The sequence below is a fragment of the Lolium perenne genome, chromosome 5 (genome assembly GCF_019359855.2).
Source record: "Lolium perenne isolate Kyuss_39 chromosome 5, Kyuss_2.0, whole genome shotgun sequence".
Lineage (NCBI taxonomy): Eukaryota > Viridiplantae > Streptophyta > Magnoliopsida > Poales > Poaceae > Lolium > Lolium perenne.
This window is the reverse complement of record NC_067248.2, coordinates 235570233-235640390: the sequence shown is the minus strand read 5'-3', so window position 1 is coordinate 235640390 and position 70158 is coordinate 235570233. Positions and strand designations below refer to the sequence as shown.

The window sequence follows — 70158 nt, the reverse complement described above, 5'->3', positions numbered from 1 at the left end:
GACACTTGGTTAAAACATATGCATTGCAATGATAAACCAGGTAATCCGAGCTAATTAGGACAAGGTGCGGGCACTATTAGTATACTATGCATGAGGCTTGCAACTTGTAAGATATAATTTACATAACACATATGCTTTATTACTACCGTTGACAAAATTGTTTCTTGTTTTCAAAATCAAAGCTCTAGCACAAATATAGCAATCGATGCTTTCCTCTGCGAAGGGCCTTTCTTTTACTTTTATTGTTGAGTCAGTTCACCTATCTCTCTCCACCTCAAGAAGCAAACACTTGTGTGAACTGTGCATTGATTCCTACATACTTGCATATTGCACTTGTTATATTACTCTATGTTGACAATATCCATGAGATATACATGTTATAAGTTGAAAGCAACCGCTAAAACTTAATCTTTCTTTGTGTTGTTTCAATGCCTCTACTATGAATTATTGCTTTATGAGTTAACTCCTATGCAAGACTTATTGATGCTTGTCTTGAAGTACTATTCATGAAAAGTCTTTGCTATATGATTCAGTTGTTTAATCATGTCATTTACATTGTTTTGATCGCTGCATTCATTACATATGCTTACAATAGTATGATCAAGGTTATGATGGCATGTCACTCCAGAAATTATCTTTGTTATCGTTTACCTGCTCGGGACGAGCAGAAACTAAGCTTGGGGATGCTGATACGTCTCCGACGTATCGATAATTTCTTATGTTCCATGCCACATTATTGATGATATCTACATGTTTTATGCATACTTTATGTCATATTTATGCGTTTTCCGGAACTAACCTATTGACGAGATGCCGAAGGGCCAGTTCCTGTTTTCTGCTATTTTTGGTTTGAGAAATCCTAGTAAGGAAATATTCTCGGAATCGGACGAAATCAACGCCCAGCATCTTAGAATCCCCGGAAGCATCCAGAACACCCGAGAGAGGCCAGAGGGGGGCCACAGGCCCACCAGATGGTAGGCCGGCGCGGCCAAGGGGGGGGGGGGGGGGCGCGCCCCCTAGTGTGTCGTCGCCTCGTTGACCTTCTGACGCCGCCTCTTCGCCTATAAGAAGCCCCTCGACCTAAAACTTCGATACGGAAGAGCCACGGTACGAGAAACCTTCCAGAGCCACCGCCATCGCGAAGCCAAGATCTGGGGGACAGGAGTCTCTGTTCCGGTACGCCGCCGGGACGGGGAAGTGCCCCCGGAAGGCTTCTCCATCGACACCACCGCCATCTTCATCAACGCTGCTGTCTCCCATGAGGAGGGAGTAGTTCTCGATCGAGGCTCGGGGCTGTACCGATAGCTATGTGGTTAATCTCTCTCCTATGTACCTCAATACAATGATCTCATGAGCTGCCTTACATGATTGAGATTCATATGAGTTTTGTATCACTATTCGTCTATGTGCTACTCTAGTGATGTTATTAAAGTACTCTATTCCTCCTGCATGATGTAATGTGGACAGTGTGTGCATCATGTAGTACTTGGCGTAGTTTATGATTGTGATCTCTTGTAGATTATGAAGTTAACTATTACTATGATGGTATTGATGTGATCTATTTGGTTATGTTGATCTATCTTGCACTCTAAGGTTATTTAAATATGAACATCGAATATTGTGGAGCTTGTTAACTCCGGCATTGAGGGTTCGTGTAATCCTACACAGTGGTGTTCATCATCCAACAAGAGGGTGTTGAGTCTAGCATATATTTATTTATTCTGTTATGTGATCAATGTTGAGAGTGTCCACTAGTGAAAGTATAATCCCTAGGCCTTGTTCCTAAATACTGCTATCGCTGCTTGTTTACTGTTCTACTGCATCTGTACTGTCCGCAATATTACCACCATCAACCACACGCCAGTCCTGGATAGCAAAGTACTTTTCTGGCGCTGTTGCTACTGCTCATATATATTCATACCACCTGTATTTCACTATCTCTTCGCCGAACTAGTGCACCTATTAGGTGTGTTGGGGACACAAGAGACTTCTTGCTTTGTGGTTACAGGGTTGCATGAGAGGGATATCTTTGACCTCTTCCTCCCTGAGATCGATAAACCTTGGGTGATCCACTTAAGGGAAACTTGCTGCTGTTCTACAAACCTCTGCTCTTGTAGGCCCAACACTGTCTACAAGAATAGAAGCTCCCGTAGACATCAGAGCCCCGGTGTACCGGCCCCTGGTTTGAATTGAACTCGTGGAGGATGGAGGCTGCAGCAGTAGCCAATGTCTGTGTGGACTGACCGGACTCCTCGTCGGAAGAGGAGTCAACGACCTCCGCGTGGAACTTGTCCAGCATCTGCCACATGTCCATCTGCGTGGGTACAAACTGCGGATCAATGACCGCGCACAATAGCGCCGAAAAACATGAGTAATAAACCTACCGGCGCAATCGTCCGAACATGTCATGGGCGGCGAGGCCGAGCGGCACAACCGGCAACGTTTGGCCCCAAAACAGGTGACAGGTGCGCGCTAGAGCCTACCCCGACTACAATCCTGCTCTCCCGCGCGGCGAGAACCGAGCCGACGGCGAGTACTGTGGCGCTGCGGCGGGACGATGACGAGTGGGGTTGGGGTGGTAGCATCGCACTATGACAGCAAAGAAGGGGAAAAAGAAGCAAATCGAAGCGCTCGATTTCGCTGTCCCTGACATGCGGGACCGGGTAAGAAGAAGAGGACGCTCCGCGTGACCGCGGAGCGTCCACGGAGACGCAAACCTGACGCATATTTGGGCCAGGTTTGTGTCGCCGCGGACGGCCCGGTCACTTCGCTTCGCTCCGCTGGAGCAGGGCCCAGACGCATTTTCGGTCACGCAGAAGCAAACGGCCGCTCAAAGTCCGTTTGGGTCGCCCGTTGGGGAGATGCCCTTAGAGAGAGCTCAAACCTTTGCATCCTTGGCATCATCTTTCTCGGTTGTAATTTGGTTCTTATCATTTTGATATTTTAGGGCTTGTGGTTAATTTCATGACAAGCATTAGTTCATCCAAAATAGATTTCTTATGAAAAACTCCTTGTATTTTTTTATATTCGACGTTTATTGATTCGTCTTTTAAAGAGAAGTTAAAAATTTCATCTTTTGGTTTTATCCTCCTTATTTGTACTATGATGGTTTATTGCATGATCTTGTAGGGCTCGAAGTTTACCGTTGTGCAAGTTTTCCAAAAGAAAAACCAGCTTAGATGTGACACACATAAATTTTGAAAAATATTTAAGTAATGTCGGTACATATATTTAAAAATGGAACACATTTTAATTTTCAATATTAAGCATACAAAATGGTAGCATGTCGTTGAGATGAGCTACAAATAAACAAAGCATATAAGTCCTTTATTAAACACTATGTCTAGGGTAGAAATAGGGGAATCTACCGAACAATCACGAGCTGCTCTAATCTGAGTGAGAGAAAGATCATCGGAACAACTATAAGATATAAAATGCCACACGTCACAATGTTTGGATCTCTATACACTTTAATCATGAGTGTTGCACATTTTAAATATGGAAGATAGTATACGTAAGTCTAAATAACATGCAAATTCGGGGATTTGGCAACGGGAAGAGTAACCGCTGGTTATTACTGAACCAAAACCGTCCCCACGAAGAAAAATTCTTCCTGTCCTCATCATATGTGTCACGGGGGCACTCCTTCTACCATCACCATACCCGGCGGGTAAGCAAATACCCAATGGATTTACCGTACCCAGTAAACCAGCAACATTGAGTAGAAAAAAAGAGCATCACTTCCCCGACGGGGTGGTCAGTTACTGATCCTAAATTGATGATGAGCCAGGCAGCACTTGACACCACGACGAGGTGGAGAGGATGTTGCCTCCATCGATGGAGAACGTGACTGGGAAGGAGGTGCTCGTTGTACACTATGCATGTCACTCTCGGGATGCAATAGTTGGAGAGATCCTGGGGCCTGTGGGGGAGGCAGCACACATCGAGGGGATGATGCAGCAGGGGCTGGGAGGATGTGGAGGCATGCGGTGGAAGGGAAGATGCAACAATGTGGGACGGCGTGCGACTAGGGAGTGGGGGTGGTGGTTGATTGCGGGACGGATGGAGCGGCCGAGCGGGGAGATCGAAAGGGAGGAGAGAAGGCCTGCGGAAGAGGGGATCATAGGATGCGGCGGTAGCGGCTAAAGAGTGGATGGGAAGGATTTTAGGGTTTCAAGTAGTATATATACCATCTCCTTTGCCTTGGCCCCACATGTCACTGGTCTTAGCAGTGATTCACCTTTACCGGGTATGGAGAGTGGACAACTGCACCCGTCAGTGCCTTACCTGACGGTGAGGGATTCAGCCCCGATAGCAGCCCCATGGTGATTAAACATCTACCATCACCGTCCCCTAATAGGTGAGTTAACCAATAGGGATCGGGGAATGGGGCCCCATTGCCACATTGATTCGTCTTTGGGAAGGGGCGTGGGGCTTGTAATGGAGGACCCACAATGAACATTAAATCTCTCATACTACATTCTAAGTTCTTCGTGGAGTTTTGATTGTTTGATCTTACCCCTTTTTAATAGAAAATGATATTTTGATACAATGAGTTTTTTTTTTTGAAACCGTACGCTCGAAGGCATACGCAGCTAGTATTCATACGTTAAGGAAACCAAGTACAAACCAGTACGAATACGTACAATACAAGAAGGATACAGGCTAAACAACTGGCACCACCGAACTGCCTGGAAGACTCTAGAAAACGAAAGAAAACGACTCGGAGTTCCGTCTTCTCCGATTCCAAAGCTGCCGCCTCGCACAGAACTGCCCGCCGTCGCCGGAGGACAGAAAACACACGAGGAAGCAGACCATCTGGAACTGAAGAAGCCCCTTGCACAAAGGCGTTGAAGAGCCGCAACAGACACCAGCTCTAATGAGCTGGATCTAGATCCGAATAAAACATCGGCCGGAGGCAAGCTCCCATCTTGGAAGTGCTCCCCGAGCACCTTCAGCTCCGGATCTGGGGTCGTCGCCACACCGCCACGAAGATGGCGGCCAGATCCGTCCACCATCTGCCCGAACCCACGCCAGCCGCCGCCTGCAGACTTCCCGAGCGGAGCGCCGCCGTTGAGCAGCAGCACGAGCAAGCACCGCTCCAAAAGAGCCCTCACGCTCCTCGCAAGGCGGAGAAGAGGAGGGAGGGACCTTATTGCCTTGACAGCCGTCGTCCCCGCATCGACGACCATCTCCAGCAAACCTAACCCTATCCTAGCTAAAGAAGGGACTGAAATCCCGCCCGCCAGCGAAAGAGCACGGTCTGCCACATCTCCAGGGCCATAAAGGCCACCGGATCTGAGGCAGACCGGCGAAATCACCGACGGGAGGGATGGGGCTCGAAAACGCCTGTCTTTCGCCTCGATTTACTGTAGCAAGGGGAAAGAGGGTTCGAGACGGTTTGGCGGCGGCGTTTGATACAATGAGTTTTTGAGGTATTTGATACAGTGTTGTACCGTAATGGTAATAGAAACATGAGAAATGGTGTAAAAATCTTTGGAATGTCGCGAGTATATCAATATGTCTTATTTGAAGACTTTTGTCATGCCTTTCTTGAAAGTTTGGCAGTCAATTCTATTCTTAATCATCCGCCGCATTAGCAATTATTAGAAAAAAGAGTTATTTTTTTGGTTGCCATCAAAATTAGAAACTTTCCGTGAATAACTTTAGTCATATACTGACGTGCATACATATCTTATGTAACTATAGAAAGTGTCGGCTCAACACACAAAAATCGCTTTTCCCGATCGATGTTTTTTTTTTTGCAGGACGCTTATATTCTTTGGTGTTCGGAAATTAATTTTATGCTGGCAAAGTAAGTTATTTATTTTGAAACAGACGAAGTAGCAACGAGCAGGTGTTGAAAGGGACTTGATTTAAGAAATGGAAGAGCAAGGACACGGCGAGCGACAAGTATGGCCAAAGCAACGCCTCCCACTTCCCCCCAGGATCTACGTGATCTTTTTCCCGAGCTTAGACGCTAATTAATGGAGACACGTTGAAGTATCTGCGCTTTTAAAGTCTATGAACGAGGTACACGCGAGGGAATCGCTGGATGAAAGCGACCAGAAGGTTGCCTTCACTTCACGTTCTAAATTCTTGCATAAGTAGTCAACAGCTGGTTAAGGCCTTTGAACGAGTGTACCTAGTCTAAGTAAACTAGGGAGTGTACGTGGTAAAGATGAAACTGGAAGAGAAAGGGATAAACACGACAGCAAGATCACCCGGCCGGCCGGGTAAAATTATCCAGGGAAGAAGGAAGAAGGGCCGAGCTGACAGCAGCCGGCCGGGTGATCGGAGCCCGTCTGCGCTGCGCTGCTCCGTGTCGCTTTGCTTGTACTAGATGACCCGGTGCGCCCCGGCGCACAGGCAAATGCAAGATATTACTATAACAATATGTTACACAATGCTTATGTTTGTTTAGTTGTCTAAGAATTCAGTAGGTCTTTGAAAGCCCTTAAGTCTATATAGGCAATATTTTTTAAAGAACATAAAAACATAAGTTTGTCACTGATGTCTGTTTAGTTTTCCAAGAATTGCCCCGGCGCAAATGAAAACGCAAGACATTTATAACCTTAAATTTATCAATGTTGTCATATATGACTGAGATTACTGGCTTTAAATGGCGAGACACATGCGAAGTCCTCCGTTAGCTACGCATACATTGGTACTAAGGAAAGCAGTTAGACTGATAGTCTACTCCGTCCCGTGCATATGCTATAGAACCAGCAAAGCATATGCTGATGGCATGTGTGTGAAAAAAACATCAGATATACACGAAAAAATTGCGATTAAGGAGCTTTTCATTCCATAGCAATAGAGTTGCAATCAACAGAAAGGCAATTACAGATAAAATCAGGTGTATATTCAGTCCAAATGTACCTTCTCCTTTCCGTAATAGTGAGCACAGACATGTGCGGCAACATTGCATGCTCTTCAAATAAAAACAATAGGGAACCAAGAAAAACCGTTGCTAAGCTCCATTACATCATAGAGAATAGGTGCAATTTCTGAACGCTTAAAGTTACCATTGTTCAGCAGCTTTGACAGCATCAGAGAATCAGTTTCAATAATCACTTTCTGAAACTTCTTATCCCTGGCCAGAATCGCACCTCGAATAGCATGAGCCTCCATAGAGAGGGCATTAGCTGCGTTTGGGTAGAATCGGCCCTGGTGATCACAAGCAATGGATCCATAGGCCGCTTCCCCGGGCCCAGAACTGAAAGCCCCATCACCATTTGTTTTTGTCCAGCCAACATTAGGAGGGTGCCAAAAGGTTGTGATTTTAAGCCATGCTTGAGACCTGCATTCTATAGATTATATGCAATGTCAAGATCATATGCAATGTCAATTATAGACATTATAGAGGACTCAGAATAGCATATGAGAATACGCCATAGATTTGGTACTGAAATTATAATTAGTACAAATCAATTAAGCTAAAGAACTCACCAAAAAATATTGATTCTATTTTTCTTAACCTGTTATTAACTCTTAAGAAAGATAAATCATACAAAGCTCCTAAAGCTATGAAGCTCACTACATGCCATAACCGCATTGCCTTATAGAGGGATTCATTCAAAGTTAAAAAAATCACAAAATGTACAAATCAAAAAATCATGAAGGGACGCATGTCCCAGGTAAATTTAACCACATCAACACGACCTGAAAACCATCAGTGCTCATGGAATCCCTCCTAAATCCATCAAGTCAGGAGGCGATAGTGTGCAGATAGAAGACAAGTTCAAATGGATTGTCCAGAAAAGTAATGGGCCTCACATGAACATGATCCACGTGGTAAGATCTCAAGACCTAACCAGAAGATCTGATGAACGTATATGCCATCAAACATCGTACTTCCTGTAGGAAGAATATGGCGAGAGACAAAGAAAAACAAACATTTTAATATTTCTAATGCAAGTAGTAGAAATTAGTTCTTTAAAAATTATACATATGGCCAGAGACAAAGAAAAACAAGTGTTTTATATTTCACTCAATCAATCATAGATGTACAAGGAAGTAAACAATCCTTATTAATTTCGAATTATGTCATTTCTGCAAGTTAAGGAGGCTATCAACACCATGAGCCAGTTTAACAAATGAAAGAGGAGGATCTAGGATATAACACATTGATGACCCATCATTGCTGTGCTCACCCCAGAATGCCTCGCGTGGCCCTGGGTAGCGGTGGCATTCTGCTGCATGTAGAATAATGATTACAACCAAGGAAAATATACAGCTTCTTGTCATTCCTTTATGTTTAAACACAATTATACATCCAAATTTTGACAAAGTTGAGACATTTTTGGTAGGACAGAGGGAGTAGTTCAAAAACCATAAGCATTAGAGAGACAATAAAAAAAAGTCGATCTAACATTGATGAAGTGTAGCTGTATACTAAAACTGCAAGTATGTTACATTCGGTATAATATCAACACATCAAAGGCAGCATAGACAAAAGGAATAAGAAGTAGTAACATTCTACAAGATCGAAAAAGGCTCTAGTACTATGAAAAATAGCAGCCTGGAAAATCCTTGCTATCCTTGCAAGCAATTTGACAAGCACTTTGTATCCATAATTTCAGTAAGCTACAGACTTGAACAAATAAAAGGGGTAAAGAAACTCCACAAGAACATTTGCGGCATTCAAAACTATACATTACCACCTAAGATATGTTATATGCATTTTATGTTCTGATCCATTTGATAAACCATCATAATAAAATCAAAGACAACAGTCCAAAACAAATAATTGTTTGTAGGAAAGTTATTCAAGAACTTGAGCAGTGAAAAAAAGATGCTCAACAACTCTATGATTCATTCCTCTTCTGATCAAAACTTCAGTAAGCTAGACATGAACTAATAAAAGGGGCATAGAACAACCAGAGACACAAACTTGCAACATTCAATATAATATATGACCTCCACAAAGGATATGCTATATGATGTTCTGATTCATTTGGCACACCATCATAATAAAATCAAGGAATACAGTCAAAAAAAGAAATATTTGTTTCTAGGAAAGTTATTCACAAGAAATTGAGAAGTGAAAAGAAAAATAGATGCTTCGCTAGTGCTGCTCCAGGTAAACTAAGAACAAAAACACAATGAACGTCCATCAGTGTAAACACTTCCATGTTCACATAGTAGTAACATGAATAAGAGGAAGCCAATATTGCAATAGAATTTAATACGCTTTCACATGCTACTGCTAGTTTGGGAGGAACTCGGAGTAGAGGTGGTAATCTCGCCTGTACCCATTGATGGACCAGCTACTCAGTAGAATTTAATAACCGGTGATGATTAACAATAAAATTTTCGCACAGAGATTACACATATGGTAATCTCGCATGTACACATTGATGGACCAGCCACTCAAGGAGCCTAGGCAAGGTCTAGCCACTGGCACGCTGGCCAGCATTTGCCCCGGCTAGGTTAGTAGTAACCACTGTGAGAATCTTATACTCCCTCAGTCCATAAAAGAATGTCGGGAACTTCATCTAAATTTAGATGTATTTATGTACTAAAGAGTGTCAAGTACATTCGAATTTAGACAAACTGTCAGACATCATTTTATGGACACAGGAGTATGTTCTATCTTCTGTAACAACAATACTAACATAGAGGTCGTGGTTCCCATCCAACAAACTGTAGCAACGCGCATAAGCTTCTATCACTTTACAAATCTATAGTACCTGGGGTGATTTCTGAAGGTGTTATCTTCTATCCGAAGTGAAAACACGGATACACAGCTTAATCCATTACACAAGTTTAATTCACTTGTTTGTTTTGGTTAGAATTCTTTGTGCATATTTTTCTTCTGCCCTCTGGACCCCCACTAAGCAGCAGCGGAGCTACACAAGAAAGTTTAGGCGGGCCTGAACAAAGCGATTTAGAATGCATGACAGGGAGCACGAGGGCAGGAGAAAGCCCTCGTGTGATCATGCTCTGCATTTATTCCAATGTGGAAGTCTAAACCATCTACAAAGCCACACAACACCTTTCGGTCTGGTACCTACTACATATTCCAGTCAGCTAAACTAAAGGCATTGTCTATTTTCAGAAGGGAAAAACACAACCATCTAATATATGGAGAAACATCAACCAGAACCTAAAGAAGTAGATAGTGTATGCTCACCAGATATAGGACCTTATGTAAAGGGAAGGCCTAAGAAGCCTAAGTATTTGAATTGTAGCAACCAGTCCACAAGTGTAGCCATATGCCTGTGCTCAAGCTGCATGTACCAACAGAACAAAGCAAAATTAAATGCCATGTATTCTTATTTTGGAAAACATGCCTGAAACACATCAAATGACGGTTGCCCAATATAATAGTTACCATTAAGTAGTCATAGAAAAAAGTTGCAAGAAACACAATAAAAATCTTTTATCAAATACTCAGTGGAAAGGTTCCAATAACAAAAAAAAGTTTGTATTTAACTGAAAGGTGTCACCAATATTTTCATTGGCTTCATCAACAAAAAGAATTTTGCTACAAAAATCGCAGCTAGATTACCGCAATCTAAATACCAACATCAATTTGTGCACCTTTATCGCAGAGCAGCAGTGAAGCTCTGGTTGCACATGCCATCTCCTCTCGCCCCTCTTCTAACTCTTCTTTGATAAATATTCTAGACCGAGCTTGAGAGGCTGAACCCAAGAGAACCAAATTAAAATATACTCTTTCGAAAAATTAAGAACATTTCAAGATATGATGAAAGCAACTTGCCTAATTGCATTTATATCTTAGCTCAGAACACACCAACAACAGAAACAAGAAAATTAAGAACACGAATGATTCTTTTCCAATTAGGCTACCATCCTATGTGAAACACACGCACATAGAAACATTCATACCTACCGTGAAGCTGGAGCCATGTACTTCTACGGTCTAAGGGTTGTTTTTTCTTGTCGGCTGCACTGGTCGATTGTTTCACAGGTTATGTCCCACACCTGCAATTATATTTTCTGTTAAGACATGTTCAATAGATAAAAAGAATGTAGATTGTTCAAAAGATCACCCATTTTTTATCTTTTGGCAGAGGCAGAGGTTCGACGGTTGATTTTGGATCAACAACTGCATCCTTGCCAAACACGTTGTCTGGCAGCTGACCTCCCTGTCCTTTATCTTCACTGTCTTGAACCAAAGGTACCACACCACATAAAACATGCTATATTGAGAACGAAAGATCAGTACAAGCACATTCCAAGAGGAATGGAAGTGAAGTACTATGAAGCGTTGGTAACCGAACCTTTAAACTTAGAACGGTATGAATCAATGATCATCCTGCAAGAATGGAGGAAATTTTCTTAGTCTCAAGTCCAGGTTCTCCGCTACTTTGGACAAATATAAATGGAAGATGCAATAAAAGAAATCTAATGACACGTGATAAGAAAAGCAAGGTGGCCCAAGATACAATTCAGCGAGAACATGTCCAGATTAATACATATCAATGGTCTTCACAAAAGAACCCTAACTCAGCAAAAACATGTCTCCAACAGTGAGCTTAGCTGCAAGCTAGTATTTTCTTAAATTAACAGACATGATGGTATATAATTAAACTCCTATCATGTGAATTATAAATTTATTATATCAAGAAATATTACAGAATAATGAGAAGGACCATATATTTATATGCTATTGTTGCAGTGCTAAATAAACATGCTATTAGTTTTACACTCCACAAAAGGAGCTTATCAGTACCCTCAACATTCATTGTAAAGAGAAAGTGATAGTTCTAACGCCATATACCCCAAGCAAAACAAGGTCAAATGATCATTTCCAGACCAATGTCCTGATTAGTCGAGCAAACAAAAAATGCTAATAAAAACACTTGTAAACAAGCATTGGACAGAAAATGGACTGAAACACAGATGAAAATGGACTGAAACACAGATTGTCCTGATTAGTCCATGTCTCCGTGTGTGGCAGACACTGTGTGGTCCCTTCCCCTCATCTTGTCAGTGAGCCAGTCCACCTTGCGGCGGGTGTTCACAAAGATGACACTCTGGGTAATGGCCAAGGTCTCGTAGAGGTCACAGAGAGTATCCAGCTTCCACTCTTCCTTCTCAACATTGACATAGAACTGCTTGATACCCTCAAGGGTAAGCTCATCTCTCTTAACAAGAATCCTCACAGGCTTGTTCATGAACTTGCGGGTGATCTCAAGGGCCTCAGGAGGCATGGTAGCAGAGAACACCCCAACCTGAATCTTTCCTGGAAGAAGCTGGAAGATATCATAGATCTGCAGAAGATGAAACCACAAGTTAAAGCTATGCAAAAAATAATATGAACAGTTAGGGATAAGTGTATGAACGTTAATAGATCATCAACGAAGATGCATGTCAACAACACTCTAACTGATACAGATAGTATTAACTTCAAACAGTCTTGTGCAAGTTGCAACAATTGTATAGCACATAAATAGTCTAACCTCTTACACGAATACAAGACATTATGGTATAGACGTTTTGGTAGGCTACCAAAACATATTACATTTAGGACTGAGGTAGTAGGTTGCCATGAACGTAGTATCATGTAAAAAAGAACATGTGCAACCAAAAACATAATATACAAAAGTTTACACATTAGGATCGTGTTTCAATGAATAGATTGAACATTATAAAAGTATTATTTGAAACTTCAGTTAATTAAAAAATCTACCTTTATGCATGCAGATGAGGAGGAGTAAGAAGCAAACCTGATCCTTGAAACCACGTGAAAGCATCTCATCAGCTTCATCCAGCACAAACATCTTGATGTGATCTGGGCGGAGAGACTGCCTGCGCAGCATGTCGAAGACACGACCAGGTGTGCCAACAACAACGTGCACACCACTGGCAAGAATCCTCTGGTCTTCACGAACAGATGTTCCACCAACACAGGCGTGCACCTTGACACCTAGGTAGTCACCAAGAGCACGCATGACCTTCTCGATCTGCTGGGCCAGCTCACGGGTGGGAGCAAGGACCAGAGCCTGGCAGTCGACCAAGCCATAGTCAAGCTGCTGCAGGATTCCAGAGCAGAAGGTGGCAGTCTTTCCTGTTCCAGACTGAGCTTGCTGGATCACATCGAGTCCCTTGCAGAAGGGGATAATTCCCCTCTGCTGAATGGCTGATGGCTTCTCAAAACCTGCAAACAGAAGTATTTATACTTGTAAGATGGCCAAACTTTAAGCTGTTATTAAATAGGGTATAAGGATCAGGAATTAGGTATATACCATAAGCATAGATGCCTCTGAGCAGGTTCTCTTGGAGGCCCATGTCATCAAAGCTCTCGTGCACTTCATCGTAGGAAGTGAAAAACTCCTCAGTGTCGCCTTGGCTCCTGCATGTTGCCACGAGCATAAGGCATGAGCTTCATATAGCATGGGATGGCTGTTGCAAGATAGATATTGGTAGAGAGGTGACTTACAGCAGCTCTGTCATCTTGGTGTCATAGTGCTTAGCGTCAAACTGGGAACCCTCTGGTGCCATTCCTGCCATGACTGTATTGAACAAAGAAAGAAGCTTGTTAACAGCCAGGACATGTGGTCAGCAACAAACTAAGTCATCATCAAGACGCAAGCTAATATAGCAACTAAGTTGGACAAAAAAAGGCACTTCCCGAGGAGATTCCATCTATTATCAGATACAAAAAATAAGGTACGCTTCACATCTGCAACAACTAACTATAGTAGCAGTGTACCAACTACCCAATCTAGCGCAGCAGCACGTGCACAGTCCGCCGCTTCACAGCACGAGTGAACACTATTAGATCTATTACCAGCCAGGAACATTAAGAGTGTAAACGAAAGCATCATCAAAACATCGAAAGCCTAGCGTGCATCCAATCCCGGTAAAAAAAATAGCTTTGCAAGCTCCCTAATCAAACCACCACACAAATCTAGCTCACCGGTTCCCACAGTAACCAAAAAAAATCACTCTTTTTAGCTACAAAATCTCGAAACGGAAGCTACAAACCGACGAATCTCGAGATCGAACCACTCTCTGGAAGGGCCAGCTAAAAAGACGCAAAATTTCCTACCCAACTCGCCGCTCCTCATAAAAAAAAACCTCTTTTTCCTGCCGGCCCCGGCCAGATTCAGTGACTAAACCACCCCAGATCGATCGAGAACGAAACTAACTATCACAAACCCAGATCGACCGACTCTGCACACAATAGATCTTCTCTGCGGAGGAGCTGGTCCGTTACCTGAAGCGGTGGGTTGGAGAGCGGATCCGGAGGCTTGGTTGCTGTGGATTGAGCGAGCGAATCCGAGATCGCCGTCCCGGATTCGATCGAGTGAGTTTTGGGTGGGGTGGAGGCGATAGACGAAGAACAAGGGTTTGGTGGAGGTGGGGAGAGAGAAAGGCGGCTTATATTGGTCCCCGACGGAAGCGGCGGGCGGCTCGACTCCTTCTCCGGCTCCTCCTCCCTGCTCCACCTCCCTGCTCCGGCTCCTCCTCTGCGTCGGCGGCACCCCGCCTCCTCCGAGCCTCGCCCTCTTCCTCTGCTCTCAAGAAGTCGGCCGCACAGCAGCCGCCATGAGCTTCCACCGCGCTTCTTCGTCCTCCGCCTCGATCTGGAGCACCGGCGGCCGGGTGAGACCACCACCTCACCCCATCTCACGGTCTGGAGCCCGGCGTCGTGCTGCTCCACCTGCCTACTCTGTACGCCGTGGATCGGGGAGGATGAGAGGAGGCGGCGATTGGGGGAGAAGAGGAGGCACGGGATGGGGAGGAGAGGAGGCTCTCGGTAAGCTAGGGTTTTCACTGCTTTCATTTTTTCAGCGACGCGAGAACGTATGCTCACCGTCTCAGACAAGTGGCCCCACGAACGCACGGGCCCGGATGTCATGCAACCTGAATGACCAGCGGTGGGTAAGAAAAGAAACTACAGATCCAACGGCCTAGGTGCAAAGCGGGTTGCAAAATTTACTGTGGGGGTGAAACGGACGAACCAGATCGATTTGCCCCTCTCAGACCCCCTGGATGGCTGGGTAGTCTTTCAACATTTATAGAAGTAATGGGTTGATGGTGAGACGAGACGTGGAGTTTTGCTCTATCGTACTCGTCTCGTGTGTCAGATGACGGCAATGTGCGCGAGATCGCGTGGCGGTAGCTCCTGAGTTTCGGGTGCGACGCACGTTGCTTCCCGCGGTTCCGGTACAGCCTGTGAATAACGTGGGTGCATGCGGGACTCTAACAGAGCCCGTATTTAAACTAAATAAACTAAGTTCAGTCTCCCGAAAAACGAATTGAGAGCGTATTTGGGCACGGCACAGGACAGAAACCGTAAACCTAAACCGAACTCGATCGCGAAAATCAAACGTCGCGGGAAATCGATTTTCGCGATTGCAGTTGATTTCAGCCGATCAAGCTTAATTCGTTCATAATTCACAACGATAATGGCAAAATACACCCGCATTGGACCTACATTACATACCACGGACCTATAATTAGACTAGAAATTAAGCTTCCCGGAGACTATACTGTCACCGGCCGTCGGCGGAGGGTTTATGACCGCCGACGGTTGCTAGGCAAGGACGAGCGCCGCCACCTCGATGACCGCCGCGCCGGAGGCGCTCCCGCAGAGCGGAGGCGGTCCGTCTGCGTCATCGTCATCGTCGCCGCTCGGGGGCAACGACGGCAGCGGCGGGCTACACGCGCTGCCGGCGGCGGGGCGCCTCCGCTTCCCCAGCCGCCGCCGCGCGCTTCAAGGCGGCGTGCCATTAGGTCCGGCCACTTGCGGTCGGCCCGCTTCCATGCGGCGTCGGAGCGCGACCGCCTGGCGCGCTCCGTCTCCGCCCGGCGGACGGCGACTTGCCCTTCCGGCGCCGGATCGGCCGCTGCCCCTACCCATGCGTCTTGCACGCGTCATTTCGAACGGCGGGATGGTGGCTGTGGCGGCGGAGCGGCGTCCGAGCGCCCGGGATTGCTCGTCGGAGTGGCGGCGGGCTGCGGCGGCGGGAGAGGAGCGACGGGAGGGGAGTAGGGTTTCCGAACCGAACTCCCCTCCGCAAAACCTTTTAATAGGGGCCGTGCGGTAAGTTTTTCGGGCCCCTGAACTTCAGTTCGGACCGACCAATGTTTACAGGCTCTGATCTGCGCGTATTTCAGTCTGAACCCGTAAATCCGTCGGAAAAGTTCGATTGCTGTGTTAGAGATGCTCTTAGAGTTGTCCACCTTGCCACGAGCCTGCATAGAGAGCTTCCGCTCCCGTAACGCCAGTCGGCCCCTCCATTCCGACACAGAGATTCTACAATGGTGTGGGCGTCTCTGTCTTATCCAATGGCTAGAAACGTGCTAAGATTCGTGCAAAAACATTTTGCACAAACAACCTGTACGTGGTACACCTTCTCACCTCTATGGGAAACAAAGTGGACATGTACACTTCGTCCCGACCCAGCTCGCCAGCTCTCTCTCTGTATCCTCTCCCAAATCCCACCCTTTCCCCGACCTCTCTCTCCTAGTTTCCTCCGTCCTCTCCCCCTCTAACGGATCTAGTCTCATCGAGCACCATGAACCGCAGTGAGGAGAAATACTCGAAGACTAGTGCCACCTCCGGCTCCTGATGGTCGAGCTGCAGTGAGCCATCTCTGCCATCCCGGATTTGGAAAGCGGCCATCGCTGGCAGAAGCCCCGGCCATTTGGAACTCCTCAAGGAAGTGCCAGGCCAAAGGAGAACCTGATCTATTCCATGGAGATTGGATCAAGGCATGGAAATTGTGTTGATATTTCATAGCTTAGATCCGTAGCATTTGTTTCCTTTTTTCTTCTTCTTATTTATAGAAATGGATATGAGAGATACCCGTGCTTGTTCCGTGATTGTTCCTTCTTCCTAATCTTAATTGCCAATCTGATTCTCCCTCTTTGTTTCCTTACATAAATATTGTTGATCCAGAAAAATTCGTCATCGTTTCTTCATAGTCTCTCTCTGATTCTTGATGCGTGGTGCGCTTCAAGTTGGATTTGATGCATGTTTTCTTTCTTAAGCAATTCAGATCAGCCAAAGGAGATCTGTACATGATCCAAAACTTTTGGACCAAAACACGTACAGTGATAAATGGGAGGTCTGTTATGGAAAAGGGAGGGCCTTTCTGTCACGAATTTGATATTGGTCAGGGTGTGTTTTGCAAAGTGCAGAAGTCCTTTGCACGAATCTTAAAGCATTAGTGAATGTTCAAGATAGGCCCGGGACTCCCACGTATATGTAGAGGATGATTTCCGCCTCCATTCCCGCTTCTCTTCTCTAAAGTCTAAACCCTCGAGAAACCCTCGCCCCCCATGGCCGCATCGGCGTCGGCGCCGGGCGCCGAGCCCCAGAAGCAGCTCCTGTCCATCATCCGCGACTTCGCCGCCGACAAGTCCCACGGCGGTAAGCGCGCCCCACCCCCTCGCCGCGACGCCGTAAGTACGTAGGGTTTCGCGCGCGTCCTCGCCTTACCCAGATCGCGCCTCCGCTCGGATTTCAGAGCGCACGGTGTCGGGCCTGAAGCGGCGCCTCGACGACGTGCTCGCGGCGGCCGACGCGGCCACGGCGGAGCTCGAGGCCGCCAAGCGCGCGCGGGAGGCCGCGGAGACGGACCTGCGCGGGAGCCAGGTGCAGGCCTCCATCGCCGCCGCGACCATCCAGGCGCTCGAGGTACCGTACCTCCCTCCTCGTCTCCCTCACTCGCCCCGAATCGGCCGGCGAATCATGTCTCCGTTTATCATCGCCCAGTTTGCCTGATTCGGTTTCAATTTCGGCGCGTGCAGGCCACCATCTCGCATCTCCAGGAGGAGATCGCCAAGGTGGGCTCCCAGCTGGAGGAGCTTAAGGTCAGAAACCTCGCAAATCACAGCCAATCAGGGTCCTACTAGTAGTCTCTGTTGCTTTACCACGCATGACACGCTTGTATGCTTTTGATGCTGTGTGTATGATTCGCGTCGGCGGGGTTGCGCTTTTGGTGCTTGATGTAATGTCTCTACAGAGCAAGGAAGACAGTGAGAGGTGAGCAGGATGAACTCTCTGTATTGGCTGTTTCTCTTGTGCTCCACTAGTAGGAATTAATGTAGGATACTGTTTCTGGACGCGGCTAAAATTCTCATGCTTGTTTCAGAGACGAGTTCATCAGCCAGATGGTTGAAATGAATGCAAGGATAAGGTATGCGTTTTTTTTGTTTTTTTGTTTTTTTTTGTTGCCTGTGACAACTCCATTTCGTTTCCTGCATATGCAACCACCTGTAGTTGGTGCTGCATCTGTTGTTTGCTGGTATTGTACAAGACCATGGTCATCAGCTAGCCGAGTACTGCACACATGCCTGTTCAAACTAACAATGAGGCTTACTCACGTCGTCATGGCTGGCCGCCAGTTGTAGGGGGGCTGATAGACTGATATTTGAGAATCACACTTAGATGGTGATCCTAAAAAAGTTGTTTCTGTCGTTGGACTGTGGTTTGGTGATGTAATAAGTAGCTGTGTTGCGCTGAACTTTGTTCCGGCACCTAATTTTTCCTATAGTTTGTTTTATGCTAAACTTTGTAAAACTGAGCGGGGACAGTGGAGCTTGTTGCTTCCTTATGTGTGGATCTCAAAATTACTGTGATATATGAAGTCTGGTGCATTGTTTCTCCATATTTCAGTAATTGTTTTAACATGGGGAGCTTCATTTAATTATACAACCTTGTAAAGATAGCAAACAACTCTTATTGAGGAACACTGACAAGTTATTTTTAATTCTTCAAAAAAGTCTAACAGAATCACCTCTCTGCTTTTCCTTGTTTATGTCCATTTGGTACTATTTACTTTACCTGCTAGCTGAAACTTATGTTGGAAATTTATTGTATGCAAAATATCTTGTGGTAAACTATATTTCTCCTTTGCAGGCAATTTCAACAGATGGCTTCTGTTGAATTAGCAAGGAAATGCTCTGAAGTGTCAGCAGATGTTGAGCAAGGCAATGCAGCAGACTGTAATCAAGGCAATGGAACAGATGGTAAGCAGTGTAACTTCGTTTTGTTGAATCCCTTAAGAAGGAGTTCCTGTTAATTTGCAGTATCCGTTTTATTTCTGCTTCATTGCTTATGCATAGTTGTTAATTTCCTTTTATAGAAAATGAACTATGGATATTGTACTTTTATGTTATGCATTAATATTGTCTGTACCCAAAAGCTTGCTCTTTTTAGTCAGGTCAATCTGGTGTGTGCGTTGTCTGTTGTGCTGTAGAGGACTAAGATTACACATAATAAGGCGATGGATGATAAGAGCTCCCATTTGATTTTATTAACTGTGTTTTCTTCTGTGACTATTTTGTTAACTGTGTTTTCTGCAAAATGTGTAAAGGATATGAATTGCATGATAGAGCTCCCATTTGATTTTATGATTTGTCATCAGTGTATTTTGCTGTATAGACATGTTATCTTGTTTCCGCTTAGAGTGAAATGTTCACCTTGGTAGGTCATAATGTGAGCGACAAGAATGAAACTGCTGAATCAGAAGATATGGTGACAGATCTGGCTGATAAGTTGAGCAATATTGAGGCTGAGCTGCATGCCTTGGAGGAAGAGTATCAAAAGGATCTGCTTGATCATAAACAGGTGTTTCTCCATTCCTCCACCCAAAATTGTGGTATTGCAGAAGCTTTTAATGTATGGGATGCTGTTACACTTGTTTAGTTCATGAGAGCATCGATGATAAACAGCTGATGTGGAAGACCACACCATGTTTGTGTGACAGCTAATACCCTCTTTATATCACCAAACTAAAATTTACATGCTGTGAACCTGTGTGCCTAGGCGTGTGAGTATTATGTGCATTTATCTTCATAGATAAAGAAAATAATATGATGTTGTTCATCAAAGGTGCAAAATATATAATAGCCTGGGTAGGCACGTATTCTGATTAAAAAAAAGTACCTCTGTCCTAAAATATAAGATGTTATTGTAGACCGTTTTAGCCTACCAAAATGTCTTATATTTCCAAGAAACTTGTGCATGATAAAAACATTAGAACTAAAGGAATTCCAAAGGTTTGGTCGGCCTGTAGGTATTGAGGCAAATGTTGATGCTACTGCTGTATAGGGCAGAGAGAACTAGTTCCAAGTTATAGTGCTTCTCATAATGTTTTCTAAAATAAAACACTTGTTTTTTACAAGTGTTGAATTCACTATTTTTTTTGCAGGAATGTGTATTGTTTTTTTTAAGGAGGAATGTGTATTGTTTGATATTAAGAACTCTTTACGTAATGATTTTTGTTGCCTTGTTTTTCAGGTCTGTCAGGAACTGGCTGATGTCCAAGCAAACAGAGCTCTAATAGAGGCTGTGATGGATGAGACGAAGCAGTTGCAGGAGGTCGGGGGATATCCTTTTTACCGGCTGTCTCAGTAGTTATTTCACTATGTTTGTATACACGCTTCTGCTCGTCTTCCTCAGTGAGTGTTCCCAGAAGCTTTCCTTGACTGGGCACAAGCGCATGGCGGAAATGGAGAAATTGCTCAATTCAGTCGCTGAGGAGCTGCAGAGGCGGTACATGTGCCCTGGCTGCGGTACCAACAACATGGGTGGGATGGAGGAGGAGGCGGCGCGGACGTCTTCCAACTAACTAGACAGCTCAGAGCTTGATGTACATTGGCAGCATCAGTAGGTTGGTATGGGCTCCAGTAAAAGTTGTTGGTTGATCATCCGGCTATACCCTTTGGCAGAGATCGTTGCATACGATTACAGTGAAGCCACTAGAACATTGTTTTAACGCCTTCTGTGATCAGTACAAATACATGGCTTGTATCTGTTTCTTGGATGTACATCGAATGGGTCAATAGCAAGAAACCCTCTTTTTTCCTCTTATGGGCTCCATGAGACGGTAAACCCTACTATGAGTGAAATCGACCTGGCTTACTATCAAAACATGGAAGGGGTGACAACAATGGAAAACTTATGCTGCTGATCATATGTTGGTACAGCCCTAAAAAAAAGATGCTGGTACACAATGCTGTTTCCTTCTACGGCTCACCGCTGCCAGGTAAACAATATATTGCTCTCGATTTCCCCACTCTACAAAAAACGAACCTCATATTGGGGGATCTAAAAGGTATAATGTCATAAGTGTGCCTACAAGTTACAACAACATTATAAACTACTATGCAACAAAAAAAGGACATATTAAACTAAACCGAGTTGCTACGTAGTTTCTCCAAACTATGTAATAATTTGACAGAATTCTCCATGTTCCTCGACAAAAGTCCAAATTCGTCCTTAGCTTCTTGTTTGGAAAGATAGCCCTCAGCTGCTTTGACATACTGGAACCTAGGCCCAAACAGGTGAGAAGCGCAGGCTGCCTTGCAAGCAAGGAGCTTGCAGTCACCTGTAAGAACACAGAAAAAACTCAGTATCTGGGGTTGCAACACAGGAGTGAAACTGATATCATGCCAAGGCCATGCAACTGTCTACACCACGAGCAAAATTTGAGTTGCAAGAAACTGTGAATTTTGCACCATCATTCCATATTACTTCCTCCGTACAACAAAGTAAAATGTTCTACGTAGCTAATTTTTAGGTTCACTCACTTTTGTCTGTATCTAGTCTACTTTTAGTATTTAGGTTCACTCCTTTTAGTATGTATCTAGTCTCTAGAATTTCTCTTAGATTCGAACCCATAGCTGATGATAGAACTAGAATAGATATCTTTTGTTTTTTACTCACGCGAGCCCATATCCTTTCTTTTTTATCAATTGCTAATTCCGATCTTCCTCTCCAATCTGATATTATAGTCCCGGTGTAGATAGAAATTCCCTTGTCTACTTCAAAAACATCTTATATTAGTGAACGGAGGGAGTATTTACTAATGAAAGTTGCCCAGACGATAATAGTACAGTGTACTACCTCCGTTCCGAAATATACAGCTTTTCCGAGTGAGACAGTGATAGACTTATCTCGCTGGAATAAAGGGTATTAGTAGACTACAGACTGTACCATTCAAATCTAAAAGTGAGCCCAGGATTCATTTTAAACACAGATTTATTGCTTTCATTAGATGTAGACTAGACATGTAAATCCCAACATCAGACCGTACAGACTAGAGACTGCACTAAATCAATGTCATATTTATTGCATTCACTATCTGACAAAGTTAGTTAAATGAAGTAGAGCACCATGTGATTCATTATAGCAATGACTGAATTCAGGGGACAAGCAATTACCTTCCTCGGTTTCTGACATATAGTTGTTTTGGCTGAAATGATGGTTCATCCACCATTTGCACCGGAGCTTCCATGATTCTCTTGTATGTTGCTCACAGAAGACCGAAGAAAGACTACTGGAAGCATTGATTTCTGCATCTCCTTCAACATTACGTGAAAAACAATCCTCGTTTTCCGTAGTCCGATCCGAAAAAAGCCGAATGAAGCATGATACAAGCTCCTCCCATATAAAAGGCTTCCCATTCACAGAATCTAGATGTAAAGCTATTGACTCAAGTAGTCGGACCGTATTATAATATCCTGGGGGGACCAATAACAGGTAAAGAAAATGTAAGTCAATTAGGCTATGACACCTATAAGAACTGATAGTAAGATAATAAAAACGTGAACATTTCTGAAGTTTGCATAGAGAATCAATGTAATGAACTTTAGAAACCAGTCAAACAAGTACTTGCATTTAAGTTCAATTTTTTTTATACCACTTCCAATATTCTGCTTTGATGATTACGGTAACAGATTCATATAAATATCATATTGGCTTAAGTTCTATGATGTTCTGTAAAATAGTTCACCCACAATCTTTTCTACTAGCAGTGGAGACAACATTTGAAATCAAACTAATGAAATTTTCACTTATTACCGATAAAAACCAACCAGTGTCAGTAAAAACTGTATGTGTTGGTTGAGACTAGAACACCTGGCACGCAACAGCCATGAATGCCTCAGTTTAGTAAATCAAAAAACCTTGCATCCTGTCTACAAACAATACTTCGACCATTTTTTAGTATTTGACATTTTCTTCAGGACTGTAGTTTCACAGTGCTTGTCCATTGACGAAGTCAAGAGCATATTTACACAACATTTGCATTTGCTACAACTCATTATTGCCACAATAGAGGGCGAGTAGTTGTAGTATTTCAGTCAATAGTGGTATGTACGGTCCAATATAACCAGCTCAAACTCTATGTAGTGTCAAATATTCACCCTTAAACTTGTAAACCCTTGAGACGTTTCAGTTGTCAAAACGAGTCGAAGCAAGCACCTCAACCTAAACCCAATAATTCCTACTACAACAGGTGTCAGCATTGTAGGCGTGGTTTTTAAGGTAGGTATTGTCGAGTAATAACACACGGACATAATTTTCTTTTCTTTCCTCAACAAAAGTCCATTTATTTAATTTATCCCTTGACAAACAGCCTAGTTGGCAGGGAATTTGGACTTTCAAAATTGTTCATTCCCATTCTGCTAAGCAAGTAGCAGTGCCAGTATAAAAGTAGAATAAAATCGACTACTGAGCTAAAACAGAGATTAAATAGTAAAAAGATATGTGAGAGATGTCTTTAGCCAGAACCTTTTCTGTGCATTTCAATTAGCTTCTTAACTGAGTAGCTGCATGTAGGATCTCTCCGTAAAGCTTCCTCATAACAAGAAGAAATTGTTGATACTTGGTTTTGGTCAAAATACTCTACCAGTCTACCTCGCAATCTGCATTAAAAAACTGAACTTCAGCCAATGCAGCTTATCTCAATATGGACAAGGAACAAATAACAAAAAGCTAGGATAGTCGAAAGATGTTCACGTAACATCAAACGAGAGATAACAGATTCTTTACACGATGCCTTAATAACCTGAAAGGGAGCGCTGTGGTTGAACTGTGGCAGACCTTCTCAAGTTCACAAAGAGCCTCTTTCAGTTTATCACCAAGCAGGAGAATCTACATCATGTGAAAGGTAGCCAAGAAAGGGTCTTAACAAATGAAAACAAAATCTATGGAAGAACACGTATGGCTATACGCAAAACAAGTACCTGTATTAATGGTACTAAGGCTGCCATTACTGGTGGCGATGAATGAAGAGCCACTCTTAGACATCTTTCTGCATCTGCATAGAAGTGATTCGGTGTTGACTTGTACTTCCAGTATGAGTCAAAGCTATCATTTGAAGTCCCGGCAGCACGCTTCAGACGTAACGGCAACAAGCTTTTCTCCAATCCTTCAAGTACATAATAAAATCTAATATGTTAATACAGAATTATGTGGAGCTATAAAATAAGGTTCATAGAGATCTAAAAGTTATGGAAGAGATGTAATGGACTAGTTGGTGCTCGAATTCATTAGGCTAGATGATCTGATGAGGGACAGCCATGATGCTAAAAATTACATGCAATATATTGCTAGCAAGGATGAAGAATTGATTCGATCGCAGAATTTGATGCATCTATACAGTAGATCCAGCACCTTTGTCAAAAGCTGACTCTGACTTGCCACACGCAAAAGGAGGCAACAAGCCTTGAGTTTTCAAGCATAATTTATATGCCTATGGACTATTCATAATTTTGCTCCTCACTTGCTCAGTACTCTTTGGAAATCATATCACAGAATCATATTTCAGATTCAGATGTATAAGATAAGAGTAAATGAAGGTTACAGCTGGTTGCAGTATTGTCTGCTGATGTGGATGCTAGAAGGACAAAATGTATTAGATGGTATATCACATGAAACTAGTGTTTCTTTATGATGTCTCTAGAATGTTCCAGTAACGTAACCACTCAGTGTCGCTTCTATAGTTGCCCTAGAAGTGCACACCAAAGATCAATCTTTCTTCTGGCTACTTGCTAATGACCGCCTAAACACGATGGATATGCTTAGGAGGAAAAACTTCACACTCAATGATAACGGTGTGTGCCACCTATGTGATGATGGTTTATTGGAAACCAGGGATCATCTCTTCTGGAAGTGTAATTTCAGTAGGCAATGTTGGCATCCCATCAACATCGCATTTAGGATAATCTTGATCTCCCGCAGATGATTGCTACTGCTAGATCCAACTTTGGGAGGCCCTTCTTCTTTAAAGTGTTTGCCGCTGCCTCTTGGAATATATGGAAGCAAAAGAATGCTCTTATTTTTGACAATGCTACACCTACTGTTAGGGCTTGGTCCTTTTCTTTCAAAAGAGACCTCTTCCTTCTTTCTTACAGAATGAAGGATGATCTAATATCGTATCTCGTAGCCTAGCTAGACGCTTTGTAACTCTTTTTGGGTTATGCCCGGGCTAAGCCCTTTTGTGTATTCCCTTCTTCCCACTTCCATGTACATATTTTGTCTCATTAATAAAAATTTACTGGCAGGGCCTCCCCTACAGTTTTCAGCTCAAAAAAATAGATGCCCTAGAACTCTAAAACTACCTTAGTACTTGGCGCTTAGCGGAACAAAAAAAATCAGATGAACATCTTGAAGAAGTACATGGAATGTGTCACTAACCACAGGTAGGGCTATCGGAGGTGCTAAAAAATATGCTTCGAAAATCTGTACAGCCCACTTCTTTCACGTCTGAACAAACTGAATCATTTTCCTTCACAGAATAAACAAGGAAATATTTCTTGTAGATCTTCTGCTTTTTGTCTATGTTCCCATTATTGATAGAACTTTCTGAAGAGCAAGGACGAAAACTGGCATCATCAACATCAATGCTGTCATTTGAGCTATCCTGAAGACCACTTTCTTCATAGCCATTAGATGCCTCAGAAGTTGTGCATGCTTCATTGTAAACATCTAATTCCTCAAATTGCATATCCTTGGGCAAGCCAGAGTACCATTTACCATATGATATCAAGCCATGTATCAGATTTAGAGTTGGTTCCATCTGTAGTCCATCCTTAGCAATAAGGCTGCAAAACAATAGAAGCTCTCAGTTCTTTGTCACCGCATTGAGAAGTCATTTTCGTGGAACATAAAATTAAAACAACAACCAACTAACTTATCCAAAAGAAAGACTTGAAAGGTATTTTTAGTTACCAGAATTAAGACACCAAATCTTTTAACACAACTCATGTTAGACTCCTCTTCAACTTGAATTCAGGTGCTTATTTCTTCTATTAATGAAAGAATAAATTCCAATGGAAAGAATAAATTTCACACTGAACCAGGTATTTCTAATGTAGTGAACAGTGACAGGTTGAACCACATTTATTCTTGGTGACACTTCCAGCCAGATTTTGCACAAATGATTCCACTGATCTACTCTGAACAACATTTTTAGCATCTGAAGTAGCTCTAACGTGATGACCACACCTTGTCTGGGAACAAAGTTACTCATCGATTAAGGTCTGACAGCCACTCTCCGCTAGCTATCACCACACTCCGCAAACCCTAGCTCTGTTATGTATGCCAGTCGAGCTAGCCTCTACTACGTTGGACATTGGGCCTCTAGCTAGCATCTGTCACATCGCTAGCTAAACTCTGCCATGCCGGACAGTATCTGTGAAAATTGCATCCATTTGGCCTGTGATGTGTCTGTCAATGTGAGCACCAGGTAACTCTGGAGAGTGGGCCATCATGTTAGAACCACTTCAAATGCCAAAATATGGTTCAAGCAGAACAGTGTGCAAAATCTAGTTCAAGATGACAAAAAAATGTGGTTCAACCTGTCACTCTCACAAATACCTGGCTCAAAATGGATTATACTCTCAATGAAAAGTTTCCTAGTTCCTCCTAGGTAATCAAGTCCTTTCATGCATGATAACAAGTGGAAACAACATCTGGATTTAACCTGATAGGCTGATATTTCATTACAGAAGTAACTGAATTAGGTTTATACACTGTAACAACCACCAAGATGGCATGGCAATTCGCTTATTACAGTTTACAGATCAAGGTATTCCCCAAAAAATGACATGTCAAAGTGTGTATAAGACATGACAAAAGTAAACATTGACAGAGAGCAGATAACTCACGCTCTTGTTGAATTGTATGCATCATCGATTTTCTCTTGTGAAAGATAAAATAGTGCCCGCTCGAGTTTAACCAAGTGTTTCTGTCAAGAAACTAAACAGGGTTAAGCAATACAAAAGAGCATGATGGTTTTAGATTTATTAACAAATCGGACAAAGGAATAGATAAGAGGTAAAATAGAAAACAGCACACAATTAGAACTGAAGATCTATGACGTATATCATGATCTCATTGTTAAGCTAATGCCATGACCTTAATATTCAGTTGGATCAGAGGTAAAATAGAAACCAGCACACAATTAGAACTGAAGATTTATGACGTATATCATGATCTCATTGTTAAGCTAATGCCAGGACCTTAATATTCAGTTGATGTAGAACATAACCATATGATGTCACTTTGTTTTGATTCACTGCTTTCACCGTATCACATGTTGAGGTTGACATTACAGCCAACCTAAATATACAAGGGAAAATTGGTTCTATACCATCAAAAGATCCTTACTTTAGAAAAATACAACTGAAAGATTGGGCTTTAGAAAAATGCCACCAAAACCTTGCTCCGTTGCTGATTTCTACCATCACCGTGAAGTCCACGTGAGCTGGGCCAAATTAACTGAAACCAGATCAGCTCTCAGCCCCAACACCTCATCAGCTGGGCCAAATTGACTTGAAACCATCAGTTCTCAGCCCCACCTCATCCACACACCTAACTCTAACTCAGGCAACAGAGCAAGGAGGGGAGCGCAAAGACCACCGCGGCTCTTTCGGCCTCTCCTCATGGTGCACCCTCCCTCCACCCTCTCTTCTCACGTTCCCTCTTGTTTTCATGTTGATGGTGTAGAGTTATTCTTGGGGATTCTATAGTTGCTAAGACAATCGAGCAGAGATTTGAGAGGGGATGTATGCTGCTGAAGTTTCATATGGGCAATCTCCCCTAATCCTATGAATTTTTCTTGCCTCTGTGTATGGACAGAACTGTTATATTTTTCCCTTAATCCCCTAATACTTTCCCCTTGATTCATTTGTTTTTAGCTCCAATTCACGTGGGGTTCACGGTGATGCTATATTTCAATAACGGAGTAAACTTTCAGTGGTATTTTTCTCAAGGCCAATCTTCCAGTGGTATTTTTCTAAAGTCTTGATCTTTTAATGGTACGGAACTAACTTTCCCAATATACAATACTACCAAACCGCAATGGATTAAAAACATATTTGCGCACAGAACTCCATGCGTGAATTTAAAATCTATAAACAGAGGCCCATGTAAAATATAAGAATAAAAACACAAGAATAAGAAAAACATTGGAAAGCTTAGGTAATATGTATATAACTTTATAGAAAACGCATAAGAAAACATAAACAATAATATGCTTTTGTAGAACCTAAATAGGAACACTGCAATACACTTTCCATTTTTATCTCACCCTAACTTCATGTTGTTCTACTAAAGGACCACCCATGGTTTTTGGAAATGCTACATAGTTCGGGTAGCAGCAAGAGGAAGGTGCATTAGAGGGCAGAGCTCACAGTTGAGCAGGCTGCAGGGTGCAGGCTAGCGCGTTACCACATATTGGAGATTTGCCAGATATCAGAGATATACTATATCCTGGAGGGTCCTAATTGAATACTCTAACATAGCGCACGCATGCCAGAAGGGCTTCAATGGTATCTGCCTTAGCAAAGATACCTGCCCTATACGGCTATACACACTTGTCTGCAGAAGATTTCCAACGAGTTGGAGACTTCAGAGAAAATGCCCTTTCCCCATAAAATTTCTCCAAACCCCAATAAAAGGTACAGTGAGGAAATTTGATGCACTTGCTTATACTGAACTGAACAAACAGACATAGACTAGTGTCATATGTGACATTACTCTATGTTACTCGCCACTATGAATAGTATAAAGATTATAACAAATCATGGTTTTAGTTTCAGGTGTTTGTTCAGATCTTGTTGTATTTCCAGTTTGAATCATGGCATATACTAAAATCAGCCAATTAACTAATTAATGATTGCATTAGTCCTAAGTTGACAACAAATTAGGAGCTTACTTTTGCAGAAGCGGGCAACCAAACTAGCCGCATTAACCACACATTGAAGATCTTGTCGGTCCTGTGGTAGTAGCGGCTCTTGCCACCGTGCTGTGTGGCGCTGTCCTCCTCAAGCTTCCTATGGATATCCATGGCAGCCTTCAATCAAGCAACTGGCCTTCATTAGAAAACAGTAAGTGGAGCTGCTATAAATAAATATATTACAAAGGCATGTTGTGCTTACCACGAAAATGTTGTGGGCCTCCTCAGAGGAGTCAAGGTGCTGGATGGAAGGTAGGAGTGCAGAGAAGACCCCAGCAGCGTCACGCCAGCGGTGCATGCGAGTTAGGTTGTGGAGGAGGCGGCCGAGCCGGCCGCGGTTGAGCCACAATGTGGAGGTTTCAGCTGCCGTGGGCCTTGCGTGGGGGGTAGGGGCGCCGTCTCCCAACCAATCTCCCTCCCGCGGCCTTGCCAGCGTCTGTGCCGGGCTCACGCTTGAGAAATTTTGACAGTTCAGACCACCTGCCCCAGTGAAATGCCAGAAAGGACCACCTCTGAGTGCAAATGTCAAAACTACCGTGGCGGCACGCTGGCCAAGCGACACGTCGTACATGCCGCCGTAGCCGGTGGCGGCAGGACTTGCCGCCGTGAGTGGTGGCGGCACGTTGGGCAGCTTCGTCCGCGACGACGGGTGGTGGGCCCTGCCGCCACCGGCTGTGGCGGCACGCTGACGTGGCAACATGCCGCCACCGGCTGTGGCGGCACGTTGACGTGGCATGTCAGTCCATGTCAACGTGTCGCCACCGCAGGTCCCACCACCCGGTGTTCGTCCAACGTGCCGCCACCACTCACGGCGGCAAGTCCTGCCGCCACCGACTATGGCGGCATGTGCGACGTGTCGCTTGGCCAGCGTGCCGCCATGGTAGTTTTGACATTTGCACTCAGAAGTGGTCTTTTTTGGCATTTCACTGGGGCAGGTGGTCTGATTTGTCAAAATTTCCACGCTTGACGGAGGCATTTGCGGTGGTCGGCGTTGCGCCGGGCTGCTCGCTCCACCACTTTGTTAGTACTAATCTTGAAGCGAGTTAGTTAGTCAGCAGCTTAGCGCGTACGTAGTGCCAAGGGGCTGCATGCAGTAGTCAGTTGAGATCCGTCGAGGCAGCTGCGTCGTTGTGTTTGTGCGCGTCGTGCGCGCAGCCCCGGCCGAGCGGATCATGGGCGCGTTAGAGCATGTGGTGGGCGTTGGCATAGCAAGCAGATCATGCATGTCAGGTTAGTGGGTTAGTGGATGCGTGCGTGCGTGTGCTGGTGTGCGTGCACCTGGCTATATAAGCCCATTGTACTGCTTGTATGCGTTGTACCGTGAGTTTAAGGAGAAAGAGATTAGGGTGTTGGTGCGCCCGTGGCGGCGCTCCGGCGCCGGCCACTGAAAATACTTGTGTCTCCACTCCGGTCGTCGTCTCCTTCCACCTCCAGTTCTTGTTCGTGAGAGAGAGAGCGTGAGAAGAGAGAGTTGCAGCTTCAGGCTGCAACAACAAGTGGTATCAGAGCCTTGTCGATCCGAGGCGCGGCCGTGGCGCGCGGTCAGTCCGCGGCGAGCACGGCGGACGCGGAGGCGGCGAGGGGACGCCGTATGTGCGGCGAGCGCGGCGAGCGCGCCGGACCTGCGTGGTGGCGCAGAGGCCGCGGTGGCGCGGCATGGCAGCGGCATGGAGGAGCTGCGCGGCCATGGAGGCCGTAGCGGCGCCATGCGACGGCCGTGGAAGCGGGGACCGGCGTGAGCACGCCCAGGTCGAGCAGGCGGAGGCTCGGCTCCATGGCCGGGTGTGATGTGCTCACCGGCGCCCATGTCTCGCGGATGAGGAACGGCTCACGATCGAGGAAGGTCTCGCGGATGAGGAACGGCTCACGATCGAGGAAGGTCTCGCGGATGAGGAACGGCTCACGATCGAGGAAGAAGATGGTGGCTGCGACGGCGTGTGGCGCTGTCCCATGATCACAAGTTCAAGATTAGGAGGGAGAATGTTAGTACTAATCTTGAAGCGAGTTAGTTAGTCAGCAGCTTAGCGCGTACGTAGTGCCAAGGGGCTGCATGCAGTAGTCAGTTGAGATCCGTCGAGGCAGCTGCGTCGTTGTGTTTGTGCGCGTCGTGCGCGCAGCCCCGGCCGAGCGGATCATGGGCGCGTTAGAGCATGTGGTGGGCGTTGGCATAGCAAGCAGATCATGCATGTCAGGTTAGTGGGTTAGTGGATGCGTGCGTGCGTGCGTGTGCTGGTGTGCGTGCACCTGGCTATATAAGCCCATTGTACTGCTTGTATGCGTTGTACCGTGAGTTTAAGGAGAAAGAGATTAGGGTGTTGGTGCGCCCGTGGCGGCGCTCCGGCGCCGGCCACTGAAAATACTTGTGTCTCCACTCCGGTCGTCGTCTCCTTCCACCTCCAGTTCTTGTTCGTGAGAGAGAGAGCGTGAGAAGAGAGAGTTGCAGCTTCAGGCTGCAACAACACACTTGTCCGCCCTTGAATTGTCCGGCAGGGTAGTTTGGGGCGTGAAGAGGGGCTGGCTCGGGGTTGCCGACATGCAGTGGCGGCGGCGCTTCTTGGGTGGCGGTGTGCCCAAGGGTTTCCCTCCTGCATCCTTGCCCTCCCCGGCATCGGCGTCGGTGTCAGGCTCGCGCTTTATTGAGGTGGGTAGGGTCCCCGGGGTTAGGTCCATGCATCGCCTGATGGTGTAGGAATCGGGTGGGCGATTTGCACAAAAATAACCCAAAAGTTAAAAAAAACACCCTCCGGCGAAACTATTTCACCAATCTAACCCTTTTGTGTGGCGCCCCTCCCATGGGCGCCACACATGCCCATGTGGCGCCCCTCCTGCCGGCGCCACCCTCCCAGCCGACGTGGCGCCCTCGACGCTGAGCTGGTGCGCCCATCCGATGTGGCAGCATGTGTGGCGCCCCTCCCAACGGCGCCACACATGCCAACTTATATCATGTTTTCGGTCGAAAACATCCAGGGGCTCCGGAACGTCTGGGACTTAGCCGTTTTGCGAGGCTCGATGTGTGGCGCCGATGCCACGGGCGCCACACATCCACTTAAGTGTGGCACCCGCGCCCGCGCCCAGCCCGACCCTCTCTTTCTCTTCTTTCTCTCCTTTCTTTCTCTGCTCCAACCGCCGCCGCCGGCCGCCTCCTCTTCGCCCCCCCACCAAATCGACCAAGGAGTCGTCAGATCTATCCGGCCAACTCCTTCCTCCTCCATTCCTCAAGGTATTCCCCTTCGATTCCCTCCGATTCATCCACTAGTGTTGGTGGATTTGGTAGATTTGGGTATGAGCCCTAGACATGGAAATTCATGTTGGTGGATTTAGATATGAACCATTGATATGTTAGTGCATTTGGCTCTGAACCTAGCAAGATTTGGATATGTTGGTGGATTTGGATATGAACCCTAGATTTGTTGGAACCCTAGATATGAAATTTTACATGTATGTGTTGAAATGGCTATGTATGTGTTGAAATGGGTATGTAAGTGTTGAATGTGTATGTGTAGGAACCCTAGATATGTTAGTGGATTTGGATATGAACCCTAGATTTGGATATGTTGGTGGATTTGTACGATGAACCCTAGATTTGTTGGAACCCTAGATATAAAATGGCTATGTATGTGTTCAAATTCTACGTATGTATGTCTTGAAATGTCTAATATTTGCCTAGCAAATGCATTCAAATGTGTTACATATGCCTAGTATTCTTGATAGAATAACTCATATTTGTTAGGAATGCCTAGATATGAATGTATGTGTGATGGCTTATTTGGATATATTCTCATATATGTGTTGCTCATATTTGGTTTGAATGGCTCATAATATGTTGTATTTGTGTAAACATGTAGGATGGTGTGGCTCCTGGATGAAGAGTACGAGAGGGATCACCGGGCTGTTTATATGACGGAGAGGACAACGGATCTTCACCCTTTGAAGATTCGTTACCATGGCACAATGGATATACCGTATGACGAGAGGTACACGGAGTTCATCCAGCCTACCGGTCTTATGCCGTTCATATCCCTTGTAAGCCGTGGGGGGCCGAACATGAACCCCTCGGAAATCACCGCCCTTGTCGACCGGTGGAGGCCGGAGACTCACACCTTCCACTTGAGGGCCGGCGAGATGGCCCCTACTCTCCAGGATGTTTCCATGATCCTTGGACTACCTAGGCGAGCCACTGTGTATGAACACAACTTCTGATGGGTGGCGCCAGCAGATGGAGGTGCTTATTGGCAGGGCTCCTCCGCTGCCAGAACAACCAAAGAAGAGAGCTCCCGCCGGCGCGTCTTTCTCTTGGATCAGGACTAACTTTGGAGAATGCCCGGAAGAGGCCGACGAGGACACTCGGAGGACGTACGCCCGCGTGTACTTATGGTACATGATTTCGAGGACTCTCTTTCCTGACAGTGGGGGGAAGCTGGCCCATTGGTGTTGGCTGAAGGCGCTTACGGTGTTGGATAACCGGTGGAGTTGGGGAACAGCGGCACTTGCCTACCTCTACCGGCAGGTGATGATTTGCTCTATGTACTATTTTCCTATAGTAGTGTGCTAGACAAAGTACTAACCAAATGTCTTATGTGCGCAGTTGGACGAAGCTTGTCGCAGGACTGGGAGCGGCGGTATTGGTGGATGCATGCTCCTACTTTCCGTATGGAGCTGGGACCACCTATCAGTTGGGCGTCCCAGGGTACTCAATGAGAGGCCATGGCCTCATCACCCGAACAACCCTGATCGGGAGCCCACTTGGGCATACCTTTGGGACAATATCTCGGAGATGACGAGCGATCCAATGGTCATGTATAGGCAGTACACTGCGGAGTTGGACACTCTTACCGCTGAGCAGGTAACCGATCACTCTTTTGCAATCCTAGTTTTCATTGATTCTACTGGCATGTTCTAAATTCTGAGATATTTGTATGCTGCAGGTGGAATGGGAGCCATATGGTAGCTACTACCATATTGGCTCGGGGATGGCTGACCTCAACCACAAGTGCACGGAGGAGGCGCGGTTCTGGCGTATGCGCTGCCCACTCATATGCATGTGGCTTGTTGAACACCACCAGCCGCAAAGAGTGATGAGACAGTTTGGGCTGTATCAGGAGTGCCCACCAGTGTGGCAAGACACGGACAAGGCGCTTCATAGGTAAACTTCTGAAATCATGCGATGGAAGATTCTTCATAGAAGAGGTACAAACTAACTTGTTGATTCTTGCAGGCTTGATAGGCAGCGGTAGAGGAAGATCACAAATTGGCCAGTCCATCATAGCGGCCACGTCGCAGTGTTCCAACACTGTTTGGAAGCGGCACGGAATGCTGGCCCTGAGCAGATTGTGCCTCACGACTTCGCCGCTTTCAACAACTACCTCGAGTGGTTCCATGAGAACACGCGTATCGAGTTAGTTAAGCACGCGTATCCTGAGGAGATCTTGGACGACCCCATCCAGTTTGATGAGGTTGGGCAAAGCCAGCACGACACCTTTGCTCGCAGAGGGAGATCGACTTCTATTGCTTCCGAGCTGAACTTCGTGGTAATGGATTCTCTCACTAACTAGTACATCATCTACATTGCCATGTGCTCTCTTCAATTGTGTATGCTATGTTTGTCACAGCGGGAGGAGATCCAAAAAACAGCTGAGGAGTGCGAGGTTATGTGGGAGTAGAGCGGGAGAGATGACAAGCCTGTCGGACCGTTGCGGTATTTCATTAAGGTATGATCACCAACTTTGAATGTACGCTACTATGATGTGGTGGCTTTGTAACCATGAACGGCATGGCGCAGAACACTGCACGAAAGATGCGGCGGTTAGCCAGCTTGCTAGGTTGCCGGGAAGGCGAAATCGCTACATCTTCCTCTTCAGAAGAGCGGGAGGTATGGACTATTTTGTTGCTATCAAACATGTTCTTACTAATTTCAACTTTTGTAATCTCATGTATTCATGTCTGTGAAGATTCCTGAGGACGAGCTAATTCTGAGTCAAGGCATACTTCCAAAGCATACCTCCAAGCAAGCCCCACGGTCAGCTTACCAGTTGAAGCCAAGGGGCAAGGGTCCAAACCGGTACACTCCGGAAGATTATGTCAACCGAGGAAAGAAGGTTGTCACTGAGGAGGATGAGGGGCCGCCGCGGAGATCAGCTTTGTCGAGGATGAGGAACGACGAGCCGTTCTCTTCAGAGGAGGAGCAGGAGGAGCAGCAGGAGCAGCAGCAGGAGCAGCAGCAACAACAGCCACGGCAGCGGACGAAGAGGATGGCCGTCCGGAAGCAGCCCGCGAGGATGGTGACGTGGGCATTACCCTTCGGGTAACCAGTATTGCCCTATCCAGTATTGACAAATTGGAGGCCCATGAAGATACCTGAAGGCGAGATGGGCCACTAGGACGGCGCACCAGAAGATTCCTTGACGGGCAAGACAAGGAAGCAAACAAACAAGGAAAGATTGGATCTAAACTACTGTAAACTTAGTCGTACTCGGTTAGGACCCTTGAGACCTGGCCTCCTATATAAAGGCCAGGAGAGGGGCTGCCGAGAAACATGAACAATCTTAGCAATCTTAGCCCGGAAAAGCTTAGAACTAGGTAACCCTAGCAATAGCAATCTCGACTAGATCTCAGCCGAAGTATTCGGCACCCCATTGTAACCCATTGTCTTCATAATCAAAGAACAGACAGGCAGGACGTAAGGGTTTTACCTCATCGAGGGCCCCGAACCTGGGTAAATCGCTCTCCCCGCTTGTCTGTGAACCGATGTCTCGTGTCAGCCTACAGGATTCCATCAACCCTAAGCCCCTATCGGAGGGCATTGGCGAGGAGTACCCTCGACAATTGGCGCCGTCTGTGGGGAGCCTGTCGGCACAAGATCGGACATCGGCTGAACCCGTCATGTCATCAGCAGCTTCATCAGCACCATCATCGCCTCATCTGGGAAGCCCGATCCGTTTTGGCTCCTACGAATTCACCCCGCACAGCGAATCATCTCGCTCCACCTTCTCTGGTCTGCAAGGCAACATGGAGATGGCGTTCGGGAGCGTCCACTACAACGTCAACTCAGAAGGAATCCTCTGGCTACTGGAATCTCCTATCTCCAGATCGACAAGCCCAAGCGCGTCATCGACACCCGACCTTTCGGCTGGCCTGACAAACCCGTCGAGTCCGTCCGCGCCATTGACTCCTCGTTCGGCATCCTCCATGTCGGTTGGATCTGATGACCCCGTGCCCTCGGAGATGACCTCGTACTACTGCATGAACTGCGACACCAGGCATGGACTAGGGTCAAGCGACACGCCATTCATCTGCAACGCCTACTATTCGTCGGGAGAGGACAACATCGATAGCGTCATCCGAGGAGACACCCGAAGAGTGGCGCCCCTCCAAGTCTACATCGCCAATAGAGGAGACGGAGAACGCACCCCCCGTTCCAGCAGGCGGGCTAGTTTTGGGGATAGCGCCAGCAATGACAATAGCGACCACACCATTACAGAAGAAGAGTGGGCAGCAGCCAAGGCAGCCGTGCTCAACAACACACCGCTTTCGGCGGGAACCACGGTTGGCACACTCAACGCTTACCGCTCCATATTGGAGAAAAATCGGGAGCGCCTGTCTAAGGAGCAAGCCACCCTCGAGAAACGCCTATCTGCGGCAGACCGGTCCAACGAGCGACGAAGGGCCTCGCAGGGGAGTGCCTCCCGAAGTACCCACGGAGGAGGCAAACATCGATCGAGGATGTCCAGGCTTTCGGAAGATGACGCAAGGGAGATAACATCAAACCTGACCAAGTCTTTTATGACCACGGACACCGCGGGCATGCCACGACCAAAAACCGTCGCAGGAGCAACAGCCAATCTTGCAGCATACCTCATTAACCAGCGTCCCGAAGGATCCATGGCTCAGGCCCACCGTGGCGCTTTGGAGAGTCTTGCGATACTAGGACATAATCTAGTTCCACCGAAAGAGAAGACCCTGCAGGCCAACGGGTCAAAACATCGCGCAAAAGACGCTCGGGACGAAATCACACAGAGTAGGATCGACAAAGCAAGGCGACGACGCGCCATCAGAGAAGAACTCGACAACGATTCTTCGGACGAAACCCAGGAGAACGACGGCGAGCTTAGAGGAGCCGATTGTTTGAGCTACAAAATTCGGGAGGCGATGCCACCCAAGAAGTTCAAACCTACACCTACCGACGCCGCCAAATATGATGGGCAGCAGGAACCGAGGTCCTGGATAGAGGACTATTTGCAGACAGTAATTCTGCAAAAAGGGAATCAGATAGCAGCAATACAATGCCTGCAGCTTTACCTAAAGGACTCAGCACGAGCCTGGCTCAGAGGGCTGCCGAAGGGTTCCATCAAGTCATGGGATGACCTAGTAGAAGCCTTTGTTGCTAACTTTCAAGCAACCTACAAAAGGCCCGTCGGGATCGAGGAGTTACGACACTGTCAGCAAAAGCAGAAAGAATCGATGCGCGCATATATCGGGAGGTTCACCAAACTCCTGAATGCTACGGAAGACGTATCCGTCGACAGAGCAATCGACGCGTTCAGTGATGGCATCCGACGTGAAAGCTATATAGAAGAACTTGGGCGCAAGAAGCCGAAAACCATAACCAAGTTAATGGAAATCGCCAACAGCTGGGCCGATGGTGAAGACAACGTCCGAAAGCCACGACAGCGTATTGACGATGAAGAGGATGACCAGCCGAAAAATGATTCGGGTGGCCGGAGGGATCGGAACAAGAGAAGGAAGAACCGCAGTTACGATGACAATAACTTGGTGGCCGCAGGTTACTCTGATCGACAGGATGATCGGTACGACAACAGGCGAGACGATCGGCATGACGGTAATCGGAACGACTCTGGGAACCGTGGCAACTATAAACCACGACCTCAGAGAACCCCCAAATTTCCTTACGCTGAACAGATCAACGCCCCTTGCTACCTACATTCTTATACCGATTCTAAGGATGGAAAAGTAAAGTCTAGCCACCTGCTCAAGGATTGTCGGCAGTTCCTCGATATGCATGAACTTATCCAGCAGGCAGGCCAGAAACAGCTACCACCACCACCACCGCCACCCCCGTCACAGCATCAAGTACAGCAAGCTCAACCTCATCAACCCAACGAGGCGTTCCCACCACCACGTGGGCAAATGAATATGATCCACAGGACAGGTGTTTCAAGGAGAGAGATGAAGAAGCTCACCCGAGAAATCAATCTGGCAGAAAGCGTCATGGCAAACATTCCTGAATATGTCGAATGGTCGTCTCAGGAAATCACGTTCAGTCGAATGGACCACCCGATGACTATACCAAAGCCAGGACACGCCGCCCTAGTGGTCGAAGCACAGATAGGAGGGTTTAAGATGAGCAAAGTCTTCATGGATGGAGGAAGTGGACTCAACTTGATATTCCTTGACACAATTCAAAGTATGGGGATCACCATGAGAATGTTGGAAGACTCAGATACTCGCTTCCATGGGATACTCCCTACTTCACCAGCGTACTCTCTTGGCAAAGCATACCTGAACGTCGTTTTCGGCAAACCCGACAACTTCAGGAAGGAGAAGATCGAGTTTGAAGTCGTGAATTGGGAATCGCAGTATCACGCCATACTCGGGAGACCAGCTTATGCCAAGTTCATGGCTGTACCACACTATGCATACCTCAAGCTGAAGATGCCAGGGAACAACGGGAAAAACATCACAGTCTACGGAAGCTTCTCGCGCTCGGACAATTGTGATCGTGACTTCCAAAGGATTGCTGCAAAGTTTGGGCCACGGCAAGGGACTGTCGACCCCCCGCCAAAATTGACGATACAAGAAATCAAGGAGGAAAAACTCGACAGGGAGATCAAGAAGAAGCCAACAACTGAAGCACCAGCAGCAAAAGCATCGGCGGAAAAAGTTTTGGCAGTGGCCAAAGCAGAAGAGATAGGAGGCGGCAAGATGCTAACAATCACTGCCCAAGCACCTGACGAAATCAATAGCGCTGCAGCAACCATCAGCATGGCAAAGAAATCGGAAGATGCCTCTGAAGAAGAGAAGAACCCCTTCCTTGATAAAACTCTTCCTTAGCTTTTAAATTTTTCCTTTACTTTACACAGGGCCTCTTGTTTTTCGCCCTCTAGTTTCGTATTTACCTTATCAATAAACACTTAAGTTTCGATTCTTGTTAAAGTATTGCAGTAATCTAAAGCATCTATGACCGTGCTACCGCCAAGTAACGGCATAACTTAACGCGTGGCAGAAGACAGCGCCTAAGGCAAAAGCCTCTACGAGCACTGCAAAGAAGAATAAGGACATTAATCCTCCCCTCTGCTTGAGATGCCTCTACGAGTGCCGTACAAAGCAAGAGTTTGGAAAACTCACACACAAACCACGCTCGATATTTCACTTATGGAAATATCAGAGAGCAACGGGCTCATCGGCAGAAACATTACACCCGAAAAATTCGGAATGACTGTCGAAATTTACAAACAGTTGAAAGTAAAGTTGCGCATACAACAGGTTTAGCAAAATCTGCAACACGAGCTGATCACTCATAATGATTTGCTAACCAACTAGTACACATACATCCAACGGGCAATTAAGCTTCGCTCCTTTGAATATTTGCCAACGGCATAGTAAAAGTACATATTCATGTATTAATCAGATAAAAAGTTTTGGCTCAAAAAATCCGAACACTCGGATGGACTAGCCAATACAATTTACAAAAGTAATTTTACACCTTTACATCACCCTTGCGGAGTTTCCCTTTCCTCAGGTACCTTTGACAACTCCTCAAGCCTGTCGACAATTATATGGGCAGGTGCTAAAACCTTCGGGTACAGCTCCTCGAAATCACCAGTTGCATTGGCGATAGATAACAAGCAAGCTGAAGGATAACAAGCAAGCACAAGGGCAAGTGTGCACTTGGCCCCTGCAAAGACTTGGGATCTTACTAGCTCCCGAACCTTCTTGGCATTTCCAAACTCAGACATCAAAGTCAAGAGAGTAGGAGGAACTGCATTCAAAGGAAACATCGTCTTCCAAACTACCCTCATAGCCTTGTAGCACTTGTCGAAGAACTGGTGGACCTGTTGCACTCGATCCTGAAATTTGACGACAGCCGAGGCCTTCGAGTGTTCCCGCCAGAAAATCTCTTCGGATGAGGAAAGCTGAGTCAAAGCATGCACTCGCTCGTGTATCCGCTTATTCTCTTCCGCATGGTTCAACGCTATGACTGCCAAAAGAATTAGTAAAGACTCAGACAAGAAGTTGCTAGCAAACAGGCAAAGGGATCAGGAAACTTACAGTTTAAACTTTCGGTAGCCTTATGCAGCTCGCCAAGAATGTACCGCTCCACGTCGGCTGCAATCTCGCTCTTTTTATTGATGATGGCAGCTAAGGCATAAGTGCTGCGTAAGTCCTTTTCCATCTGCGTGATCCGGTCTTTCATGCGCTGGATCCGATCGTTTTTAGGAAGAGCACCCGACGAATCGTCTGCAAACGAGGGTACTGGGAAGACCTGCAGAAAATACTGATTATAAAGAGGTGATGGATATGGTACAGCCGAACATCCAAAATAACTCCCATCGGGAGAAGTGCAAGAAAGTGATATCATAACAAAAGTGTGCTAACAACACTGCTAGCACGGAGTTTATTACAAGCATGAGTTTTGCGGCAGAGCAACGTTTCGCATCAGCTCAAGGCACAAGTTTGTTACAAGAATCAAGGGAGCTGGGTTTGAGTCGATAAACTGGGGCCAGCCGACGACTTCCTTGATGAAACTAGTTCAAGGAGCTGACGGGCACAAGTAAGAGCAGACGCCTTAAAGGTGCTCAAATCAACAGGTTGCCCGTCTTGCTCTTTTGGAAGACCCTTAGTCATTTCCTCGATGTCACCCTTAAAGCCGTAACCCATCATAAGCTGGAAGGCAAGGACAGCACCAAAAGTGCGCAATGTACGCTTGAATACCTCGATGACCTCCTTGGTGTCAACCGCGAAAGTATCGATCAGCAGTCCCAGGGTCTTTTCTTGCTTAATCTTGGGGAAGATCATCGAGTGCATCCGTGCCAGGGCACCCTTCCCCTTCACAAGAAGCTCTTGAGTAAGCTGGTGAGAAGCAAGAATCATTGATACAGCGTTCGCTGGGGAGTTATTTGGAACTCTTTCCAGGGCATCGACAGGGATGTTTGCTGCCTCTGTAGTGGAAAGGAAGGAAAAAATTCAGTCATTAACAAAAAGTTTGAATCCTTAAGTACGACATTTGACAGAAGTATGTTAGAAATTACCAAGCAAGGCCAAAGAAGATTGACGAAGGACTTCATCCTTTTCGGCTGCTCGAGCCTCAGCCACCAGCCTGGATGCTTCCTCCTCCTTCAGCTCCTCTCTCAGTCTGGCCAGTTCCTCCTTCAGAGAATCAATCTCTTGGCGAGCCGCGGCAGCTATCTTGACTGCGCCGTCCAGTTTCGAGGAAGAAGATTCGACTTCCTCTTGCAGTCGAACTTTGTCAGCCTCTAAGGAAGTGATTCGGGAGGCGAAAACCTCCAGAGAAGAAATAACGCCTCGCAGGTCCTTAAGAAAGAAAGAAAAACAATTAAACAAGGCACGCTCCAAGAAATCTGTATTGCGATCAGAAGAGGACTTACAGAAAAAGGGACCGCGGTAGCAGTAGTTGGAGAAATATCCTTCCCTTTGGAAAGGGAAGAAGCAGTCGATGCTTGAGCCATGGGGGCAGCCTTGGGAGCCGAAGCTTCGGAAGCCACCACGACCGGCGAGACAGCATCAGATTTGGCCTTTTTAGGCGGAGGCTCGATAAAGCCCTCGTCACTGCAAAGGAGAATGGTCGACTATGATTATAAAAAGGGTGTGAAAAGTAAAGAAGGCAAAGCATAACTTTCAGAAAAGAACTACTTACATGTCGAAGAGATCATCTTCATCGGCAAAGCCGCCGGTTGACCTCTTCGCAGGAGAAGCTTTGACCCCTTCCGCAGCTACATCAACAAAAGTATCACGATCAGTGTCGACGTTACGCACTGATCCATCTGCGATACAAGTGTAATTGGCTGAGGAGGGAAGATCAGCGTGGGCAACTTCAAGATCCATCGGACCATTATATTCATCCTCTAGACCTGTTTGCTCGGTGGTGTGAAAATCTACGGGGATTGAGGAGCCTCTCCCCTCAGAAGTATCATCCGGTGAATCACGTGTATTTTCAGAAGCCATAGGGATCTGGCAAAGAAAAATGACAAGTAAGAACAAAGGTAATTATGTCGGCTAAGCAAGAAGCTATAGTAGAGATGTGAAGAAAGGAAAATACCCCTGATGGTGGATGATCAACGTCAAGGGGAGCATAAGAAGAGATCAGCGGAATCGAATCCTCCTGGTTGAAGGAAGTAAGGCGACGGACTTCATCGAGCAACTCTTTCTCTGATAGATCGGCAACATTAATCATGGTCTCATCCTTTGGGCCTGAGTACAACCACATCGGGTGAACTCTGGCCATGACTGGCTGGATTCGACGCTTCAGGAATACTGCTGCCACCTCCATACCAATCATAGTTTGGCCGTCAGCCTCTTTGATTCGAAGGAATTTGGCAAACAATTCTTCGGCTGAGGCCCTTTCGTCGGCTGAGAGAATGTTCTTCCAAGAGTCCTTGGGCTTGGCTTCAGAAACATCGGCATAGCAGGGGAGTCGACACTCGGGTGACGAGGAATCTTTGACATAAAACCATTTTAGCCTCCATCCTTGCACGGACTCTCTCATTGGGAAATTTAAGTAATTGACTTCTGAGCGAGCAACAAAACCTACTCCTCCGGTGACAAAGTACCCATTACTACTGCTGTATCTCTTCACATAGAAGATCTTCTTCCACAGCCCGAAATGAGGTTCAATACCCAAAAACGCCTCGCAAAGGGTGATGAACACAGCAACATGGAGGATTGAGTTGGGGGTAAGTTGCCATAATTGGATTTCGTACGTCCGCAAGAGATGGAGGAGGAATCCATGAGTGGGGAGCGAAAGGCCTCGGTGAAGAAAAGATAAGAACATCACAGAAAATCCGGCAGGAGGATCAGGCCGAGAAATCGCACCTGGAAGGATCACATCTCCCGCGTCGGAGGATATCAATCCTAAGCTTCGGGACCTCTTCTCGTCACGCTTGGTGACGGTTGAAGCTACCCAGTCCCCAGGTTTGACCATTGAGCTCGACGGCGCTGGCAGCGCCGGAGCTGGGAGAGGGGCGCTCGGAGCGCTCCCCTTCGGAAGAGAAGAGGAGGACTTGGCGGTGGCACCTCCGCTGGTGGAGCTAGCGGCGGCGGCAGTATTCTTCTTCTTCACCATCGCGAGATCTGAGGAAGATTGAAAAAGCTGTGGTGGCGGCGCGACAATGGCGAGAGAAGGAAGAAGGGGGAGAATGAGGAGATGCTGCGGGAACCGTGGAGAAGATTGGGAATTTTTTGCCCTTTGGAGATTTTGAGGAGAAGTTAAGAGTTAAGTAGACACGTGGCGCTCGAGGAAGGGGAGAAACTGACGGCCCACTACGCCCACGATTGCGTGAAAATCGAGGAGCCACCTCGATCGTTACGCGCATAGTGGTCAAGCCCTAAAAAAACTGATTGCACAGAGCTAGGGCTAGCCCGTCATGTCAGGACCCGTCAAATCAGCCCGCAACAGTTACACGTCAACAATGACGTCATAAATTGGAAGCATTCGAAGGAAACATAAAAAGTCATCGGATGAAGGGCTTGAGTCCACGCACGGATTACAAGCATCTGAACCTGGACTCGGGGGCTACTCCCATCGGGAGCGCTGACGCGCACTCGATAAAAGAAGACTCGACGGAATAAGCAGTCGAAGGAATAAGGTTTGAGTCTCTATCCAGACTCGACATTTACTCCCATCGGGAGGACGTGGTGCATACCCGTTAAAAGTTTTTTGCACTCCAGGATCATGCCCAGGGACTTGATTCTGTGTAGAGTAACATTGTTTTGCCATCGGCAGTTAACCAACAAAAGTTGGGCACGTTACTCATTATCCTTTGCGTAAAGAAAATGTATCGGATGATCTATGAAGATTTGCGAAAAATCGGCAGAGGAAAGTATTCGAGTAGTACAACTTGAGTCTACGCACGGATTGCAAGCATCCGTACCTAGACTCGGGGGCTACTCCCATCGGGAGCGCTGACGCGCACCCGATAAAAAGAAGATGAAGCATAATCAAGATGAACAAGAACAATGAAGGAGAAGAATGTCAGGAGAAAACATGCATTAGTCTCTACCCGAATTATCTTCGGCTAGACACTCGGGGGCTACTGACGTGGGCATTACCCTTCGGGTAACCAGTATTGCCCTATCCGGTATTGACAAATTGGAGGCCCATGAAGATACCTGAAGGCGAGATGGGCCACTAGGACGGCGCACCAGAAGATTCCTTGACGGGCAAGACAAGGAAGCGAACAAACAAGGAAAGATTGGATCTAAACTACTGTAAACTTAGTCGTACTCGGTTAGGACCCTTGAGACCTGGCCTCCTATATAAAGGCCAGGAGAGGGGCTGCCGAGAAACACGAACAATCTTAGCAATCTTAGCCCGGAAAAGCTTAGAACTAGGTAACCCTAGCAATAGCAATCTCGACTAGATCTCAGCCGAAGTATTCGGCACCCCATTGTAACCCATTGTCTTCATAATCAAAGAACAGACATGCAGGACGTAAGGGTTTTACCTCATCGAGGGCCCCGAACCTGGGTAAATCGCTCTCCCCGCTTGTCTGTGAACCGATGTCTCGTGTCAGCCTACAGGATTCCATCAACCCTAAGCCCCTATCGGAGGGCATTGGCGAGGAGTACCCTCGACAGATGGCACGTCGAGGACGATACTAGGATGTGCTACGTGTTGTTGTGAACTCTATCTTCATAAGTATCGATTTGTGAACCCTATGTCATTTCGAACCATGGTCTGTAATGCTACTTGTTGTTTGAATCTATGTGCTACAATGTGACCTATGAAGTGTTATATGTGTATGTCATGAAATTGCTACTTGTTGTGTCCAATGTTGTATTCAAAACTGTTGGAGTTTGGTAGGATTTTTCATGTTTTTAACACAAGTCAATGTGTGGCGCCCTCCACACTGGCGCCCCGTGGCATCGGCGCCACACATGCCAACTTATATAAACTTCTGGGTCGAAAACATCCAGGGGCTCCGGACGATAAGTCCTTAGCCGTTTTCGTGAGCCTCTATGTGTGGCGCCCGCGGCATCGGCGCCACACGTGCTACTGTGGCGCCCGTGGCGTCGGCGCCACACATAGAGCCTCGCAAAACGGCTAAGTCCCAGACGAATTGTCTCACAGTATGTTTTGGGCAATTACAAGTGCATGTGTGGCGCCGCTGGGAGGGGCGCCACACATGCTGCCACGTCGGATGGGCGCACCAACTCAGCGGCGAGGGGGCCACGTCAGCTGGGAGTGGCGCCGGCAGGAGGGGCGCCACATGGGCATGTGTGGCGCCCGTGGGAGGGGCGCCACACAAAAGGGTTAAATTGGTGAAATAGTTTCGCCGGAGGGTCAGTCTGTGCTTTTCTTTAACTTTTGGGTTATTTTTGTGCAAATCGCCAATCGGGTGTTGAAGTGCCAGATGGGATAGTTTGGGGCGTGAGGAACGACTGAATTGGGGTTCTAGGAAGGGGAAGGCGGTCCCGGCGGGGCTTCCTGTGGGTGAGCGGGTGGGGCGTGCGAGCGACGGCGGCGCCGGCTTTGGTGTCGGGCTCTTTCTTGACGAGGGTGAAAGATGGTGGAGTTGGCGGCAACGGCAGCCGTGCCATAACAGCGGAGGATCACCGGCCGCAGGGCAGGGCAGGAAGACGATTCAAGAGCAACAGTAGTCGCTGAAAGCATCTCCCGCAGCACCGCGCCCAACTCAACACATCTCAATTGCGAGTCTAGGCAACAGAGCTAGGCCTGGAATTAAAAATCGAAACTCGTGAGCTAAATGAGTAACTCATGACTCGAATTGGTTCGACTCGAACTCGGTGTATAACGAGCCAAGCTAAGTTTCATATTTTGTCATTAAACAAGTTGAAGCTAAACGAGTCGAGTTCATTGAACTCGCGAGTAGCTCGTTTAGGTTGGTAAAAATGAAGTTGGACCAAGCCCACCAAAATGGGCAACTATATATTGTGGTTTCTCAACTTGGCAATCTTATGTTTATATTGTTCTGGTACCATAATCCTAATGCTTTTTCTTCATCCTTCATGCCCAAATATTTGGAAAAAAATGCATTGTACATTTTACATATTCTATTTGATAGTTTTAAACGAGCTACTCGTGAGTTACTCGCGAGCTTTGCGAGTCGAGCCGAGTTTCAAATCTGGACTCGATTGTTAAACGAGTCGAGTCGAGCTAACTCGATTGTTGACCGAGCTTTAGCGAGTCGAGTCAAGCTGGCTCGGCTCGGCTCGAATTCCAGCCCTAAACGAAGCAAGGCAGAGGGGTGCGTTCGCCGGAGATGGGATACGGTGGGGTTGCTCGCGGGCTCACGGTGATGGGGGTACACAGGCAAGGCTGGGCAGGACGAAGGAGGAGGGAGAAGGGCTAGGCGGGCGAAGTGGTGCAGTCTGACCGCGAGGAGACGACGGCAGCAGGCGGCGGGGGAGGGGAGGGTTTGGGAAGCCGCCCAGACGAAGCGGCCCAGCCCCGGAGATTTTTTTTTTGGGCCGGGGGGTCAAATCCCCGATCCCCCAGGTCCAGAGCCGTCTGATCAAGTTCCTATTGACCGTTTGATCGTTCGCGCTTGTCTTTCTCCTCCCGACCGTACTCTCCACGCAAGGAAAAAACGCTAAGAGCATCTCCAACCGCGCGACCCAAACGGACGCGCTGGTCCGTCCGTTTTGGGCCGTTTGGGTGGCCGAGCGGACACGCGGATAGCGGCTCGCGTCTGCATGTCCGTTTGGGTCGTACGGTGCGCCCAACGCGCGGACACATCGCATATGTAATAAAAAACAAAAATCAAAATGAAAAATAAAAAGAAAAACAACAAAAATTTAATTTAAACTAGTTGGTAATTAAACTTAGCCCTATTTTGGGCAATTTTTACACAAAAGAAAGCCCTATATGGGCTTTAAACTATAAAAAAAGCCAACCCTAGCCAGGGTTTGCGAGCACGCGGTGGCCGCCGGCAGTACTACCCCCAGTAGTACTCGTCGTCATCGTCGTCGATGACGACGACGCCCCCCGGCGGCGAAGCGTTGTTCCGGCTCGAAACGCCGGAGGGCGCCGGGGACTCCGGCCAGGGCGACCACTGCGCCCTTTCCCAGGCGGAGTGCGGGTTCGGCGGGCTCGCCGGCCTGTGCAGCCGTGCCCTCCGCGTGGACTCCTTGCGGAGCTGCTCCTCCTCCTCCGCCCAGAGCGCGGCCCGGCGCTCCTCCTCCGCCAGGAACGCGGCACGACGCTCCTCCTCCTCCCGGAGCGCCGCCTGGCGCGTGTGCTCCTCCTACCGGCGCGCCATCTCGAGGAAGGCCCACGCCTCTGCCTGGGCGTTCTCCTGGGCCTTCCTGGCCTTCTCCGCCAGGGCGGAGGCGCGCAGCATCTCGGCGAGGTGCGGCCATTTTGCCAGCTCGTCGAGGTCGCACTGCTCGCGGGACGCCGCGAGCGCCGCCTGCAGCTCCGGGTCGTCCTCGTCCTCCTGCTGCTGAGCCTGCGGCAGGGGCTGCTGCTGGGGCTGGGGCTCGTCGATGTACAGGCCACCGGGGCGGTGGCCTGCCCGCCTTGCAGGTGTACGCGGCTGCGCGCGAGGCCGCGCCGTCGCCGATGTGAAGCACGAGTGCCGGCGCGCATCGTGCTCCACCTCGAACCACAAGTCCCAGTTGGGACTTGCGTCGCCGTACGCGGGGTCCTCTTGGAGGTCCGCCGGCAGCTGCGCGCGGCGCATCCGGATCTCCGCGACGCGGGCGCGGCCGGACGCCGGGATGGGCGGCACCGGAACCCAATCTGGGCTCAGGTGCCAGCCGTGGGGGAGGTGCACGTCCCCCCACGGCAATGGGACGCCGGCGTCCCAGAACATCTGCGCCACCGCAACGGTGACGTAGACCTGGTCGCGTCTGGGGATAACCGGCGGCCCCATGGCGAACGCCGCCGGCGCGACTGGCCGGCTGCTGCCGGCCTCGTGGTCGTTCGCGGATGGGAGAAACTCGCGCTTCGGGGCCATGGCGGCGCGGAAGCTCGAGCCCGCGCGTGCGTGTGGCTGGAGTGGAGAGTGGGGACTGGATAGGGACAGTCCCCCTCCCCTAGTCCACATTTAATAGGACTGGGGCACCGACAGCTGGGCCAGCCACGTGGACCAGGCGGACACACGAGGACGCCGCGTGCCATCCACGGCCACGCAAACCCGGCCCAGATTTGGGCCGGGTTTGCGTCGTTCCGGACACCGCGGCCGTCCGCTTTTGCGGTGCGTCCCCGCGTTGGGCCGCATTTTTGTCCGGCTGGACCCATCCGGACGGGCGGGCGCGGGATGGGTCGCCCCGTTGGAGATGCCCTAACGCAAGGGAACCCCTGTCTGCTGCTGGTAGCATCTCTGGCCAGCGTTAGCAACACTTCCGCCTGCCGCTCGTAGCCGTCGCATGTCGCCCATGCAGCACCACCTCCGTCGCTCCTCCCGTGAGCCCCGCCCGTCGTCGAAGAAGACGTCGCCGAAGCTTTGACGCTCGCTCGCAGCAACGGCGGTGGCGGGTCGCAGCATCACCGCTGGAGCATCGCCACCGTATCTTTGCAGCAACGCCACCCGCCTTGGCTAGCATCGCCAGCCTACGTGTGTAGCAGAGCTGGACGACGTCGGTAGCAGCCCCGGGCGCCGTGTTTAGCAGATCCGGCCACCGTGTGTAGCATCCCCGGCCACCGTGTGTAGCAGACCTGGCCGGCGTGGGTAGCAGCCCTAGCCTCCGTGTGTAGCAGACCCAGCCGCCGTCGGTAGCAAACCACATACCCCCTTGCAGCAGCGCACCAGGTTTGCAGTGCCGCCGCCCGCCGCTGTCGCATCCATGCTGGATTCGGGTGGCCGACTACATGCTGCGACCTCCTCGTAGCATCCATCTCCCCACATGATGTCCCCTCGTAGCAACGGCTCTAGCTGCTTGCAGGTCCGGCGGTGGGGAGGTGCTGCAGACACCGGCAACGGGGAAGAAGGTGCAACCACCAACAGCGAACGCCGGTGAGGATCTAGTAATTGACTTGGTGAGAGAAAGTTGCAAGGGAAGAAAAAATAAGAGGAGAAGCGGGGGGATGGCGTCGGGCGGCCCTCCGGCAAGAGAGGTGCGGCGGCGGCAGGGCGTTGGGAGAGGGAGGTTTGTGGAAGAAATTCATGGCTGTTTCTCGGATGAAGAAATGCACAAAGGGGAAAACAAGTGGTCGGGAGGTCGTGGAGAGAGGACGACGTGAGAGCATCTCTAACAGAGCCCGTAAAAAGTGGAACCGAAAAACACGAGTTCGGTGCACCGAACTCGTGTTTACAGGCCGAAAAATGGCAGGCGCAGAACAGAGCCCGTAACGAAAACCGAAAAACAGAATATTCTGTTTTTTGGTTTTCGAATATTCTGTTTTTCGGTTTTCGTTACGGGCTCTGTTCTGCGCCTGGGGCTTCCGAACCCGTAAAAACAAGGTTATGAAATTGATTTGCATATGATCGATCAAAGCTGGAAGTTTAAAACACAAACAAATCATGCATAGAAATCATGCATAGTTCATAGTGCAGACATCAAATGACACAATCAAATGACACAGTTCATAGTTCACCATCAGATCTAACCGCCGGCATCAAACATAGGCAGTACCGCCATCAGCACCATCGACAGCTCCTGGAGTCACATCGGCACCACCTCCTGGAGGCACATCGGCAGCAGTAGTTGCCTGTTGACGAGCAGCTCTTCGCCTCGCCGTGATCTCCGCCGAGGCCTCCTTCCACCACTCCAGCTGAACCTCATTCATTTCCTTCGCGTTCATCATCATGATTTCCCTCTCTTTGGCCAATAGTAGCTTTGTTGCTTTGGCCTTCTTCACATCGATCCTCATCTCCTCCAACTTGGCTTTGGCCTTTGCTTCCTCTCGGCTGGCTTCAAGCTTTGCAAGGCTCACCTCCTTCTTCGTCTCGATGATGACACGCCTGGTCTCCAAAGTCTTGGTCGCTATCACCTCCTTCGACTTAATCATTTGATCAAACTTGTCCCGTGATACGTCTCCGACGTATCGATAATTTCTTATGTTCCATGCCACATTATTGATGATATCTACATGTTTTATGCATACTTTATGTCATATTTATGCATTTTCCGGCACTAACCTATTAACAAGATGCCGAAGAGCCAGTTGCTGTTTTCTGCTATTTTTGGTTTCAGAAATCCTAGTAAGGAAATATTCTCGGAATTGGACGAAATCAATGCCCAGGGGCCTATTTTCACACGAAGCTTCCAGAAGACCGGAGAGTCAACGAAGTGGGGCCACGAGGCGGCCAGACGATAGGGCGGCGCGGCCCAGGTCTTGGCCGCACCGACCTGTCATCTGGGCCCCTCGTGTGGCCCCCTGACCTGCCCTTCCGCCTACAAATAGCCTTCGTCGCGAAACCCCCAGGACCGAGAGCCACGATACGGAAAACCTTCCAGAGACACCGCCGCCGCCAATCCCATCTCGGGGGATTCAGGAGATCGCCTCCGGCACCCTGCCAGAGAGGGGATTCATCTCCCGGAGGACTCTACACCGCCATGGTCGCCTCCGGAGTGATGAGTGAGTAGTCTACCCCTGGACTATGGGTCCATAGCAGTAGCTAGATGGTTGTCTTCTCCTTATGTGCTTCATTGTCGGATCTTGTGAGCTGTCGAACATGATCAAGATCATCTATCTGTAATGCTATATGTTGTGTTTGTTGGGATCCGATGAATAGAGAATACTATGTTATGTTGATTATCAATTTATGCCTATGTGTTGTTTATGATCTTGCATGCTCTCCGTTATTAGTAGGGGCTCTGGCCAAGTTTTTGCTAGTAACTCCAAGAGGGAGTATTTATGTTCGATAGTGGGTTCATGTCTCCGTGAATCTGGGGGAGTGAGAGAAACCTCTAAGATTATGGATGTGCTGTTGCCACTAGGGATAAAACATTGATGCTATGTCCGAGGATGTAGTTATTGATTACATTACGCACCATACTTAATGCAATTGTCTGTTGTTTGCAACTTAATACTGGAAGGGGTTCGGATGATAACCTGAAGGTGGACTTTTTAGGCATAGATGCATGCTGGATAGCGGTCTATGTACTTTATCGTAATGCCCAATTAAATCTCACAATACTCATCATATCATGTATGTGCATGGTCATGCCCTCTCTATTTGTCAATTGCCCAACTGTAATTTGTTCACCCAACATGCTATTTATCTTATGGGAGAGACACCTCTAGTGAACTGTGGACCCCGGTCCATTCTTTACATCTGAAATACAATCTACTGCAATTGTTCTACTGTTCTCTGCAAACAATCATCATCCACACTATACATCTAATCCTTTGTTACAGCAAGCCGATGAGATTGACAACCTCACTGTTTCGTTGGGGCAAAGTACTTTGGTTGTGTTGTGCAGGTTCCACGTTGGCGCCGGAATCCCTGGTGTTGCGCCGCACTACATCTCGCCGCCATCAACCTTCAACGTGCTTCTTGGCTCCTACTGGTTTGATTAAACCTTGGTTTCATACTGTGGGAAAACTTGCCGCTGTACGTATCACACCTTCCTCTTGGGGTTCCCAACGGACGCGTGCTGTACGCGTATCAAGCTCTTTTTCTGGCGCCGTTGCCGGGGCGATCAAGACACGCTGCAAGGGGAGTCTCCACATCGCAATCTCTTTACTTTGTTTTTGTCTTGCATTATTTTATTTATTACTTTGTTTGCTGCACTAAATCAAAATACAAAAAAATTAGTTGCTAGTTTTACTTTATTTGCTATCTTGTTTGCTATATCAAAAACACAAAAAATTAGTTACTTGCATCTACTTTACTTATTTCATCATGTTTCCTCCTAAGTTTGTTCAAGATGTACCGGTAGGCCGAGGGTCTATCCTCGGGAAAGATAATATAGAAGATTTTTTCACTCATATTAGTACGGTTGAAGATTTTGAAGATAGACACTTGGTAGAACTTGCTCCTACTTATGAAATTGCTATTGCTTCTTTAGTACACACGTTAGAACCTAGATTTGTTAATCTTAATCCTGTACTTCAACATATGTTCCTTACACTCAGTGATATGGAAGAAGGAGAAAAGAAAGATTTTGTATTAGAAACCCTTCTTAAAGAATTTGGGGGAATAGCAAGAGAAGCTAGAAAAGTCTTCACTAAATATAATATGCTAGGCTCTTATACCAACTTTGCCAGTACCCTTGAGAAGATGGAAAAAGATAGACAAAAGTACACTAATGAAGTTAATTATGAGGGGGATATTAAAACATCAATACCTTGCAAGCTCTTGGGAATGTGCGAGACACTAGAAAAGAATTTTGATTGGATTGTTCCTGAAGATTTGTTTGATGAGAGTAGCAAGCCTAAGGGTAATGAAAAGGGAGCCTCTGAAACTTACATAGATAAGATACAATGAATAGTTGAGAAAACTCCACACCCCGATGTAGATGCTCCATCGTTTGATAACACTTGATATACACTTTCTGCGCCTAGCTGAAAGGCGTTAAAGAAAAGCGCTTATGGGAGACAACCCATGTTTTTACTACAGTACCTTTGTTTTTATTTTGTGTCTTGGAAGTTGTTTACTACTGTAGCAACCTCTCCTTATCTTAGTTTTGTGCTTTGTTGTACCAAGTAAAGTCGTTGATAGTAAGGTTCATACTAGATTTGGATTACTGCGCAGAAACAGATTTCTTTGCTGTCACGAATCTGGGCAAAATTCTCTGTAGGTAACTCAGAAAATTATGCCAATTTACGTGAGTGATCCTCAGATATGTACGCAACTTTCATTCAATTTGAGAATTTTCATTTGAGCAAGTCCGGTGCCTCAATAAAATTCGTCTTTACGAACGGTTCTGTTTTGACAGATTCTGCCTTTTATTTCGCATTGCCTGTTTTGCCATGCTCGATGAATATTTCGATTCCATTGACTTTCAGTAGCTTTGTGCAATGTCCAGAAGTGTTAAGAATGATTATGTCACCTCTGAACATGTATATTTTGATTGTGCACTAACTCTCTAATGAGTTGTTTTGAGTTTGGTGTGGAGGAAGTTTTCAAGGATCAAGAGAGGGAGATGATACAACATGATCAAAGAGAGTGAAAGCTCTAACCTTGGGGATGCCCCGGTGGTTCACCCCTGCATATATCAAGAAGACTCAAGCGTCTAAGCTTGGGATGCCCAAGGCATCCCCTTCTTCATCGACAACATTATCAGGTTCCTCCCCTGAAACTATATTTTTATTCCGTCACATCTTATGTACTTTGCTTGGAGCGTCGGTTTGTTTTTGTTTTTGTTTTTGTTTGAATAAAATGGATCCTAGCATTCTTTGTGTGGGAGAGAGACACGCTCCGCTTTTGCATATGGACAAATATGTCCTTAGGCTTTACTCATAATATTCATGGCGAAGTTTCTTCTTCGTTAAATTGTTGTATGGTTGGAAACGGGAAATGTTGCATGTGGTAGTGTATAATAAAATACTTGTAGAACATTGAGCTTTGATAACTTGATTCTTTGCAAATGTTTTGAGGTATTTAGATGGTAAGGCTTGCTGGATAAATAAGTTAAAATTAGTAGTGGATTGTTGTCTTTAAGCTTGTGCCATACTACAAACTCTATTTAAATAGTTGAAGGCGTAGTTGGACTTGATAGCTTTCCATGTCTGAGAGTTCATCATAATAACTAAGTTGTGCTGAAGGTCGAGGGAGCTAGCGGGGTACTTGTGCCACCGTGAACGGCCCTCCTTGGAGTAAATTTTAATCATGCTCTTAATGATGAACCTGCTAGTTGTTTGCAATAAGCTTGTGAGTTCTTTTTGACTAATGTTAAGCTACGGTTTTTGGCACTTCCACCATCTAAATTTGCTAGCCTCTTCGGTACTGTGCATTGCCTTTTGCTCACATTGAGAATTGTGCATACTTCGCCAGTACATCCAAACCCGTGGGAGGACTTTCTCTTGTTCTCCTACACATAAGCCCATACATCTCCTCAAAACAGCCACCATACCTACCTACCACAGCATTTCCATAGCTGTTCCGAGATATATTGCCATGCAACATCCATTTTACATTACATGCCATGTTGTCATTTATTATTTATATATTGCTTTGCATGATCATATACAGCTGATGTGTGGTTTACCCATGTTACGCTAGATCATTGCACATCCTGCTACATTGGCAGAGGCATACAGTTTCATACATCATGTTTCATTCATTATGAGTTATTTGTACCAGAAAGTGTGTTGTCATATTAGGATGTTGCCCCTAAAAATGAAAAGAGCCATGGAGGCCATCAAAAAGAAAAAAAAAAGAGAGAAAAGAAAGAAAAAAAAAGAAAAAAAAGGAAAAAAAAGAGAAGAAAAAAAAGAGAATAAAGAAAAAGGGGGCAGCATTACTATCTTTTATCCACACTTGTGCTCATATTTAGCACCTACATTCATATGAGAGAGTTTTCATGTTTTACTAGTATAACTATGTGGGGAATTTACACTATAGAACTTGGGTTGTATATTCCAATGATGAGCCTCCTCAAAAGTGCTCTAGGTCTTCGTGAGCAACCAAGTTGGATGCACCCCCACTAGTTCCATTGGAGAGCTTTCATACACATATAGCTCTATGTGCATCCGTTGCATGGCAATCACTACTCCTTGCATAGCTTCGATCATAAGGCTTCCTCTTGTCTAATGGTCATTTACAGCTTTGCAAGCCTTTCTTCCATTTGGCCTTCCAAACCCCCATTAACGTTCTTTATGCCATAACATCCTGGTGCTAATACCAAATGCTTGCGCTCACCGGTTGAGTAGACTTCGAAACAGTTGATTCATGACGTTCATGTTTATGTTTACTTGACTGAATCCTTCTTATGTTATGAAAATTTACTTGATGCTTGGAATGAAGGATAGAACTTCTATGCTGAATACTTAATACATCCTTAATGAACTTTGTACGGTTGCATGTCTTTAAAGAAATAGTTCATGAAAACTTCTAGCTTGTCTAACTCTTGCATTATCATCTCTTATATCAATATAGATACTTGCTTTGAATGATTTGATCTCAGCTCATATGCTTTACAATAGTATGATCAAGGTTATGATGGCATGTCACTCCAGAAATTATCTTTGTTATCGTTTACCTGCTCGGGACGAGCAGAAACTAAGCTTGGGGATGCTGATACGTCTCCGACGTATCGATAATTTCTTATGTTCCATGCCACATTATTGATGATATCTACATGTTTTATGCATACTTTATGTCATATTTATGCATTTTCCGGCACTAACCTATTAACGAGATGCCGAAGAGCCAGTTGCTGTTTTCTGCTGTTTTTGGTTTCAGAAATCCTAGTAGGGAAATATTCTCGGAATTGGACGAAATCAACGCCCAGGGGCCTATTTTCACACGAAGCTTCCAGAAGACCGGAGAGTCAACGAAGTGGGGCCACGAGGCGGCCAGACGATAGGGCGGCGCGGCCCAGGTCTTGGCCGCGCCGACCTGTCATCTGGGCCCCTCGTGTGGCCCCCTGACCTGCCCTTCCGCCTACAAATAGCCTTCGTCGCGAAACCCCCAGGACCGAGAGCCACGATACGGAAAACCTTCCAGAGACGCCGCCGCCGCCAATCCCATCTCGGGGGATTCAGGAGATCGCCTCCGGCACCCTGCCGGAGAGGGGATTCATCTCCCGGAGGACTCTACACCGCCATGGTCGCCTCCGGAGTGATGAGTGAGTAGTCTACCCCTGGACTATGGGTCCATAGCAGTAGCTAGATGGTTGTCTTCTCCTTATGTGCTTCATTGTCGGATCTTGTGAGCTGTCGAACATGATCAAGATCATCTATCTGTAATGCTATATGTTGTGTTTGTTGGGATCCGATGAATAGAGAATACTATGTTATGTTGATTATCAATTTATGCCTATGTGTTGTTTATGATCTTGCATGCTCTCCGTTATTAGTAGGGGCTCTGGCCAAGTTTTTGCTAGTAACTCCAAGAGGGAGTATTTATGCTCGATAGTGGGTTCATGTCTCCGTGAATCTGGGGGAGTGAGAGAAACCTCTAAGATTATGGATGTGCTGCTGCCACTAGGGATAAAACATTGATGCTATGTCCGAGGATGTAGTTATTGATTACATTACGCACCATACTTAATGCAATTGTCTGTTGTTTGCAACTTAATACTGGAAGGGGTTCGGATGATAACCTGAAGGTGGACTTTTTAGGCATAGATGCATGCTGGATAGAGGTCTATGTACTTTGTCATAATGCCCAATTAAATCTCACAATACTCATCATATCATGTATGTGCATGGTCATGCCCTCTCTATTTATCAATTGCCCAACTGTAATTTGTTCACCCAACATGCTATTTATCTTATGGGAGAGACACCTCTAGTGAACTGTGGACCCCGGTCCATTCTTTACATCTGAAATACAATCTACTGCAATTGTTCTACTGTTCTCTGCAAACAATCATCATCCACACTATACATCTAATCCTTTGTTACAGCAAGCCGGTGAGATTGACAACCTCACTGTTTCGTTGGGGCAAAGTACTTTGGTTGTGTTGTGAAAGGGTTCCATGTTGGCGCCGGAATCCCTGGTGTTGCGCCGCACTACATCTCGCCGCCATCAACCTTCAACGTGCTTCTTGGCTCCTACTGGTTCGATTAAACCTTGGTTTCATACTGAGGGAAAACTTGCCGCTGTACGCATGACACCTTCCTCTTGGGGTTCCCAACGGACGCGTGCTGTACGCGTATCATCCCGCAACAATGCAACCTCCCCCTCGAGCCTCATCCTTCCTTCGCTTTCTTGTTCCCCTCCGGCTTGTCGGTGTTCCTGCCATCCTTTTCGTCCTCGGTGTCGTCGAGCGCAACCATCGCAGCCTTCTTCGGAGCGACCTCTTCATCCATCAACTTCCACTTGGGAAGGTGTTGGAGCACATCAAAACAATGACGCATGGTGAAGCTCTTGCCCTTGCTGCCGGCCATGTCTCTGTACCTAGCATCGGCAATGCGATCCTACATATGCAATAGGAACCAACAAATCGTCTATATCTCGCCGATGCTAAAACTTGAATTAACTTTATGAAGTATGCACTCACATATTCGTCGACAGTTGCGTCGCTGGGAGGATTGGACACCACTTGGTCCATAGCTGCTGCCCACCGGCTACATGCCGGTTTGATCGCGTCCCAACGACCTTGGAGGGATCGGTAGGTGCGATCAACATGATGGCGAACGCGCGGCATGAGTTTGTGGAACTTGTCCTCGATGTGCTGCCAGTAGCGCTTGCCTGTTTGATCCGTGCCGGAGACAGCATCCATCCCCACGGAGGCCCAAGCCCGGCACAAGGTGGCGTCTTCAATCTCCGTGTAGTTGTTGGCCCGCCTCTTCTTCCGACTTCCATCGGCTGTGACCTCCACCACACCGTCGTCCTCTTCCTCGTCCCCCTCGTCCCCTTCTTCCCCTTCTTCCGCGCAGTAGTTCTCGTTGCCGAATGGCGGGAGTGGGTTTTTTGCACCTCCCCCAACATCTCCATGTAGGTGGAATCGTTCCTAATTTCACGAGGCCTGAGTACGGGTTTGCAATGGAAAAAACGGAGGAAATTTCATGTGTACCTTGCTGCGCCATCGTCGAGCACGGGATGGGCGGCGGCGGTAGCTTCCGGAGGCGGCGGCGGCGTAGGCGGAGATGGGCAGGGAGGCGCGGGGCCACGGCCAGTCGCCGCCTTCACTTTGGTCCTTTTCGGACCCGAACTCTTCGGTCTCGCACGGACGGCCTTCGGCTTCACCGCCGACCCACCACCGGGGACCGCCCCTGCACCGTCTTGCGGGAGCAGATGCGTTCCCGCGCGCCGCCTCTTCGCCGCAGTCGTCGATGAGACCGCGTGGGTCACAGGGGTCGGAGCGGTGGCCGGGATTGTTGGTGGAGCGGCGGAAGAGGCGGCGACCTCGGGAGACGGTGCCGGCGGCGGCGGGGTAGCAACGGATGCCGGCGGGGTAGCAACGGCGGCCGGCGCGGTAGCAACGGTGGCCGGCGGGGTCGATTCGAGACTCATCGGGGACAAATCGGAGGTTGGCGGCGGCGGAGGAAGCGAGGGCGCACAGATCGGCTGGGGCGGCGGCGGTTGGGACGAGCTGAAGGTTCCCTCGCGCGCAAATTAGGGATTGTGTTCGGGCTGCGTTCGGTTCGCTCCGTTGGCCCCTACAAATACAGGCCGACGGAGCGAACCGAACGCAGCCAAAAAAAATATTTTCGGTTTTGGGCTGTTTTCGGTCACTGATCGGCGCCGTTTTTTGCCCCGAACCATAAAACGGCGGTTATTTTTCGGTTTTGGGCCTTTTACGGGCTCTGTTAGAGATGCTCTGATAAGGTGGGGCTAGCGAAGGAAACGCGGCGAGCGTACGAGCTGGGGGGGCGTGTCGCGTGCGATCCCCGGGTGATTCAGAGCGTTTTCCTTTTTTTCCGCTGGTCAAGTACCTGATCGGCTGTGCCTGGTGGCCCTTTTTTTTGGGTCCTCCTCCCTAGCGCCCGGGCGCTATCTACCATTTGTTTCGCTTAAGGGAGGGAAGCCCCGGTTGGGCCGTGGGACCGGCTGGCCCGACACCGACCGGCCCCTGGACCGATGCCAACCGGGCACCATCCTGGGGACCGGCCACCCCGGCGCGTGCCGGCTCTTGCTCCGGTGACAACCGGGGGCAGGTACTGTAAGCCCAAGTCTCGCCCCGGTCTCGCCCCGGCGGACGATCCGGTGCAGACCAGAGGGTACGGCCTGTGGCCCGGTTGGACCGGCCCCTGCGCCGGATGGCCCGACCCCAGGCCCGGCTGACCGACTCCCTCGACTGTTTGCTGAGCTGGACAAGTTACAACGGCTGGATTTCGAGGGACCATATAAATACCCCTCCACCTACCTCAGAACACTTAGGCACAACATTACAAACTGTTCTTGGGCTCTCTCTCTCATACTCCATTGATAGAAACACCAAAAGCCTCAGATCTCCCTCCTCCTCCACCCAAACTTGAATCCCTCTGGGGAAAGATAGAGGATGCTTTGATCTATAGTTCCACCCCGAGCCAAATCTTGCTTGTATTCATCGAGACACCTGCTCTCTAGTGTTCCTTGGAAACCCGAGGTGGGCAAAAGAGGTTTGGAAGCATCTGGGCTGTGTATTTGATCCTGACAAGATTGTGAAGGTTTGGAGGCTACCTCAAAGTCTACCACAAGTGAGAAGAGCTATTCCTTCGTGGATAGGATCAGAAGAAGAAGGTGAGCCTTCGCGGCGCTGGGAAATCCTTCGTGGGACCCCCACCTGTCCAAATGTGGCGTACCTTCTTGCAAAGGAAGGGAACATGAGAATAAACCTTCGTCTCTGCGGACTATCGGTTATTTCTAACCGAATTCTTACTTGTCATATATCTGCCTCTGAGAGCCTTCGTGCTCGAGTTACTTCTATCATCATATAGGGTGCCTCACCTAGTTTGCATTAGGCTCACATTTATATTCTGCAAAGCCTAATATTGCAAAGAAAGAATTATAATTTGTAGAAACCTATTCACCCCCCTCTAGGTTTACTATCTCCGAACTTTCAATTAGTATTAGATCCTGGACTCTTTTTAAGGGCTTTACAGCCTTAAGAGTGAGATGGATAAACTATTCGAGGGTCTGGGTGAAGATTCAAACCTCTCGGTTAAGGAGATGAAATCCAGATTCTTAGCATATGAGGCTGAGAAAAAGAAGAAGGAGTATGAAGTCCAAAGCCAAATGGCACAAATGAGTGCCATGCTTAAAAACCTGACTATTGGGACTTCTAGTGGGGCTTCGGTCCCTCCGAAAAACTTCCATGAAGTCAATCATGACTATCCCAAAAACACTTCACCCATGCCTCATATAAACCATAGTGGAAATGTTCCCCATTTTAATGGAACTCACTTTCCTTTTTGGAAATCCTCTATCGAGTTGGAGACCCAATAAAAATATGGGTTGACCCAGATCGTTCACCTAATATTTTGTCTTCATATTATTGCGTGCTTCATGATGAAGACGCATCGGAAGTCATCGTTGTTGGAGTAATGTAACACCCCGGCCACCCTCGGCCGAGCCTGTTAGCCCTGGCAGCTCTCTAGGATCACTAGACTAGCCCCATAAACCAACACATGCCTTTTCTGCACACTCTGTCCTCATTTCGTGCGCACCCGGATCAACTTCCCAGTCGGCCACCCATCCTCCAATCGATCCAGGCCAAGCAAGCCTCAGAGTTCTTTGGAGAAGAGCTTCCAGAAGAAAAGTTGCAACTTGTTCACATGAGTATCCTATCCAGCCTATTGAGCCCTTAGGCAGGATGTCACATTCATCCTCCCTTAGAAGATCGACGTCCTCGTCGATCAGCCATAGGCCAGTAACATCCCCTCTTGGCACGCGTCCATGCATCCAGTGTCGGCACATGTGCCATGTCATATGCCACAACGGGCCACACCAGCATCCTCTTCTTCATTGTCTTCCATCATAACCCCTCTTTCTCCGTGCTTGGTCCAATAATTATAACTGGACATGAAATCGGACCAAAGTAGGTGGGTGTGAATGATTTTCGAGGAAGATTAATCATTCTTATTCAGATAGACACCACATGGAAAACACATAAAACCATTCAGATTGTTTGCCTCAGCCACTCCTATAAAATAATGTAGGCCCGTAATAACCTTGGCAGTGCGTCGATTACCATGCATCCATTGCCGGCTCATATGCATTATATAATTAAGTATATCAAAATCCATTACAGAACATCATGAGAGACATGATGTACATCGGCACATGCATTTTATCAATGAGAGATGAAAGGATAAAGTTGCTAACCTCGATCGAGAAGGAAAAAAGAGGTGAAAGTTTAATTGTGGCTCGGGCATTTCATACCACGTTTGTTTTGTGTGAACTCAAGTGATATCTTGCTCTCAGGTATTTTATCGAGCACCTCTTGTGCATAAGGGAAAAAGCAAACCAACATACACCTGGTTTGTGTATCCAACCGAGACTAAAGATGGACCTTTACTCCCGGTTGGCGACACAAACCGGGACTAAAGCGGCTCGTGCATGCCGCAACCCCTTTAGTTCTAGTTGGTGTCTCCAATCGGGACTAAAGGTCATGTTTGAACCGGTACTGATGCTGGTTGTGCCCTGTGTGGCGTCCTAGCCATTGAAACCGGGAATAATAATGCAGCCGAGACTAATGCTCCGGGCAGCTCCGAACGAAAGGCCATTTTTCTACTAGTGTTACCACCTGTTTTTTGAGTACATTATAGCTAGGAACATCCAAGATCTAGTTGATAGGCTGTTTAAGATTAAGGTTAGAAGTTCTGAAAATGTTGCCACTAGATAGCTTTGCAATTTTTACAGTTTAATTTCGTTTCCTCTCATGTATTGTGAGGGGTTTGGAATTGTAGAAACCATTCAATTTTTAACAGAGTAACTGGATTGATGTTAAATAGGTGCGTAGGTTGATTCCAGCTTATTTGGGAAACTAGAAGGTGCCGTTATGGATCAATTAATGTTGGAAGAAGTTAGACTTGTTCACACATCTCTTGATGGCGTCTCTTAAATCTCCGCTGAGGCTGACGGCAAGCTGAAGTGCACTAATTTTGACTAGATCTCGTTCTGTGCTCCTGCGCCAAAAATGGTGCATGGTGGAAGAGCTTCCTTGGCTTACCTGCGGGAGCACTGTGAGGAGGACGAGTCGATCCATGCGGTGTTCGGATATATATAGTGCTAGTTCCTAGTTTTAAAATTTCAGTAGTTTGGATGTTTAGCTTCGAGGGAGTGGTCCTTCTAATTTCCGTTTGGATTTTATTTGCTATGAATGGAACCGGAAGACACAATCTAAAAAAACGAGGATGCATCTGCCACTCCGTGCCGACTGCAGCCATCTTGCTGGATCCGGTCCCAGGCACATGGTCTCCGCGGCCCGATCGACCAATTCTTAATCCACACAGGAGAGAGACCCGCCGTCAACACGTTACGCCGAGACTAAGCGTGGTTCAACTAATATGGTCGTCACGTTTGCTAGTTGCCAAATAAAAGAAATCACTAACCCTCGTGTGCATGTACTTTCCTCTCCTGGAACGATTCAGCTCAACTCAATCATCACCAACCCTCGTTCTAGTTGCCAAACAAGTTGAAGCGTGCTTCAACTTATTGCATTGACTATATGCATGCAAAGCCTCTCGCAACTACTGGTATATATGGAGCGCTTCATCTTAACAGCGTTTCCACAGAACAACGCAAATACACACCAACAGTTGCTGGAACATCAAGCAGACAGGAGTCAAGCTAGCTACTTCAGCGGCTTAGCTTCTTCTTGCTTAAATCCACAGCAAGAAGAGCTCCATCGCACCTAAGCAGGCTGTACTGTTGTCCGACGTATCTACGTACATCGGCGCAATGTCGCCGGGGCCGAAGCCACTGGTTGTGGCCGCCGCCGTCCTCTGCTTCTCCCTCTGCACCTCGCTGCTGCTGCTGGGAGCGGAAGCGAAGGTGCGCCACTACGATTGGGAAATATCGTACCAGCACAAGTCCCCCGACTGCTTCGAGAAGCTCGCCGTGACCGTCAATGGCGAAGCTCCCGGCCCGACCATTTATGCTACGCAGGGCGACACCGTCGTCGTCACCGTGCATAACAAGCTCGAGACGGAGAACACCGCCATCCACTGGCATGGCATCCGGCAGATTGGCACCCCGTGGGCTGACGGAGTCGGCGGCGTGACCCAGTGTCCCATCCTGCCTGGGGAAACGTTCACGTACAAATTCGTCGTCGACAGGGTAAGAAATTGAACTACATCAAGCTTGACGTTCTCTTCTCCGATGCATAAGTATGATAACTAAATGGGGTGTTTGCATGATTTCAGCCGGGCACGTACTTGTACCATGCCCACTACGGCATGCAGCGCGTGGCGGGGCTCAATGGCATGATCGTTGTGACCGTGCCGGAAGGCGTCTGGGAGCCTTTCCGGTACGACGATGAGCACACCGTCCTCCTGGAAGACTGGTGGCACAAGAGCGTCTACGACCAGGCCACTGGACTCTCCGCCAAACCCTTCGTCTTCGTCGGCGAGCCCCAGTCTCTCCTAATCAATGGCCGAGGAACGTTCAACTGCCCGAAGCTTGCTAATTCCACTGAATCGTGCAACAACTCCCACCCGGACTGCACGTTGCCTACTCAATTCACCTTCGTGCCGGGGAAGAACTATCTCCTCCGCATCGGCAGCCTCACGTCACTCTCGTCACTCAGCTTTGAGATCGAGGGCCATTTGATGACGGTGGTGGAGGCCGATGGCCACTACGTGCGGCCATTTGTGGTGAGGAACCTCTTCATCTACTCTGGTGAGACGTACTCTGTGCTTGTCAAGGCTAACCAGGACCCAAGGCGGAACTACTGGGCAACATCCCACATCGTCGGCCGCAACGCTAGCTCAACTCCGAGCGCCAAAGCTATCGTGAGCTATGCCGGCAACAACCCGCGGAAAACACCGCCCACTGTGCCAACGACCGGCCCATCATGGGACAACACGGTCATCAGGGTGGAGCAGAGCAGGGCTATCGTCGCGCACCCAGGCTACGCCGTGCTGGCGCCAGCAAGAGCTGACCGCACCTTGCTCCTTCTCAACACGCAAAACTACATCAACGGACACACCAAGTGGACCATCAATGGAGTGTCCCTCCACTTCCCGGCCACACCCTACCTCGTGTCAATGAAGCATGGCCTGACCGATGCGTATGATCAGCACCCACCCCTAGACACGTACGACCACAGGGGCCACGATATATCAGCGCCGGCGCAGACGAACGGGACTATTGGAAGCCCAGTGTATCGGCTAGCATTTGACTCAGTGGTGGATGTGGTGCTGCAGAACTCCAACATGCTCAACGACAAGAGCGAGACGCACCCGTGGCACCTCCATGGACACGACTTCTGGGTGCTCGGACACGGTGAAGGCAAGTTCGACCCAGCGGCGGACGCATGGAGGCTTCTGAACGTCAAGGACCCGATCATGAAGAACACCGTGCCGCTACACCCAGACGGGTGGACGGCGATAAGGTTCCACGCGAACAACCCAGGGGTGTGGTTGTTTCACTGCCACGTCGAGGCGCACGTTTTCATGGGCATGGGGGTGGTCTTTGAAGAGGGCGTCGAGAGGGTCGGCCGCCTGCCGTCGTCCATCATGGGTTGTGGACATTCCAAGGGACTACATTGACGTGAAGATAATCCATGTGATGTATGTGCCATTTGCAGTCATTTATTACTTTACCTTGTATAGTGTTGCAATGAATAGTATTGTATTATAGTTGCTTTTTCCTTTTTGAAAATAAATATAGTTGATATTTTTGGTTATGAGTGATGATGTCATAAGATTTTTTTAGTTACGAGTGATGTAGAATATCTGGCCGCTTATGTGCAAAAAATATACACATGCACAATGGGGTGTCTATTTATTATAATGGACTGATTTCCATATCGTCATAAGTCAGTTTTCTTCCAGTCATAAGGCCACACGACCGGCACCGGCCACATTAACGGAAGGGGAGGCTTGGACGGGGTGGCAAAACCTTGGGGCGCCGTTGCTGCTGCTCTTCCTTGGCCCTCGGCGGCTTGGACCATGGTTTGCGATGTTGTTTTTCCTGATTTTACAAGGTATTAGCTCAAGTGTTTTTTTCTCCGATAAAGAGCATTTAATTGCTTAAAAGGTTTAACTATTACATCCGGTCTCTGCATAGCTTTTTCTTTCGAAATGGGGGAAATATCGCCCCAGCTTTTGCATCCAAAGGATGCACACGGCTCAGTCTCTGCATAGCTAGGGTACACACAATACACACAGCCGTCTAAGATACAAAATATGAGTACAAGAAAGGTATGATACAGTGTATCGTCTTCTAAAGTGGTGGAGATTCAATCCTGAGATTATGCTGCCACTCTCACCGTGTTCTCCAACGTGTAGACTCCTCCATAAAGAGATCACGGTTCTCCAATCAATAAAGAGATGATCATAAACGAAGCAAAGTGACGCACCGGTAGATAACCTGCATAAGAGATGAATTTTACCATTAAAAACCTTATCATTTCTACATAGCCAAACGTCCAAATAAGGCAAGCGCTCACACCCTAATAAGTATTTTAAACTTATGATCCACCCCATTTAACCAACTGCCGAAAATATTGGCAACACCACGTGCTGGTTATAAGGTAGAACCTATTTGGATGATTAACCGTATAGATCTTGCGAAATAGCATTGGAAGAATAAGTGTTTTATTGTCTCATCCTCGTGACAAAAGTCACCATCCGAAGACCTTCGTCTTAAATGGTATCTTCATCTTCCAAATCTTTTTATTATTAACAACCGGCTCAATACGTTGGGTCATCGCTCTATACATCATTTAAGTTCGAAACTCGCCAGTCCATTGCGTCAACTGGACGAAAGTCAAACACTGTAGCAATTCATTCCAAGTTGCAAGCCTTGACCCGACAAGGTCCCGTTAGAATGTCACATTCGATGGAGATGATTCGATCGTCTTAGCTAAGGTATCACCTTTATGACGCACACTATTGTATAAAGAAGAATATTGTTCCCAAAGCTTGGTATTTCCTAACCATTTGTCCTCCCAGAACTTTATATCAACTCCATCCTTAATACATAAAGAATCATATGGTAAGAAGTACTTCTTAGTTCTCGTAACGCCATCCCAAAAGTACGAATCCCTAGGTTTTCACTAAACTTGAGATAATTCACGTGAGCCAACATACTGTCTCCTCAACATAGTTTACCAAACTTTATCTTCGATAAGAAACTTGTGCAACCATTTACAAAGAAGAACAATGTTCTTAAACTCAAGGTCGTGAACACTGAGCCCTCCTTAATATTTTTGGCGGCAAACTACACTCCATTTAGTAAGATGATGTTAGTTTTTCTCACTAATCCTTGCCAAAATAATCTTGATCGGAAATAATCCAATCGTTGCAAGACTTCTTTTGGTAATTGGAAGAAGGATACTGATATTTGTTAGTACTGAATTGATGAGAACCCATCTTCCACCTAGAGATAGTAATTTTTCTTTCCAGCTACTCATGCACTTTGTAGTCTTTCCTCAACTTGTTTCAATTAAACAATCAATCGCAAGCCTTCGGAAATGAATCAGATGCGTAAATAGCTAATTGGAAAATTTCCCAGCTCACGGCTGAGAAGTTCGGCATATAGGTTAGTATCGTCTTGGGCCTCACCGAAACAGAACACATCACTTTTGTGGAAATTGAACTTTAGACCTGATAGTTGCTCGAAAGCTGATATAATTAGTTTTAGATTTCTTGCTTTATCAAGGTCATGTTCCATAAAGAGAATCATGTCATCGGTGTAGTGATGAATAGATAGTCCACTTTCTACAAGGTGAGGTACCACCCCTTAAATTTGGGCATCGGCTTTTGCATGCTCAATATATATGGCAAGCATATCAACCACTATATTAATAGTATTTGGTGATAAATTGATATCCTTGATATAAACCTTTTCTCGTCTGGAATTATCTAGCAACGACATCGTTGACTTTGATAGCTAAACTTCCTCCAAAAGCAAAGTTTTTTATTAGAGCATGTCACTCATCAGAAAAATCTTTCGTTCTAAGTGTTTGCTGAAGATAAGACCACTTTACTTTGACATACGCTTTTTCAAAAGTCAATCTTTAGGATAGCGTTGTTCATCTTTTCAAGATGTAACTCATGAACTGTTTCATGCAAGGTTACCACCCCATCTAAGATGTATCTTCCTTGCATAAAAGCAGTCTAAGTAGGACGAACCACATGATCAGTGAATTAAGCCTAATGATAGCTGCTTTCGTGAAAATCTGAAAGCAAACATTAAGAATGCAAATCGGTATATATTGTTGAACCTTTGTCATCAAAATGATCTTCCCAAAGTTAATGCTAAAGTCCTCCCGCATGAAGAACACATAAAAGCTCCATCAAGTGTGTTTTTATTATCTCCCAGAAATTTGATAGAACTCGTTGGAAAAGTATCTGATACTGGGGCTTTATTGTGTTCCATCTCAAACACTACTTTCCTAACTTCCTCCTCATTACAAGAAGCAGTAAGAAAAGAGTTTCCCTCATGAGAACCATAAGGTATGTCATTGATCCAGGTTTCAGCCATAGAGAGATTACTTTCCCCGGGGTCTCTAAACAAACCTTTATAATATTTTTTAATATAAGGTTTGAGCTGCTTGTGTCCTTCAATCGTACCCTCTTCTTGTACAAGAGAATGAATGAGTGTTTTCATGTGTCTACCATTATCGACACTATGGACTATCTCGTGTTCGAGTCTCCTTCCAAGAGGAATTGGGACTTCGACATTTCGTACCACTTGAGTTGCTCCTCATGCAAGAGTCCAGCCAACTACGCGTTTGATTGACTTTTCACCTCAATCTCTTGCGAAATTTGCTGTCTCACTTTAGCGACTGCTTCAAGATCATCAATAATAGATGATAAGCGGAGTTTCTCATTTTCAACAGCCCAATCATATATGTCTTGCCCATCCACCAAGTTATCCATGCATAGCGCATAGTTTGTTATTCCACCTTTGGGTGGGATCCAGACAAGCCAAAGGACTCTCCCATACCGATTTTCGCACATCCAAAAATCCATCTCGGTGTAGCCATCCAAGTTCAAATTTGAACGGACGTTTGCACTGGGATCTACGTGTCTCGGTGCTTATGAATGTACGAACATGGTCCGACAAAGTCTCAATACATGGGGTGGGGGGAGACTGTACTGTGACCATCGGAAACTTTGATTCTCACTATGGGTCCATTAGTACACTATCCAAGTTTCCCCTATGTGGGCTCCGGGAGAATGTTCGCCCAAGTAAAATGTCTCCCAACCATCGCGAACTCTATTAATTCCAAGTTGTCAATGACATCATTGAATAAAAAATAAATGATTATCGAACCTACCTTCCGTCTTCTCGTGTAGGAATCTTAGCAAATTAAAATCCCCCTATAATAGTAGGGTAAGGGTTATTCTTCGCGAGATTAACCAGCTCACAAAGGAAGGCTTAAACTCATCCTGGGCAGCTCCATACACAGCGGCTGGAATCCATGTGAAATTATCAGCCTTATTAAGGATATGGAGTTTAATATGACGCTACTAGGAAACAGGCTATTGCCGATGCACATATTTTGCTTATCCCGGCGCACTAGAGCCCGCCAGTGGTAATATGCCGGTGGTAATGATTTACCACCAACGCACCTTCTGGTGCACCAACTGTAACATGAGTTATCGCCAGCGCACCTGCCTGGTGCGCCGTTGGTATGGTTTTTTTTCTAAATTCAAAAAAAAATCCAAATCTAGATCTAGATATGGATCGAGAATGTAGGTCTGGTCGTCGGGATTAAGGTTTGTTCGTCGGGAACCGTGGCCTTATGGAGGAAGTGGTCACCGGAGCACGGTGGTGGTGGTGGTCTCCGGAGCATGGAGGAGGTCATGGAGGAGTTGGTCACCGGAGCATGGAGGAGTTGGTCGCCGTTGCCGAAGCTTGGAGGATGTGGCCGGAGCATGGAGGACGAGGTCGCCGGAGAGCATGCGGCACGGGCCTGAGGAAGTGGAGGGAAAGTGGAGGAAAAGAGAAGGTGGCCGGAGGAAGAAAGAGAAAGAGGAGGAGGAGGAGGAGGAGAAGGAGAAGTGAAAGATGAGAAGGGGGAAATGAAACAGAAAGATGGTGAGCCGGCTGGTTTGGCATATATACCCCCTAGGTTACCGCCGGCGCACCATATATACCCCCTTTTCGATTTTTGAGAATCTAAAAATTGTGTAAACGACCCTAGGTGTAGAAAACGGATGTAAAATTTTGCGTAGGTACATTTTCATATAAAAAATATTTTTATCGGAGGTCGTATGCAACCAGAAATGCCGTTTTACCGAGACATGACCCCAGTTTGCATAATATCTCAAAAATCATGTTGTTTAATTTGTTGGAGATATGCCCAAGAGGCAATAATAAAATGGTTATTATAATATATCTTTAAGTTTATGATAATGTTTACATACCATGCTATAATTGTATTAACCGAAACATTGATACATGTGTGTTATGTGAACAACAAGGAGTCTCTAGTAAGCCTCTTGTATAACTAGCTTGTTGATTAATAGATGATCATGGTTTCATAATCATGAACATTGGATGTTATTAATAACAAGGTTATATCATTATGTGAATGATGTAATGGATACACCCAATTAAGCGTAGCATAAGATCACGTCATTAAGTTCTTTGCTATAAGCTTTCGATACATAGTTACCTAGTCCTTATGATCATGAGATCGTGTAAATCACTTATGCTGGAAAGGTACTTTGATTACATCAAACGCCACTGCGTAAATGGGTGGTTATAAAGGTGGGATTAAGTATCCGGAAAGTATGAGTTGAGGCATATGGATCAACAGTGGGATTTGTCCATCCCGATGACGGATAGATATACTTTGGGCCCTCTCGGTGGAATGTCGTCTAAATAGCTTGCAAGCATATGAATGGTTCATAAGAGACAACATACCACGGTACGAGTAAAGAGTACTTGTCAGGAGACGAGGTTGAGCAAGGTATAGAGATACCGATGATCAAACCTCGGACAAGTAAAATATCGCGTGACAAAGGGAATTGGTATCGTATGTGAATGGTTCATTCGATCACTAAGTCATCGTTGAATATGTGGGAGCCATTATGGATCTCCAGATCCCGCTATTGGTTATTGGTCGGAGAGAGATCTCGACCATGTCTACATAGTTCGCGAACCGTAGGGTGACACACTTAAGGTTTGATGTCGTTTAAGTAGATATGGAATAAGGAATGGAGTTCGAAGTTTTGTTCGGAGTCTCGGATGGGATCCAGGACATCACGAGGAGTTCCGGAATGGTCCGGAGAATAAGATTCATATATAGGAAGTCATTTTCTAGGTTTGAAAATGATCCGGTATTTTCTCTGGAAGGTTCTAGAAGGTTC

General features: G+C 47.0%; 5 protein-coding genes across 11 annotated transcripts; 3 read left to right on the top strand and 2 right to left on the bottom strand.

Moving 5' to 3' along the window:
- Positions 1 to 6785: 6785 nt before the first annotated feature.
- LOC127302313 (eukaryotic initiation factor 4A) lies at positions 6786 to 14725 on the bottom strand. 5 transcript variants are annotated; one of them, XM_051332738.2, is made up of 12 exons: positions 14572 to 14725; positions 14195 to 14398; positions 13415 to 13487; positions 13221 to 13327; positions 12702 to 13132; positions 11253 to 12245; positions 11022 to 11171; positions 10862 to 10953; positions 10549 to 10650; positions 10139 to 10235; positions 7780 to 7860; positions 6786 to 7310 (listed from the first exon to the last, which is right to left on the bottom strand). In XM_051332738.2, the coding sequence occupies exons 3-6, from the start codon at positions 13483 to 13485 to the stop codon at positions 11907 to 11909; spliced, it is 948 nt and encodes a 315-aa protein (XP_051188698.1). In that variant the 5' UTR covers positions 13486 to 13487; positions 14195 to 14398; positions 14572 to 14725; the 3' UTR covers positions 6786 to 7310; positions 7780 to 7860; positions 10139 to 10235; positions 10549 to 10650; positions 10862 to 10953; positions 11022 to 11171; positions 11253 to 11906. The 5 variants fall into 5 exon arrangements, with proteins under 5 accessions (XP_051188698.1, XP_051188699.1, XP_051188697.1 ...); XM_051332739.2 differs by having other exon boundaries at positions 6786 to 7303; XM_051332737.2 differs by lacking the exon at positions 7780 to 7860 and having other exon boundaries at positions 10858 to 10953.
- A 1615-nt stretch (positions 14726 to 16340) lies between these two features.
- Positions 16341 to 20804, top strand: LOC127302311 (uncharacterized). 3 transcript variants are annotated; one of them, XM_051332734.2, is made up of 9 exons: positions 16344 to 17359; positions 17457 to 17626; positions 17740 to 17802; positions 17955 to 17974; positions 18084 to 18128; positions 18851 to 18960; positions 19422 to 19561; positions 20234 to 20322; positions 20432 to 20804. In XM_051332734.2, exons 1-9 carry the CDS (start codon positions 17269 to 17271, stop codon positions 20562 to 20564), a joined length of 861 nt encoding a protein of 286 aa, XP_051188694.1. In that variant the 5' UTR covers positions 16344 to 17268; the 3' UTR covers positions 20565 to 20804. The 3 variants fall into 3 exon arrangements, 2 of the variants coding, with proteins under 2 accessions (XP_051188695.1, XP_051188694.1); XR_007852814.2 differs by lacking the exon at positions 19422 to 19561 and having other exon boundaries at positions 16341 to 17359; positions 20432 to 20565; XM_051332735.2 differs by lacking the exon at positions 19422 to 19561 and having other exon boundaries at positions 16341 to 17359; positions 20234 to 20804.
- Positions 20805 to 20939: 135 nt separating this feature from the next.
- On the bottom strand, positions 20940 to 29937 carry LOC127304200 (uncharacterized). Its single transcript, XM_051334897.2, has 9 exons — positions 29164 to 29937; positions 28941 to 29078; positions 26890 to 26969; positions 25418 to 25824; positions 23965 to 24149; positions 23787 to 23872; positions 23510 to 23643; positions 22159 to 22458; positions 20940 to 21323 (listed from the first exon to the last, which is right to left on the bottom strand). The coding sequence occupies exons 1-9, from the start codon at positions 29935 to 29937 to the stop codon at positions 21127 to 21129; spliced, it is 2301 nt and encodes a 766-aa protein (XP_051190857.2). The 3' UTR covers positions 20940 to 21126.
- Positions 29938 to 34579: 4642 nt separating this feature from the next.
- On the top strand, positions 34580 to 35728 carry LOC127298289 (uncharacterized). Its single transcript, XM_051328184.1, has 3 exons — positions 34580 to 34669; positions 34741 to 34830; positions 34910 to 35728. Exons 2-3 carry the CDS (start codon positions 34756 to 34758, stop codon positions 35264 to 35266), a joined length of 432 nt encoding a protein of 143 aa, XP_051184144.1. The 5' UTR covers positions 34580 to 34669; positions 34741 to 34755; the 3' UTR covers positions 35267 to 35728.
- Positions 35729 to 62386: 26658 nt separating this feature from the next.
- LOC139829711 (L-ascorbate oxidase-like) lies at positions 62387 to 64514 on the top strand. The gene is made up of 2 exons (XM_051332731.2): positions 62387 to 62944; positions 63031 to 64514. Exons 1-2 carry the CDS (start codon positions 62567 to 62569, stop codon positions 64375 to 64377), a joined length of 1725 nt encoding a protein of 574 aa, XP_051188691.1. The 5' UTR covers positions 62387 to 62566; the 3' UTR covers positions 64378 to 64514.
- The last annotated feature ends 5644 nt before the right edge of the window (positions 64515 to 70158 follow it).

Bases quoted from the DNA above. Each gene is read 5' to 3' on its own strand.
- LOC127304200 (XM_051334897.2), bottom strand. From the start codon at position 29,937: ATGCCTCCGTCAAGCGTGGAAATTTTGACAAATCAGACCACCTGCCCC. The intron at 26,970-28,940 runs GTAAGCTCCTAA...GTTTCTTGACAG, and splicing joins GGTTGCCCGCTTCTGCAAAA to AAACACTTGGTTAAACTCGA. The intron at 23,873-23,964 runs GTACTTGTTTTG...CACATGATGTAG, and splicing joins CCTTAGTACCATTAATACAG to ATTCTCCTGCTTGGTGATAA.
- LOC139829711 (XM_051332731.2), top strand. From the start codon at position 62,567: ATGTCGCCGGGGCCGAAGCCACTGGTTGTGGCCGCCGCCGTCCTCTGC. The intron at 62,945-63,030 runs GTAAGAAATTGA...GCATGATTTCAG, and splicing joins ACAAATTCGTCGTCGACAGG to CCGGGCACGTACTTGTACCA.
- LOC127298289 (XM_051328184.1), top strand. From the start codon at position 34,756: ATGCGGCGGTTAGCCAGCTTGCTAGGTTGCCGGGAAGGCGAAATCGCT. The intron at 34,831-34,909 runs GTATGGACTATT...ATGTCTGTGAAG, and splicing joins CCTCTTCAGAAGAGCGGGAG to ATTCCTGAGGACGAGCTAAT.
- LOC127302313 (XM_051332737.2), bottom strand. From the start codon at position 13,485: ATGGCAGGAATGGCACCAGAGGGTTCCCAGTTTGACGCTAAGCACTAT. The intron at 13,133-13,220 runs GTATATACCTAA...TTCTGTTTGCAG, and splicing joins CAGAGGCATCTATGCTTATG to GTTTTGAGAAGCCATCAGCC. The intron at 12,246-12,701 runs GTTTGCTTCTTA...CATCTTCTGCAG, and splicing joins CACGTGGTTTCAAGGATCAG to ATCTATGATATCTTCCAGCT.
- LOC127302311 (XM_051332734.2), top strand. From the start codon at position 17,269: ATGGCCGCATCGGCGTCGGCGCCGGGCGCCGAGCCCCAGAAGCAGCTC. The intron at 17,360-17,456 runs GTAAGCGCGCCC...CTCGGATTTCAG, and splicing joins CGCCGACAAGTCCCACGGCG to AGCGCACGGTGTCGGGCCTG. The intron at 17,975-18,083 runs GTGAGCAGGATG...TGCTTGTTTCAG, and splicing joins AGCAAGGAAGACAGTGAGAG to AGACGAGTTCATCAGCCAGA.